Genomic DNA, 72089 nt, shown 5'->3' with positions numbered 1-72089 from the left:
TGGGTCCATTAAAATACTTCTTGGGCAATGAAGTTGCTCGCTCAAAGAAAGGAATTTTCCTCTCTCAATGAAAATATGCTTTGGACATTCTTAGTGATATAGGTTTAACCGCCACTAAACCAGCAGATTTCTCGATGGAACAGAATCACACACTTGGTTCTTCTGATGGTATTCTTCTTGTTGACACTACACCATATAGCCGATTGATTGGACGTTTGATATACTTAACTATTACAAGGCCGGATATTACATATGCGGTCAACACTCTCAATCAATTCCTTGACAAGCTTACTCAATCTCTTTTTCATGCAATCCATTGTATACTTAGGTATGTCAAGCAGGCTCCTGGTCAAGGTTTGTTTTTCCCCATGACTAGTTGTCTTCAACTGAGGGCCTTTTGTGATTCTAATTGGGCACGTTGCGAAGACACTAGACGATCCATTACTGGTTATTGCATATTCTCAGGTGACTCACTCATCTCATGGAAATTCAAGAAACAAACAATTGTTTCATGTTCTTCTGCAGAAGCAGAGTACCAATCCATGGCTAACACTCGTCGTGAAATTACCTGGATCCATTATTTACTAAAGGATCTAAATATTTCCAATCATATGCAGACAATGATGTATTGTGACAATAAGGCTGCGATACATATCGTAAACAATCCGGTATTTCATGAACGCACTAAACACATTGAGATAGATTGCCATTTGGTTAGAGATAAATTGCAGCAAGGCCTATTCTATTTACAGCATATTTCTAGTGCCGATCAACCAACAGACATTTTTACCAAGGCTCTTGGTGCAGCTCAATTTCACCATTTAGTCAACAAGTTGGGCATTATTAACATATATGCTCCAACTTGAGAGGGTGTATTACGGATCCTCCAGCATATATAGATTTTTTTATATTTAATGAATATTCTTCTGTAAATAGATAGTAGATAATTCGGAATTAGTTGATTGTTATTCCATAGAAAGAGATCGTTTTTCCATAGATAGAGATCCAACCATATGAGGCTCTCTCTTGTAATCTGTATTTATACCTCACATTGTTAATGAGAAATTCAACTTTCTAGTTACAAAACTTTTCACAGTAATGCATAGTAATTATTTTATTTTTAAAACAATAATTATGCCAAAATTATACAGAGTATATAATTTGCAATATAGATAATTTGTATAAATAATTTATAGGATGTAATTAAATATGATAATATTTTATGTACTCTATAATCTTTAAGATTAATTTTTCACTATTAATCTTCTGGATCATATTAATCTTCTAAATTAATTTGGTCAGAGATTAATCTTCTAGATTAACTTGTTGATGAGATATTAATCTTCTAAATTAATTTACTCAAATGTTAACCTTCTGGATTAACTTATATGTAACCATGGTCAGTTGGATATTATATGTAAAACTATAAAATAAATTAAAGACAACAATTATAGTTAGGTTAGCGAATTGTGCTAATAACGTGTTACAAAAATAAAGAAAAAATAAAACAAATAAAGTAATAAACTGTAAACAAATAAAGTAATTAATTAGCACAAGATATAGAGAGAATTGAATTCTTCAGAAATTCTTATTTAGGTCTTTAAGAACCTTTAAATATAGATCTTCAGGATCTAGACATGTATTTTTCAATGATTTAACTATACATTTTAGTATAGTTCTTACCCTTTCTCTCTTTTCTCTTCTGATCAATTCTTTCCTTTTCTGCCTCACTTCTTATCTTCTTTTATATCTTTTATACATAGGGATGGCCATTTTAGTCCAATTCGTAGGGTCCACCCATACCCGTTCAAATGGGGCGAATTTTATCCAACCCGACACTTATGTGGGGTAGGAGTGAATTAAAACAAGAGAAATTATTTAGTGTATTAAGGATTTAAATAGTTCTCAATTTTTTTGACTATTTTAAACGTGATCGGATATCCGCGAGTATTCGTAGGGGCGGGAATGAGGTTGAAAATTTTCACCTGGGGTTAGGACGGGGGCGGGGGTGGGGATTGAAAGCATGTACGGAAGTAGGAAATAAGAAACCCATCACCAATCTGTCCCTACCCCATAACCATCCCTAATCGTACGTGAGTTTACAACTCAATTTATATGCAAGTAAACAATATGTGAGAATAGTAAATTATACTATTCCAACTACGTAAATAGTAAAATTATTTATTAATCTATTAATCTATAAGTCTAAAAGGTTATTCTATGTCATAATTATGATCATTTATCTTTCATCTTTGCATAAGATGTTTCACAACCTACAATGATTTATATCAAACTCGAGACTTTGAAGAAAATACATATTGTAGGTCAACATTTACATATGCAACTAAGATTATGATTTTGACCAAAATAATAAATAACTAAATATACAGTTCAAGTTGGATTGTAAGGTCATTTCCATCATGATTCATGTACTCTCATAGTTTTCAAAATAATAAAAACAAAATTAAACAAACTTAAGATAACTACGGCTGTGTTTGGTTGTGTTTCTAAACAATGATTCTATACACATATTCTAATATGATGTTTGGAACCAATTCTCAAATCACATTTTTACAACTCTACAGAAAACTCTGTGTGGGGCGCGTTTTTCAATTTTTTTTTCTTCAAATTTGGCCTAACCGGTCGTCCCACCGGTCGACCAGCCGGTTGACCGGAACAGTGTAATTTCATTTTTTATTTTTTTTATTTTTTGCAGTTGACATATGTTAATTTTTATATATTCGAAAAAAATATTTTTCTAATTTTTTAAAATTTTTTATGTGCTTTAATAAAATTTTGAATTATATGTTTAGTTATGAATTGTAAGTTTTTGTATCAAATATTATATGTCACATTAAAAATTTTTCACTCAATTCAAAACTCTTTTACCAAACAAATTTTTTACACACAAATCATAATTTTAAAACTCACAAATTCAAAATACAACACATATTCTCAAATTATATTTATAAAACTCTACCAAACACAACTTACATCATGGCTCACTCACAGGTATTAATCGGGTCAAAGGTCTGACAAATCGATTAGTATTTTTTTATTTGACTTTTTTTACTAATTTTTAATTTTGACTTTCAATTAATAAAAATATAAGTGATTATTTAGGATAATTTAAATAAGTATACTTTTTAATTTTTTTATAAAAACATGTAAAATATAATAAAGTAGTGATATGACTCAAATAAGATAAAAAAATAAAAAAAAAATAAAAAAATGTTATTCTAACACATCCCAAACAAAGCATGCCGCAAGCATCACTTCCCCTTTAAATTTGTAAAATGATCATCCAATTAGGTGATCATTAGTTAGCCACGACGTAAGTTTAAAATATATATAATGATCATCCAATTAGGTGACGATGTGAGTTTAAAATATATATAAACATGTGAAAATTGTATTTTAAAATACATAAAGAAGAAAGATAAATTACAAATATACCTTTTGAATTTTGCTTAAGTACGGATTGTTCCTATAGTTTAGAAAATTATAAATATAAGAATTAGAATTTTTTATTTAATAAAATTAATTAAAAAATAAAATTTTTAACTGCTCTCCTAGAAATGATAAAATTACTTAAATTATCAATTGAAATAAATTTATGACATTATTAAAAACTGCTAATTGTCTTGATAATTTATTAATAAAATAAATTATTTGTTATGATATTAAAAAATTTAGGGGGTTAGATGTAATTTCAAAAATTATATGAAAAAAAATCATATTTTAAACAAATCTCAAAGGCTATATTTGTAATTTATCCCAAAAAAGGTGTCATGATTTTTAATTATGAGATCACATTTAGGAATGGCAACGGGGCGGGCCGGGGATCACCCTCCCCGTCCCCGATCCCCGATAGTGAAAATTTCACCAGTCCCGGCCCAGGCCCCGATCCCCGACAGGGAAACCTATCACCGTTTCCGTCCCCGTCCCCAACAGGGATCGGGTTTCCTCGACCCAAAAGTTCCTTGATCCAAATCTGTTCAGTGTTCAACAACATCATCAACAACTTCTTTTAACATCAAAATCATACACACAGAGAGACACACACATACATACATACATGTATACATCCACAAAGAGAGACACATACATACACATGTATACATACACACACAGAAAGGATGACGGAGATCGGCACAGATTGGCACAAACGACGGAGGACGACGAAGATCAGCACAGACGACTGAGGACGACAGCAATGAATGACGAAGGACGAAGACAACGAACAACATCGCGGACAGTAGCGGTAGCACTGAGGAGAAGGAGATGTGCAAGAGTGAGAGAGAGTAGAGGGAAGCAAAGGAGAGGTGCGAAGTGAGAGATAGTACAAGGAAGAGAGAGAGTGAGAGTGAGAGAGAGTGAGTCTTTTTTTTGAACCAGAGGGCATAGGGCATACAGAGGGCATAAAGAGAGAGAGTGAGAGTCTGAGAGACAGAGGGCATACATTTTTTAGGGATATATATAGTATGTTTATTTCGAGGGTTTAATGGAGACGGGGTCAGGGCCGGAGACGGGGCGGGGCTGGGGCTGGGGCTGGAAAACATATCACCGTCCCCGGCCCGAAAGTCAACGGGAATTTATTTTTGAATACCATCCCCGGCCCGTGGGGGATATTTTTCGGGAAAAAACCGCTCTACTCGGGGTCGGGGGGTCGGGTTCCCGTCGGGCCGGGTTCAAATTGTCATTCCTAATCCCGTTGTCAATAAGCAGTAAAAATGTCAAAAAAATAAATAAATAATCTCAACACACTTTATGCCTATCCCAAAAATACTTATATATTTTTTAAAATATTTTGATAATTTTTATATATATTTTCTAACACTAACAACAGCTTAATTTAATATCATTATTTGTATATTAAAAGACAATTCACACACTATATGACTCTTTCCATTTACACACTTGACAAAAGTATGTGAACAAAACATGTATTGTGATTGATTAAATTTAAGTGTAGTCAATATACTCTTTTGAATATAAAACTATAATTTTGACTAATTAAAATTATGTGTATTGCAACAAATTCAACTTTCTCTTAAAATAATAAAGATGATAGTACATAAGACGTCCTAAATGATGTAATAGCATAGAAGTATTTTATTGTTAATACTTTATTATTAAAACAAGCCAATACAAGGTGACATTGACGAGTCTGACTACTCAAAACTAGGCTCCTGGTGTGAGTATGTCATAGTAGTGTATGTGGCATCTTGATCGGAGATGTTTTTTGAATTGTTTTTTAATGATTTAAATTATTTATATTAGAGGGTTTGTATAGTAGATTATTTATATAGAAAATAAAATTAATTAGATATCTATAATTTTGTGATAAGAGCATATTTATTTTTAGAAAAATAAACGTTTAATATATTCTTGATAATTGATTTTTTACAAGAACCAATCAATTTTACAAAATAAAAGATCAAATTATCAAAAAAGACTAAAAAAATCCCCTAACAAGAAACCACAAGACCTTGTAGTTTCCCAATTCCCCCACTTACATGTGTCTTCATCATTTTAAAATTTTATTTATTTATTTATTATTATTATTATTATTTTATTTTTTTTGTGTGGATGAGTAACTTTGAACTGGTTAGACAAGATGAGCTTTACTTACTTCTCACAGACTTTTGAAAACTTTTAACTTTATACATATTTTTATTGTTTTTTTTAAAAAAATTGCCCCACTAAAACCCAGATTTTAGTATTTCTTTGGTTTGCCCCCCGTCACGATCCCACTCCGCCCCTAGTAGAATAGTGTCGTGATGGCCAGTAATCCGAGATTACCAAAGACCAACTTACAAAGATTCACACACAATCAGAGTATACATCTGGGGCCTACATGTGCAGAAGCAATAAATTTAAATCTAAATAGTCCACAAGAGCTGTGCATAGATTAAATGAAATGACATACATCTTAACATGGTCTATAACTTGAATACAGATATAAATAAAGTACATATTACATCTTGATCAAAAGGCTTCTCAAGCCGACATATACAAAAGAGGTGAAATACAAAGCCGAGAAGCATAATCTTCAAGATGCTAGCAAAAGTATGAATCCGAACATCATGAAAAACACATCTAGGCGTCATCGCCTTCTTGCTCGTCACCTACATATATATAGAGAGGGTGAGCTTCGATACTCAGTGAATGATATTAGTAATAAAGGTTTGAATGAATGATATCCGAGATCTTTTTCCAAAACAATACATATCATAACTTTACAAATCAAAGGGATGAATCAAGTTCATCTATCAAATCTTTCAAAGCTTCTTGGATGTTAATAACATCTACATAATACCAAACGATGACATTCCGGACAAACAAACCCACGCGGAAAATCGTTAGTGGCAAAACAATGGTGCAGTTACATTATAGTCTACTGGCACTAAGGACTTTCAAAACAAGGGTGCAGTTGCATTATAGTCCCCTGGCACTAAGGATTTTCAAAATAAGGGTGCAGTTGCATTATAGTCCCTTAGCACTAAGGACTTTCCAATAATGTCATCAAAACAAGATAATACTAGATACAAAACTAGGGATAATCATTCATACTCAATCAAATACTTTTCCAAAACGAAGCAAGCCTTTATCAAAACTTTATAACATAACTTTATTAAAAATACCACTCACATAGTTCTTCAAACGTCGGGGTTAAAGCAAAGGTCCAAGTCCTACAAACACATAATAAAGTCTACTGATTGCACTTCAAGAAGACAAAAAGAGATGTCCAACGATGGGTATGAAATGCATTCCTAAAACAAGCTTTGCATGAGTGTAAATGATCTCGGCATTTCTTTCAAGACTAAGTCAAGTCAAAGCAAAACATGCTGGATGTTAAAACACTGTTTTTCATCCCGGGGAAAACATACTGGGTACCAACCAGGTCTTAGCTGAGATCCCACACCCCTTGGCCGAGGTATGGTCCTAACGGCCACATTCGAGGAAATGAAGTGGGGAAAATCTGAGTTTCCCTTTGAAGGACATGAAGGACAAGAACATGAAGAACATGAAGAACATGGATGCTAAAATCATAACTTCTTTATTCAAAATCTGAGATTTCATGAAATGAGTTCGAAAACATGGACCTGGGCGCCCATACTTGAAAATATTATGAAAACAAACACAAAAACATGGATCTTGATACAACTTTCGGATCAAAACATGGTTTTCTTTCAAGAACAGAAGAACATCATTTTCTCTTTCTAAAATCGAATTTCAAAGCAATGCATGGCTCATGAATCATGCTAGATCATACAATGTAGTTAGATGGGCATAAAGAACAACAAGAGCAAAACAAGAATCTAACCTCAAAACGCGGATCTAACGGTTCAAGGTGCAAAGATCAAACTTGGAAATCTAGTTCTCTCTCAAGAATTCTTCTCCCTCTCTTCCTAGAGCTTCTCTCTCTAACATGCAAAGATATGACAAAATGATATGTTTTCTCTACTGCTAGCAGACTTAACCCTCTGCTGGGACACGTGGCACCATCGGATTGGGTTTCCTCAAAAAGGTGATTGAAAGACAAGACAAGGCTATGACAAAGTGTGTTCAACAAGTAAGGTGACATGGGCACTCCGGCAGGTAAGGACCTCGGAGTCGGACAAAGCTTCGGCAAGTAAGGTCTCAATGATCTCGGCTAGGAAGGTTAACACTTGGCCTAGCTGTGCCACACCTCGGCCTAGATGTGCCATACCTCGGTCTAGGTCATACTAGTCCAGGAACAAGATCACTAGGTGCAGGGATCAAAGATTTAGGATGTCTATATGATAACATCTCGGCCTAGATGATACATATCTCGGCCTAGGTGATGCACACCTCAGCCAAGATGACGACATCTCGGCCAATATGCTAGAGCGAAGGTGGAGGTCAACCAAAGTGGTTTCAAGATGGTCCTAGGTGTGAAAGGTCCAAAGGCATGACCTAGGCTTAAGATGACCTTGGCTACACTCACCAAGCAAGAGACAACACGTACAAACAATACTCAAGCCAATACACATAGGTACAAAACAAGACGGAAACCTTACTTTAGGCAAAACAAGTCAAAACCACAAGTGCAAGCTTAACAAAACAAAACATGCAGATGCACATGAACATGGCTGAGACGAGGATGAGGGTCACTATAGTCTACCCTCATTAAAGAAGTTTGGTCCCCAAACTTAAGTTACCTTGCCCTGTAAACAACTCCGGATGACGGATTTTCATTTCTTCTTCCATTTCCCATGTAGCATCCTTGCCATAATGCTCTTTCCATTCAACTTTCACCATCGGTGTTGACTTGTTCCTCAACTGCTTCACTTGCCTATCAAGAATCCGTATTGGTTTCTCCTCGTAACCTAAATCTTCATTAATCACAATCCCAAAATGATCAATCACATGCAATGGATCCCGAATATACTTCCTCAACATCGAAATATGAAACACATTGTGGACTTGACTTAATTCTGGCGGCAAAGCAAGTCTGTAAGCAACTGGGTTAACTCTTTCAAGGATTTCAAACGGTCCAATATAACGAGGTGCTAATTTACCTTTCTTCCCAAATATTGAAACTCCATTCATCGGCGAAATCTTCAGGAATACATGATTCCCAACTTCAAATTCTAACTCCCATCTCCTCTGGTCGGCGTAACTCTTCTGTCGACTCTAAACAGTCCTAATTCTTTGTCGGATAAGTTTAATCTTCTTTGTTGTCACTTGAATCAGTTCGGGACCGATTAAAGCTTTGTCTCCTACTTCGGTCCAACATATCGGCGATCTGCACTTCTTTCCATACAAAGCTTCATACGGCGCCATGCCAATGCTAGCTTGATAACTGTTGTTGTAAGCAAATTCTACCAATGGCAAATGCACTTCCCAACTTCCCTTGAAGTCCAATACACATAGTCTGAGCATATCTTCAAGCGTCTGAATTGTTCTCTCTGTTTGCCCATCGGTCTGGGGATGAAAAGCTGTGCTAAACCTCAACTCGGTTCCCAAAGCTCCTTGTAGACTCTGCCAAAATCTAGAAACAAACTTCGGATCTCGGTCTGACACAGTGGACATCGGCACTCCATGAAGTCTAATGATCTCATTCATATACAACAAAGCGAGTTGATCGGCATTAAAAGTAGTCTTAACATGCAAGAAGTGCGCTAACTTAGTTAATCTATCAACTATAACCCAAATGGAATCCATACCCCTCTATGTCCTCGGCAAACCAACCAAAAAATCCATGGAGATGTGTTCCCATTTCCACTCAGGAATTGACAAAGGTTGAAGAAGTCATGCTGGCCTTTGATGCTCTGCTTTCACTTGTTAACAATATAGACACTGAGATACGAACTCGGCTATTTCTCAATTCATATTTGGCTACCAAAAAGTTTGCTTCACATCTTGATACATCTTGGTGTTCCCTGGATGTATTGCAAACCTGGAACCATGGGATTCCTGCAAAATTTTCCGTTTTAACCCCGGGACGTCGGCCACACACAACCTTCCTTCAAACTTAAGTACCTGATTCTCAATGGTGTACCCTGACCTCAGCTTGGTGACAAACTCGTCAATCACTTTCTTGAAGAATTCATCCTCCATCTGCCTGGTCTTCACTTCCTCAATAATAGTCGGCTCCACTGAAATCATCGCTAGACATGCCAAATTCCCATCTATCTTCCTGCTCAACGCGTCAGTTACCGAGTTTGCTTTACCTGGATGATACTGGATCTGCATGTCGTAGTCCTTTAATAACTCAAGCCATCTTCTCTATCTCATATTCAGTTCTTTCTGAGTGAACAAATACTTCAAACTCTTGTGATCTGTGAAAACTTGGCAAGAAGCTCCGTACAAGTAATGACGTCAAATCTTCAAAGCAAATACTACGGCTGCTAATTCTAGATCATGGGTGGGATAGTTCTTCTCATAGGGTTTCAATTGACGAGATGCATATGCTATGACTTTACCCCCTTGCATTAATACACAACCCAAACCCTTATGTGATGCATCACTATAAATCTGAAATTCCTCATTACCTGACGGTAGTACAAGAACTGGTGCAGTCACTAACCTCGTCTTGAGTTCCTGGAAGGCTGCTTCTCTACCCTCGGTCCATTCGTATGTCACTTCTTTTTGAGTCAATTGTGTCAATGGTACTGTAATCCTCGAGAAGTCCTTCACAAACTTCCTATAATAACTTGCCAAACCTAGAAAACTACGAACCTCGGATACATTAGTCGGCCTCGGCCAATTTACGACGGCTTCAATCTTGCTAGGATCAACGGAAATACCTTCTTCATTAATCACATGACCCAAAAATGAAATGCTAGAAAGCCAAAACTCACACTTGCTAAGCTTGGCATACAACTTCCTGTCTCTCAAAATCTGTAAGGCAAGTCTCAGATGCTTCTCATGCTTAACTTCACTCTTGGAATAGATCAATATATCATCGATGAAGACAACCACAAACTTGTCTAAGTAAGGCTTAAAGACTCTGTTCATCAAGTCCATGAATGTTGCAGGAGCATTAGTCACTCTAAAAGGCATTACCAAAAATTCGTAATGGCCATACCTCGTCCGAAAAGCAATCTTCTCAGCATTTTCGGCTTTAACCTTGAGCTGATGATAGCCCGACCTGAGATCAATTTTTGAAAAGGCTCGTGCTCCTTGTAGTTGATCAAGCAAATCATCGATCCTCGGCAACGGGTACTTATTCTTAATGGTTACTTTGTTCAGTTCTCTGTAATCAATGCAAAGACGAAGTGTACCATCCTTTTTCTTAACAAATAGAACTGGTGCTCCCCAAGGTGAAGTGCTCGGCCTAATAAAGCCCTTAACTAACAACTCTTTAATTGCAGCTTCAATTCCTTAAGCTCGGTTGGGGCCATTCTATAGGGTGTTTTGGATATAGGCTAAGTTCTCGACATAACGTCAACAGTAAAGTCTACTTCTCTATCGACTAAGTGGCCAGGCAAATCATTTGGAAAGACGTCAGGGAATTCATTAACAATTGGGATATCGGCCATTTCGACGTTTCCATTCGGATTACTTAGTATACTACACAGATAACCTCGACACCCTTTTTGGATTAACTTATAAGCTTTCATGGATGAGATCAAGTAAGGTGGGGGTACTACTCCCTTACCCCAAAATGTAACCTCGGCTTGGTTTGGAGGTTTCAGTACGACACTTTTGAAGACACAATTAATGGATGTATGGCTTTCCACTAACCAGTCCATTCCTAATATAACATCAAAATGAGTTATGTCCAACGGCATCAAATTAACTAATAATTCAATATTCTCAATCATAACAACACATGCTCTATAAATGGATGCAACAATCATAGTTCTTCTAGACGGAGTAAACACAGATAACACATAACCTAGAGGTTCCAGTTCTCTATTTAACTTCTCGGCAAATTCAACAGATACAACTGAATGCGTAGAACCCGAATCGATCAATATATATGCATCTTGAGAGCAAATGAGAAGTATACCTGACACTACTGTCTCGGCACTCTGTGTGTCTCCTGGCACCAATGCAAAAACTCTACCCTGTCTCATCTGTCCTTTCCTGATGTTGCCTTTCTGCGCCGAACCTGAGGTGTTCCCATTCTTCTTACCATCATCAGTCTTTGCCTTTAGACAGTCTTTCACACGATGACCTGCCTCGCCACATTCAAAGCAAGCCCTTGACGTCTAACGACAGACCCCGAAATGTGGCTTTCCACAACTCGCACACGTCAGCTTAGCGTTACCTTCCTGATTTGAGTTGCTGGAACTGCCCGTGTTCGCCTTCCTCTTGGCATTAAACGGTACTCGGCGATTCTCATAGTTCTATCTCTTCCTCGGGTTCTCCCCTGAACTCTGATATCAGTTCAAGTTAGCTTCTTCCAGGATGGCCTTGTCTAACACTCTGGGGTAAGTCGGCATGTTGAGCATGTTAACTCGATCCTGTATCGGTCCACGTAGTCCGCTTTCAAACTTCTTAGTTTTCCTATATTCATCATCGACCATATGAGGCGCATATCTCGCCAACTCGGTGAAAGCACGGTCGTATTCTGCCACTGTCTTGTTGCCTTGTGTCAGAGTCTGAAACTTTGTGGTCTTGCAATCTCGGACACTAAGGGGAAAATGCTTGTTGTAGAACAATTCCAAAAATCTAGCCCAAGTCAACCCTAGGTTACCTTCTCGAATTATCATCCACCATCTTCGAGCGTCGTCGTCCAACGTGAATGCTGCTAATGACACCTTCTGGGTGTCGGTGCCGGGAAAAATCTCGAACAACTTCTCCATTTCCAAAACCCATGCTTCAGCTTTCATCGGCTCTATACCCCCTTGGAATCTCGGCGGGTTCATCTCTTGAACTCTTTGATCAAGCTTATCGTGCCGTCCCTATATAAAGCTTGTTGTGGCGGCACTTGCGGCACTAGAGAAGGTGGAGGTGGAGGCGGAGCTGCATGTCGGCCGTTTGTCTGCTTGACCTGGGTAGAGGTAGTACTAGTGTCTTGAGGCCTAGGTTGTCTCAACTCACGGACCAAACCTTCGACCAACCTTTCTAATCTGTCCAATCTGTCCTCAGAATGATCTCGGCCAACTGGAGGTCTACCCCTTCTCATGATGCTAAGAGTATGCAAAATATGACTTTAAAACAAAATGAGCAAATAAACATGTATGCAAGTAGCAAATAGTTATGCCGAGATGATGCACACCTTGTCAAGTAGCAAGCAATATGATGCAATCTTAACATCATTCTAAGGGACATCCTATGCCCTTTAGGACTCAAAGTGTGTGAATAACGTACTATAAGGAACCAGTGCTCTGATACCAATCTGTCACGACCCCACTCTGCCCCTAGTAGAATGGTGCCGTGATGGCCAGTAATCCGAGATTACCAAAGACCAACTTACAAAGATTCACACACAATCAGAGTATACATCTGGGGCCTACATGTGCAGAAGCAATAAATTTAAATCTAAATAGTCCACAAGAGCTGTGCATAGATTAAATGAAATGACATACATCTTAACATGGTCTATAACTTGAATACAGATATAAATAAAGTACATATTACATCTTGATCAAAAGGCTTCTCAAGCCGACATATACAAAAGAGGTGAAATACAAAGCCGAGAAGCATAATCTTCAAGATGCTAGCAAAAGTATGAATCCGAACATCATGAAAAACACATCTAGGCGTCATCGCCTTCTTGCTCGTCACCTACATATATATAGAGAGGGTGAGCTTCGATACTCAGTGAATGATATTAGTAATAAAGGTTTGAATGAATGATATCCGAGATCTTTTTCCAAAACAATACATATCATAACTTTACAAATCAAAGGGATGAATCAAGTTCATCTATCAAATCTTTCAAAGCTTCTTGGATGTTAATAACATCTACATAATACCAAACGATGACATTCCGGACAAACAAACCCACGCGGAAAATCGTTAGTGGCAAAACAATGGTGCAGTTACATTATAGTCTACTGGCACTAAGGACTTTCAAAACAAGGGTGCAGTTGCATTATAGTCCCCTGGCACTAAGGATTTTCAAAATAAGGGTGCAGTTGCATTATAGTCCCTTAGCACTAAGGACTTTCCAATAATGTCATCAAAACAAGATAATACTAGATACAAAACTAGGGATAATCATTCATACTCAATCAAATACTTTTCCAAAACGAAGCAAGCCTTTATCAAAACTTTATAACATAACTTTATTAAAAATACCACTCACATAGTTCTTCAAACGTCGGGGTTAAAGCAAAGGTCCAAGTCCTACAAACACATAATAAAGTCTACTGATTGCACTTCAAGAAGACAAAAAGAGATGTCCAACGATGGGTATGAAATGCATTCCTAAAACAAGCTTTGCATGAGTGTAAATGATCTCGGCATTTCTTTCAAGACTAAGTCAAGTCAAAGCAAAACATGCTGGATGTTAAAACACTGTTTTTCATCCCGGGGAAAACATACTGGGTACCAACCAGGTCTTAGCTGAGATCCCACACCCCTTGGCCGAGGTATGGTCCTAACGGCCACATTCGAGGAAATGAAGTGGGGAAAATCTGAGTTTCCCTTTGAAGGACATGAAGGACAAGAACATGAAGAACATGAAGAACATGGATGCTAAAATCATAACTTCTTTATTCAAAATCTGAGATTTCATGAAATGAGTTCGAAAACATGGACCTGGGCGCCCATACTTGAAAATATTATGAAAACAAACACAAAAACATGGATCTTGATACAACTTTCGGATCAAAACATGGTTTTCTTTCAAGAACAGAAGAACATCATTTTCTCTTTCTAAAATCGAATTTCAAAGCAATGCATGGCTCATGAATCATGCTAGATCATACAATGTAGTTAGATGGGCATAAAGAACAACAAGAGCAAAACAAGAATCTAACCTCAAAACGCGGATCTAACGGTTCAAGGTGCAAAGATCAAACTTGGAAATCTAGTTCTCTCTCAAGAATTCTTCTCCCTCTCTTCCTAGAGCTTCTCTCTCTAACATGCAAAGATATGACAAAATGATATGTTTTCTCTACTGCTAGCAGACTTAACCCTCTGCTGGGACACGTGGCACCATCGGATTGGGTTTCCTCAAAAAGGTGATTGAAAGACAAGACAAGGCTATGACAAAGTGTGTTCAACAAGTAAGGTGACATGGGCACTCCGGCAGGTAAGGACCTCGGAGTCGGACAAAGCTTCGGCAAGTAAGGTCTCAATGATCTCGGCTAGGAAGGTTAACACTTGGCCTAGCTGTGCCACACCTCGGCCTAGATGTGCCATACCTCGGTCTAGGTCATACTAGTCCAGGAACAAGATCACTAGGTGCAGGGATCAAAGATTTAGGATGTCTATATGATAACATCTCGGCCTAGATGATACATATCTCGGCCTAGGTGATGCACACCTCAGCCAAGATGACGACATCTCGGCCAATATGCTAGAGCGAAGGTGGAGGTCAACCAAAGTGGTTTCAAGATGGTCCTAGGTGTGAAAGGTCCAAAGGCATGACCTAGGCTTAAGATGACCTTGGCTACACTCACCAAGCAAGAGACAACACGTACAAACAATACTCAAGCCAATACACATAGGTACAAAACAAGACGGAAACCTTACTTTAGGCAAAACAAGTCAAAACCACAAGTGCAAGCTTAACAAAACAAAACATGCAGATGCACATGAACATGGCTGAGACGAGGATGAGGGTCACTATAGTCTACCCTCATTAAAGAAGTTTGGTCCCCAAACTTAAGTTACCTTGCCCTGTAAACAACTCCGGATGACGGATTTTCATTTCTTCTTCCATTTCCCATGTTGCATCCTTGCCATAATGCTCTTTCCATTCAACTTTCACCATCGGTGTTGACTTGTTCCTCAACTGCTTCACTTGCCTATCAAGAATCCGTATTGGTTTCTCCTCGTAACCTAAATCTTCATTAATCACAATCCCAAAATGATCAATCACATGCAATGGATCCCGAATATACTTCCTCAACATCGAAATATGAAACACATTGTGGACTTGACTTAATTCTGGCGGCAAAGCAAGTCTGTAAGCAACTGGGTTAACTCTTTCAAGGATTTCAAACGGTCCAATATAACGAGGTGCTAATTTACCTTTCTTCCCAAATATTGAAACTCCATTCATCGGCGAAATCTTCAGGAATACATGATTCCCAACTTCAAATTCTAACTCCCATCTCCTCTGGTCGGCGTAACTCTTCTGTCGACTCTAAACAGTCCTAATTCTTTGTCGGATAAGTTTAATCTTCTTTGTTGTCACTTGAATCAGTTCGGGACCGATTAAAGCTTTGTCTCCTACTTCGGTCCAACATATCGGCGATCTGCACTTCTTTCCATACAAAGCTTCATACGGCGCCATGCCAATGCTAGCTTGATAACTGTTGTTGTAAGCAAATTCTACCAATGGCAAATGCACTTCCCAACTTCCCTTGAAGTCCAATACACATAGTCTGAGCATATCTTCAAGCGTCTGAATTGTTCTCTCTGTTTGCCCATCGGTCTGGGGATGAAAAGCTGTGCTAAACCTCAACTCGGTTCCCAAAGCTCCTTGTAGACTCTGCCAAAATCTAGAAACAAACTTCGGATCTCGGTCTGACACAGTGGACATCGGCACTCCATGAAGTCTAATGATCTCATTCATATACAACAAAGCGAGTTGATCGGCATTAAAAGTAGTCTTAACATGCAAGAAGTGCGCTAACTTAGTTAATCTATCAACTATAACCCAAATGGAATCCATACCCCTCTATGTCCTCGGCAAACCAACCAAAAAATCCATGGAGATGTGTTCCCATTTCCACTCAGGAATTGACAAAGGTTGAAGAAGTCATGCTGGCCTTTGATGCTCTGCTTTCACTTGTTAACAATATAGACACTGAGATACGAACTCGGCTATTTCTCAATTCATATTTGGCTACCAAAAAGTTTGCTTCACATCTTGATACATCTTGGTGTTCCCTGGATGTATTGCAAACCTGGAACCATGGGATTCCTGCAAAATTTTCCGTTTTAACCCCGGGACGTCGGCCACACACAACCTTCCTTCAAACTTAAGTACCTGATTCTCAATGGTGTACCCTGACCTCAGCTTGGTGACAAACTCGTCAATCACTTTCTTGAAGAATTCATCCTCCATCTGCCTGGTCTTCACTTCCTCAATAATAGTCGGCTCCACTGAAATCATCGCTAGACATGCCAAATTCCCATCTATCTTCCTGCTCAACGCGTCAGTTACCGAGTTTGCTTTACCTGGATGATACTGGATCTGCATGTCGTAGTCCTTTAATAACTCAAGCCATCTTCTCTATCTCATATTCAGTTCTTTCTGAGTGAACAAATACTTCAAACTCTTGTGATCTGTGAAAACTTGGCAAGAAGCTCCGTACAAGTAATGACGTCAAATCTTCAAAGCAAATACTACGGCTGCTAATTCTAGATCATGGGTGGGATAGTTCTTCTCATAGGGTTTCAATTGACGAGATGCATATGCTATGACTTTACCCCCTTGCATTAATACACAACCCAAACCCTTATGTGATGCATCACTATAAATCTGAAATTCCTCATTACCTGACGGTAGTACAAGAACTGGTGCAGTCACTAACCTCGTCTTGAGTTCCTGGAAGGCTGCTTCTCTACCCTCGGTCCATTCGTATGTCACTTCTTTTTGAGTCAATTGTGTCAATGGTACTGTAATCCTCGAGAAGTCCTTCACAAACTTCCTATAATAACTTGCCAAACCTAGAAAACTACGAACCTCGGATACATTAGTCGGCCTCGGCCAATTTACGACGGCTTCAATCTTGCTAGGATCAACGGAAATACCTTCTTCATTAATCACATGACCCAAAAATGAAATGCTAGAAAGCCAAAACTCACACTTGCTAAGCTTGGCATACAACTTCCTGTCTCTCAAAATCTGTAAGGCAAGTCTCAGATGCTTCTCATGCTTAACTTCACTCTTGGAATAGATCAATATATCATCGATGAAGACAACCACAAACTTGTCTAAGTAAGGCTTAAAGACTCTGTTCATCAAGTCCATGAATGTTGCAGGAGCATTAGTCACTCTAAAAGGCATTACCAAAAATTCGTAATGGCCATACCTCGTCCGAAAAGCAATCTTCTCAGCATTTTCGGCTTTAACCTTGAGCTGATGATAGCCCGACCTGAGATCAATTTTTGAAAAGGCTCGTGCTCCTTGTAGTTGATCAAGCAAATCATCGATCCTCGGCAACGGGTACTTATTCTTAATGGTTACTTTGTTCAGTTCTCTGTAATCAATGCAAAGACGAAGTGTACCATCCTTTTTCTTAACAAATAGAACTGGTGCTCCCCAAGGTGAAGTGCTCGGCCTAATAAAGCCCTTAACTAACAACTCTTTAATTGCAGCTTCAATTCCTTAAGCTCGGTTGGGGCCATTCTATAGGGTGTTTTGGATATAGGCTAAGTTCTCGACATAACGTCAACAGTAAAGTCTACTTCTCTATCGACTAAGTGGCCAGGCAAATCATTTGGAAAGACGTCAGGGAATTCATTAACAATTGGGATATCGGCCATTTCGACGTTTCCATTCGGATTACTTAGTATACTACACAGATAACCTCGACACCCTTTTTGGATTAACTTATAAGCTTTCATGGATGAGATCAAGTAAGGTGGGGGTACTACTCCCTTACCCCAAAATGTAACCTCGGCTTGGTTTGGAGGTTTCAGTACGACACTTTTGAAGACACAATTAATGGATGTATGGCTTTCCACTAACCAGTCCATTCCTAATATAACATCAAAATGAGTTATGTCCAACGGCATCAAATTAACTAATAATTCAATATTCTCAATCATAACAACACATGCTCTATAAATGGATGCAACAATCATAGTTCTTCTAGACGGAGTAAACACAGATAACACATAACCTAGAGGTTCCAGTTCTCTATTTAACTTCTCGGCAAATTCAACAGATACAACTGAATGCGTAGAACCCGAATCGATCAATATATATGCATCTTGAGAGCAAATGAGAAGTATACCTGACACTACTGTCTCGGCACTCTGTGTGTCTCCTGGCACCAATGCAAAAACTCTACCCTGTCTCATCTGTCCTTTCCTGATGTTGCCTTTCTGCGCCGAACCTGAGGTGTTCCCATTCTTCTTACCATCATCAGTCTTTGCCTTTAGACAGTCTTTCACACGATGACCTGCCTCGCCACATTCAAAGCAAGCCCTTGACGTCTAACGACAGACCCCGAAATGTGGCTTTCCACAACTCGCACACGTCAGCTTAGCGTTACCTTCCTGATTTGAGTTGCTGGAACTGCCCGTGTTCGCCTTCCTCTTGGCATTAAACGGTACTCGGCGATTCTCATAGTTCTATCTCTTCCTCGGGTTCTCCCCTGAACTCTGATATCAGTTCAAGTTAGCTTCTTCCAGGATGGCCTTGTCTAACACTCTGGGGTAAGTCGGCATGTTGAGCATGTTAACTCGATCCTGTATCGGTCCACGTAGTCCGCTTTCAAACTTCTTAGTTTTCCTATATTCATCATCGACCATATGAGGCGCATATCTCGCCAACTCGGTGAAAGCACGGTCGTATTCTGCCACTGTCTTGTTGCCTTGTGTCAGAGTCTGAAACTTTGTGGTCTTGCAATCTCGGACACTAAGGGGAAAATGCTTGTTGTAGAACAATTCCAAAAATCTAGCCCAAGTCAACCCTAGGTTACCTTCTCGAATTATCATCCACCATCTTCGAGCGTCGTCGTCCAACGTGAATGCTGCTAATGACACCTTCTGGGTGTCGGTGCCGGGAAAAATCTCGAACAACTTCTCCATTTCCAAAACCCATGCTTCAGCTTTCATCGGCTCTATACCCCCTTGGAATCTCGGCGGGTTCATCTCTTGAACTCTTTGATCAAGCTTATCGTGCCGTCCCTATATAAAGCTTGTTGTGGCGGCACTTGCGGCACTAGAGAAGGTGGAGGTGGAGGCGGAGCTGCATGTCGGCCGTTTGTCTGCTTGACCTGGGTAGAGGTAGTACTAGTGTCTTGAGGCCTAGGTTGTCTCAACTCACGGACCAAACCTTCGACCAACCTTTCTAATCTGTCCAATCTGTCCTCAGAATGATCTCGGCCAACTGGAGGTCTACCCCTTCTCATGATGCTAAGAGTATGCAAAATATGACTTTAAAACAAAATGAGCAAATAAACATGTATGCAAGTAGCAAATAGTTATGCCGAGATGATGCACACCTTGTCAAGTAGCAAGCAATATGATGCAATCTTAACATCATTCTAAGGGACATCCTATGCCCTTTAGGACTCAAAGTGTGTGAATAACGTACTATAAGGAACCAGTGCTCTGATACCAATCTGTCACGACCCCACTCTGCCCCTAGTAGAATGGTGCCGTGATGGCCAGTAATCCGAGATTACCAAAGGCCAACTTACAAAGATTCACACACAATCAGAGTATACATCTGGGGCCTACATGTGCAGAAGCAATAAATTTAAATCTAAATAGTCCACAAGAGCTGTGCATAGATTAAATGAAATGACATACATCTTAACATGGTCTATAACTTGAATACAGATATAAATAAAGTACATATTACATCTTGATCAAAAGGCTTCTCAAGCCGACATATACAAAAGAGGTGAAATACAAAGCCGAGAAGCATAATCTTCAAGATGCTAGCAAAAGTATGAATCCGAACATCATGAAAAACACATCTAGGCGTCATCGCCTTCTTGCTCGTCACCTACATATATATAGAGAGGGTGAGCTTCGATACTCAGTGAATGATATTAGTAATAAAGGTTTGAATGAATGATATCCGAGATCTTTTTCCAAAACAATACATATCATAACTTTACAAATCAAAGGGATGAATCAAGTTCATCTATCAAATCTTTCAAAGCTTCTTGGATGTTAATAACATCTACATAATACCAAACGATGACATTCCGGACAAACAAACCCACGCGGAAAATCGTTAGTGGCAAAACAATGGTGCAGTTACATTATAGTCTACTGGCACTAAGGACTTTCAAAACAAGGGTGCAGTTGCATTATAGTCCCCTGGCACTAAGGATTTTCAAAATAAGGGTGCAGTTGCATTATAGTCCCTTAGCACTAAGGACTTTCCAATAATGTCATCAAAACAAGATAATACTAGATACAAAACTAGGGATAATCATTCATACTCAATCAAATACTTTTCCAAAACGAAGCAAGCCTTTATCAAAACTTTATAACATAACTTTATTAAAAATACCACTCACATAGTTCTTCAAACGTCGGGGTTAAAGCAAAGGTCCAAGTCCTACAAACACATAATAAAGTCTACTGATTGCACTTCAAGAAGACAAAAAGAGATGTCCAACGATGGGTATGAAATGCATTCCTAAAACAAGCTTTGCATGAGTGTAAATGATCTCGGCATTTCTTTCAAGACTAAGTCAAGTCAAAGCAAAACATGCTGGATGTTAAAACACTGTTTTTCATCCCGGGGAAAACATACTGGGTACCAACCAGGTCTTAGCTGAGATCCCACACCCCTTGGCCGAGGTATGGTCCTAACGGCCACATTCGAGGAAATGAAGTGGGGAAAATCTGAGTTTCCCTTTGAAGGACATGAAGGACAAGAACATGAAGAACATGAAGAACATGGATGCTAAAATCATAACTTCTTTATTCAAAATCTGAGATTTCATGAAATGAGTTCGAAAACATGGACCTGGGCGCCCATACTTGAAAATATTATGAAAACAAACACAAAAACATGGATCTTGATACAACTTTCGGATCAAAACATGGTTTTCTTTCAAGAACAGAAGAACATCATTTTCTCTTTCTAAAATCGAATTTCAAAGCAATGCATGGCTCATGAATCATGCTAGATCATACAATGTAGTTAGATGGGCATAAAGAACAACAAGAGCAAAACAAGAATCTAACCTCAAAACGCGGATCTAACGGTTCAAGGTGCAAAGATCAAACTTGGAAATCTAGTTCTCTCTCAAGAATTCTTCTCCCTCTCTTCCTAGAGCTTCTCTCTCTAACATGCAAAGATATGACAAAATGATATGTTTTCTCTACTGCTAGCAGACTTAACCCTCTGCTGGGACACGTGGCACCATCGGATTGGGTTTCCTCAAAAAGGTGATTGAAAGACAAGACAAGGCTATGACAAAGTGTGTTCAACAAGTAAGGTGACATGGGCACTCCGGCAGGTAAGGACCTCGGAGTCGGACAAAGCTTCGGCAAGTAAGGTCTCAATGATCTCGGCTAGGAAGGTTAACACTTGGCCTAGCTGTGCCACACCTCGGCCTAGATGTGCCATACCTCGGTCTAGGTCATACTAGTCCAGGAACAAGATCACTAGGTGCAGGGATCAAAGATTTAGGATGTCTATATGATAACATCTCGGCCTAGATGATACATATCTCGGCCTAGGTGATGCACACCTCAGCCAAGATGACGACATCTCGGCCAATATGCTAGAGCGAAGGTGGAGGTCAACCAAAGTGGTTTCAAGATGGTCCTAGGTGTGAAAGGTCCAAAGGCATGACCTAGGCTTAAGATGACCTTGGCTACACTCACCAAGCAAGAGACAACACGTACAAACAATACTCAAGCCAATACACATAGGTACAAAACAAGACGGAAACCTTACTTTAGGCAAAACAAGTCAAAACCACAAGTGCAAGCTTAACAAAACAAAACATGCAGATGCACATGAACATGGCTGAGACGAGGATGAGGGTCACTATAGTCTACCCTCATTAAAGAAGTTTGGTCCCCAAACTTAAGTTACCTTGCCCTGTAAACAACTCCGGATGACGGATTTTCATTTCTTCTTCCATTTCCCATGTAGCATCCTTGCCATAATGCTCTTTCCATTCAACTTTCACCATCGGTGTTGACTTGTTCCTCAACTGCTTCACTTGCCTATCAAGAATCCGTATTGGTTTCTCCTCGTAACCTAAATCTTCATTAATCACAATCCCAAAATGATCAATCACATGCAATGGATCCCGAATATACTTCCTCAACATCGAAATATGAAACACATTGTGGACTTGACTTAATTCTGGCGGCAAAGCAAGTCTGTAAGCAACTGGGTTAACTCTTTCAAGGATTTCAAACGGTCCAATATAACGAGGTGCTAATTTACCTTTCTTCCCAAATATTGAAACTCCATTCATCGGCGAAATCTTCAGGAATACATGATTCCCAACTTCAAATTCTAACTCCCATCTCCTCTGGTCGGCGTAACTCTTCTGTCGACTCTAAACAGTCCTAATTCTTTGTCGGATAAGTTTAATCTTCTTTGTTGTCACTTGAATCAGTTCGGGACCGATTAAAGCTTTGTCTCCTACTTCGGTCCAACATATCGGCGATCTGCACTTCTTTCCATACAAAGCTTCATACGGCGCCATGCCAATGCTAGCTTGATAACTGTTGTTGTAAGCAAATTCTACCAATGGCAAATGCACTTCCCAACTTCCCTTGAAGTCCAATACACATAGTCTGAGCATATCTTCAAGCGTCTGAATTGTTCTCTCTGTTTGCCCATCGGTCTGGGGATGAAAAGCTGTGCTAAACCTCAACTCGGTTCCCAAAGCTCCTTGTAGACTCTGCCAAAATCTAGAAACAAACTTCGGATCTCGGTCTGACACAGTGGACATCGGCACTCCATGAAGTCTAATGATCTCATTCATATACAACAAAGCGAGTTGATCGGCATTAAAAGTAGTCTTAACATGCAAGAAGTGCGCTAACTTAGTTAATCTATCAACTATAACCCAAATGGAATCCATACCCCTCTATGTCCTCGGCAAACCAACCAAAAAATCCATGGAGATGTGTTCCCATTTCCACTCAGGAATTGACAAAGGTTGAAGAAGTCATGCTGGCCTTTGATGCTCTGCTTTCACTTGTTAACAATATAGACACTGAGATACGAACTCGGCTATTTCTCAATTCATATTTGGCTACCAAAAAGTTTGCTTCACATCTTGATACATCTTGGTGTTCCCTGGATGTATTGCAAACCTGGAACCATGGGATTCCTGCAAAATTTTCCGTTTTAACCCCGGGACGTCGGCCACACACAACCTTCCTTCAAACTTAAGTACCTGATTCTCAATGGTGTACCCTGACCTCAGCTTGGTGACAAACTCGTCAATCACTTTCTTGAAGAATTCATCCTCCATCTGCCTGGTCTTCACTTCCTCAATAATAGTCGGCTCCACTGAAATCATCGCTAGACATGCCAAATTCCCATCTATCTTCCTGCTCAACGCGTCAGTTACCGAGTTTGCTTTACCTGGATGATACTGGATCTGCATGTCGTAGTCCTTTAATAACTCAAGCCATCTTCTCTATCTCATATTCAGTTCTTTCTGAGTGAACAAATACTTCAAACTCTTGTGATCTGTGAAAACTTGGCAAGAAGCTCCGTACAAGTAATGACGTCAAATCTTCAAAGCAAATACTACGGCTGCTAATTCTAGATCATGGGTGGGATAGTTCTTCTCATAGGGTTTCAATTGACGAGATGCATATGCTATGACTTTACCCCCTTGCATTAATACACAACCCAAACCCTTATGTGATGCATCACTATAAATCTGAAATTCCTCATTACCTGACGGTAGTACAAGAACTGGTGCAGTCACTAACCTCGTCTTGAGTTCCTGGAAGGCTGCTTCTCTACTCTCGGTCCATTCGTATGTCACTTCTTTTTGAGTCAATTGTGTCAATGGTACTGTAATCCTCGAGAAGTCCTTCACAAACTTCCTATAATAACTTGCCAAACCTAGAAAACTACGAACCTCGGATACATTAGTCGGCCTCGGCCAATTTACGACGGCTTCAATCTTGCTAGGATCAACGGAAATACCTTCTTCATTAATCACATGACCCAAAAATGAAATGCTAGAAAGCCAAAACTCACACTTGCTAAGCTTGGCATACAACTTCCTGTCTCTCAAAATCTGTAAGGCAAGTCTCAGATGCTTCTCATGCTTAACTTCACTCTTGGAATAGATCAATATATCATCGATGAAGACAACCACAAACTTGTCTAAGTAAGGCTTAAAGACTCTGTTCATCAAGTCCATGAATGTTGCAGGAGCATTAGTCACTCTAAAAGGCATTACCAAAAATTCGTAATGGCCATACCTCGTCCGAAAAGCAATCTTCTCAGCATTTTCGGCTTTAACCTTGAGCTGATGATAGCCCGACCTGAGATCAATTTTTGAAAAGGCTCGTGCTCCTTGTAGTTGATCAAGCAAATCATCGATCCTCGGCAACGGGTACTTATTCTTAATGGTTACTTTGTTCAGTTCTCTGTAATCAATGCAAAGACGAAGTGTACCATCCTTTTTCTTAACAAATAGAACTGGTGCTCCCCAAGGTGAAGTGCTCGGCCTAATAAAGCCCTTAACTAACAACTCTTTAATTGCAGCTTCAATTCCTTAAGCTCGGTTGGGGCCATTCTATAGGGTATTTTGGATATAGGCTAAGTTCTCGACATAACGTCAACAGTAAAGTCTACTTCTCTATCGACTAAGTGGCCAGGCAAATCATTTGGAAAGACGTCAGGGAATTCATTAACAATTGGGATATCGGCCATTTCGACGTTTCCATTCGGATTACTTAGTATACTACACAGATAACCTCGACACCCTTTTTGGATTAACTTATAAGCTTTCATGGATGAGATCAAGTAAGGTGGGGGTACTACTCCCTTACCCCAAAATGTAACCTCGGCTTGGTTTGGAGGTTTCAGTACGACACTTTTGAAGACACAATTAATGGATGTATGGCTTTCCACTAACCAGTCCATTCCTAATATAACATCAAAATGAGTTATGTCCAACGGCATCAAATTAACTAATAATTCAATATTCTCAATCATAACAACACATGCTCTATAAATGGATGCAACAATCATAGTTCTTCTAGACGGAGTAAACACAGATAACACATAACCTAGAGGTTCCAGTTCTCTATTTAACTTCTCGGCAAATTCAACAGATACAACTGAATGCGTAGAACCCGAATCGATCAATATATATGCATCTTGAGAGAAAATGAGAAGTATACCTGACACTACTGTCTCGGCACTCTGCGTGTCTCCTGGCACCAATGCAAAAACTCTACCCTGTCTCATCTGTCCTTTCCTGACGTTGCCTTTCTGCGCCGAACCTGAGGTGTTCCCATTCTTCTTACCATCATCAGTCTTTGCCTTTAGACAGTCTTTCACACGATGACCTGCCTCGCCACATTCAAAGCAAGCCCTTGACGTCTAACGACAGACCCCGAAATGTGGCTTTCCACAACTCGCACACGTCAGCTTAGCGTTACCTTCCTGATTTGAGTTGCTGGAACTGCCCGTGTTCGCCTTCCTCTTGGCATTAAACGGTACTCGGCGATTCTCATAGTTCTATCTCTTCCTCGGGTTCTCCCCTGAACTCTGATATCAGTTCAAGTTAGCTTCTTCCAGGATGGCCTTGTCTAACACTCTGGGGTAAGTCGGCATGTTGAGCATGTTAACTCGATCCTGTATCGGTCCACGTAGTCTGCTTTCAAACTTCTTAGTTTTCCTATATTCATCATCGACCATATGAGGCGCATATCTCGCCAACTCGGTGAAAGCACGGTCGTATTCTGCCACTGTCTTGTTGCCTTGTGTCAGAGTCTGAAACTTTGTGGTCTTGCGATCTCGGACACTAAGGGGAAAATGCTTGTTGTAGAACAATTCCAAAAATCTAGCCCAAGTCAACCCTAGGTTACCTTCTCGAATTATCATCCACCATCTTCGAGCGTCGTCGTCCAACGTGAATGCTGCTAATGACACCTTCTGGGTGTCGGTGCCGGGAAAAATCTCGAACAACTTCTCCATTTCCAAAACCCATGCTTCAGCTTTCATCGGCTCTATACCCCCTTGGAATCTCGGCGGGTTCATCTCTTGAACTCTTTGATCAAGCTTATCGTGCCGTCCCTATATAAAGCTTGTTGTGGCGGCACTTGCGGCACTAGAGAAGGTGGAGGTGGAGGCGGAGCTGCATGTCGGCCGTTTGTCTGCTTGACCTGGGTAGAGGTAGTACTAGTGTCTTGAGGCCTAGGTTGTCTCAACTCACGGACCAAACCTTCGACCAACCTTTCTAATCTGTCCAATCTGTCCTCAGAATGATCTCGGCCAACTGGAGGTCTACCCCTTCTCATGATGCTAAGAGTATGCAAAATATGACTTTAAAACAAAATGAGCAAATAAACATGTATGCAAGTAGCAAATAGTTATGCCGAGATGATGCACACCTTGTCAAGTAGCAAGCAATATGATGCAATCTTAACATCATTCTAAGGGACATCCTATGCCCTTTAGGACTCAAAGTGTGTGAATAACGTACTATAAGGAACCAGTGCTCTGATACCAATCTGTCACGACCCCACTCTGCCCCTAGTAGAATGGTGCCGTGATGGCCAGTAATCCGAGATTACCAAAGGCCAACTTACAAAGATTCACACACAATCAGAGTATACATCTGGGGCCTACATGTGCAGAAGCAATAAATTTAAATCTAAATACTCCACAAGAGCTGTGCATAGATTAAATGAAATGACATACATCTTAACATGGTCTATAACTTGAATACAGATATAAATAAAGTACATATTACATCTTGATCAGAAGGCTTCTCAAGTCGACATATACAAAAGAGGTGAAATACAAAGTCGAGAAGCATAATCTTCAAGATGCTAGCAAAAGTATGAATCTGAACATCATGCAAAACACATCTAGGCGTCATCGCCTTCTTGCTCGTCACCTACATATATATAGAGAGGGTGAGCTTGGATACTCAGTGAATGATATTAGTAATAAAGGTTTGAATGAATGATATCCGAGATCTTTTTCCAAAACAATACATATCGTAACTTTACAAATCAAAGGGATGAATCAAGTTCATTTGTCAAATCTTTCAAAGCTTCTTGAATGTTAATAACACCTACATAATACCAAACGATGACATTCCGGACAAACAAACCCACGCGAAAAACCGTTAGTGGCAAAACAAGGGTGCAGTTGTATTATAGTCCCCTGGCACGAAGGACTTTCCAATAATGTCATCAAAACAAGATAATACTAGATACAAAACTAGGGATAATCATTCATACTCAATCAAATACTTTTCCAAAACGAAGCAAGCCTTTATCAAAACTTTATAACATAACTTTATTAAAAATACCACTCACATAGTTCTTCAAACGTCGGGGTTAAAGCAAGGGTCCAAGTCCTACAAACACATAATAAAGTCTACTGATTGCACTTCAAGAAGACAAAAAGAGATGTCCAAAGATGGGTATGAAATGCATTCCTAAAACAAGCTTTGCATGAGTGTAAATGATCTCGGCATTTCTTTCAAGACTAGGTCAAGTCAAAGCAAAACATGCTGGAAGTTAAAACACTGTTTTTCATCCTGGGGAAAACATGCTGGGTACCAACCAGGTCTTGGCTGAGATCCCACACCCCTTGGCCGAGGTATGGTCCCAACGGCCACATTCGAGGAAATGAAGTGGGGAAAATCTGAGTTTCCCTTTGAAGGACATGAAGGACAAGAACATGAAGAACATGGATGCTAAAATCATAACTTCTTTATTCAAAATCTGAGATTTCATGAGATGAGTTCGAAAACATGGACCTGGGCACCCATACTTGAAAATCTTATGAAAACAAACACAAAAACATGGATCTTGATACAACTTTCGGATCAAAACATGGTTTTCTTTCAAGAACAGAAGAACATCATTTTCTCTTTCTAAAATCGAATTTCAAAGCAATTCATGGCTCATGAATCATGCTAGATCATACAATGTAGTTAGATGAGCATAAAGAACAACAAAAGCAAAACAAGAATCTAACCTCAAAACGCGGATCTAGCGGTTCAAGGTGCGAAGATCAAGCTTGGAAATCTAGTTCTCTCTCAAGAATTCTTCCCCCTCTCTTCTTCGAGCTTCTCTCTTTAACATGCAAAGATAGGATGTGTTGGGCATGTTTCGAGCAGGTGGGTTGAGCCTTGGTCTAATTTCTTGTTGCCAGGTTTTTAGTCTTTCCGCTCGAGCGGGTCTTCTAGCGCTCGAGCGGATATTGCACACTCCCAGTATTTTCGTGCTCTGCAAAACTTCTACAGGTGTGATTTCTACGCTCGAGCGGATTTCCTGCGCTCAGCAGGTTCCGCTCGAGCGGGCTTGTTGGCGCTCGAGCGGGTAGTACATTTTTGGTGTAAGTTCTGGGAGGGGGAAATCTACGCTCGAGCGGACTGGTTTTCGCGCTCGAGCAGATGTACTTTATTGTTGTGTCTTGGCACTCGAGCAGGCCTTCTTGCGCTCGAGCGTGTCTAGATTTTTGTGCGTGACGCTCGAGCGTCCTGTTATCCGGTCGAGCGGACCTGTCGTATATCAGAAGGCAGTTGGTCATTTTCAAGTCACTTTTTCACATCTCTTCTCTCTCTTACTTTTCCAAAAACTCCATTGTAGAGCCTCTTTCTCTAGAGCCTTGCCTTCTCTCTAGGTATTGATCTAGTAGGAGTTGTCTCCTTACCTTTGGCCTTTACAAAAAAGTTGTTGATCGTCGAGAGTTATCTTTTGATCCAAGAATCTCGGGATTTGGAGCATTTCCGTTTTCTTCATCTTCTTCGTTGGGTGTGAACTTTTGAAGTAGGGATTCCTACTCACTATTATGGGTTTTAACCTAGATTATTGGGCATTTTGTTAAATGGTTTGATTTTGGGATCTAGGGTTTGAAATGTTGAAAGAGGGATTTGTTATTTTGATTCTAAAATGTGTAATTTGGGTTTCAAAATAATGGTATTGATGTTGGTTGTTGATATATGGACCATTGGGTCATTATTGGAAAGAGGGGTAGAAAACCCTAATTTGTTGTATAAATTAATTGGTATAATTAATTTGAAAAATTTGTTGTTATTTGGAATTGAGATGGAAATAATGAAATTGGCTCATTATATTATAGAATGGTAGAGTTGGATTTATAAATCACTCACTCTTGAAAACGTTGATATTTTATCTGTTGGAGCTTTTATTATCTGTCTAGAAATAATTGCTTTGGGCTACCGGTGGAGGGTAGTTTTGATTGTTGTAGACAATGCATGATGATTAGGCAAACTAAGACTAATCAAGTGGATGTGTCATAGAGTATGACGGTTGATAGAATACATTAACGTTATGTATTGATTGATTGTGTATATGACCTTTGTGTATATACGTTGTGTGTATGGGAGGAGATATGGGATGTACTCCACGGTTTAGGAGAAGATAGGGGATGGACCTCTAAACTGGATGTTGTTTGGGAGGAGATAGGGGATGGACTCCACTGATACAGCTCATATGCTTGTCAGTTAGTGTATTGATATAGCTTATTTGTTTATCTATGGAAGTGTTGATATAGCTCATATGCTTATCTGTGGAGGTGTTGATACAGCTTGTATGCTTATCTATTGCGAACTGGAAAACGTTTAGTATGAATTATTATTTCGTTTAGAGTATGTGGCCAGGTTTTGAGCCATGGGTATGAATTTGGAAATTGGATAAGAAATGAAAAATGAAATGAAACATAGACATAATGGTCATGTAATGGAAATGGTTTTATGAATTGAGTTATGGGAGTTAAACATTTATAAATTGCTAATGTCTTAGTTACTACTCATATTGTGTTTAGCATATCTCTACTGGGCGTTGGCTCAACCTATATGGGACATTATTTTTCAGGTACAGGTAGCATGCCATCTCCAAGGACATAGCTTGGATAGTTATGGGAGTTGAAGACTCTTTTTGATTAATTTTTTTGTATTACATGTATATCAAGCCAAGGGCTTATTTTGTATAGAGTTAGTACTCTTCTTTTGTGTAACCAAGTGTTGACTTGAAAAGTTGTAAGCCCGTAGGGTACTTGCTTTTGTTGTTAACATGTAATACTGTTGTAAGAACTACTTTTATGAATGGAAATGCATTGATTTTCTTATATTACTGCTTGTCTGAATGATGGGTATTATGTATTTTTTTGAGGGCATTACAACTTGGTATCAGAGAGTACCGGGTTTGAATACTTTGGGTACGTGGGAAGTGATTAGTATCACAATGGGCTTGTCTCGCTTGATAGAGACTTAGATATAGTGTCATATGCTATGTGTTTAATTGATAACATGCTTATATGACCATGTGGGTATGGAATGTAGTTTCTAGGATGTTGATTGGATCCTTGGATTTCTGGGAGTCTTGTTGGAAAGGCACTTGATCAATGCTGTTTCTAACCGGAACTCTAGTAACGCCTCGGGACTGTCATTATCCAGAAATGAAATTCGTAGTTGCTTACGTGATTATGTGCTTACATGGAGTGAATTACAGTTGTCCATGCATTAGGACGTGAGTGTTATAGCTTTGGCACATTTGTGAATGTGCTAATAGTCTTGGTTACCTTTATTAGGATGTCAGGACGAGGACGTGGTAGGCGTGGCCGGCGTGGTATGCAGGAGATACTTTACCGGATTGATGTTCCGGCACAGCAGGAGGGAGTTGGTCAGGCTCATGTGGCCGAGCTAGTGGGTCAGCAGGCTATGAGTGCCTTGGCCCGAGAAATAGCAAGAGCTTTGGGTATTTTCAGAGCTGGGAATCAGGAACAGGCCCACGCAACTGAGGCAGGGCCTTCCTTCTTGAAGAGGGAATTCTTCCGGTCCAATCCGGACGAGTTTGTTGGGGATTTGAAGGAGCCACTTAAGGCTGATGAGTGGTTGGAATAGATAGAGAAGACGTTCAAGATGCTTGGCATCGAGGACGGGGCTTTAAAGGTGACCTTGGCATCCTTCCAGCTGAAGAGAGATACGGGTCAGTGGTGGAAGTACGAGAAGGGCAGTGTTGGTGGTGCATGGGAGGCGTTTGTTAATGCTTTCAGGAGAAATTTTTATCTTCAGCTGTAAGGGAGAAGCTGAGGGAACTGTTTTGCTAGCTTAAACAGCAGGGTTTGTCAGTGGCCAAGTTTGAGGCTACTTTTACTAGCTTGTCCAGGTTCGCACCTGAACTCGTGGCGTCTGAGGAACGCCGTTGCTTAGAGTTTGAGCGGAAGTTAAGGCGGGGACTCAAGTTGAGGGTTGAAGGGTCCTTTATTCGAGAGTATAGACGTTTGGTGGATAATGTAGCTCATATGGAGATTATGATGCAGGAGGAGGAGGAAGGGCAGAAAGACTCCAAGAGGAGCCAAGATGGTCAGGGTGATGGCAGGAGACAGAGGGGTTCTAACCCTCAGCAGTCTCAGGGTGGTTTGGCTAGATCGACCTTTCCAGTGTCGAGTGCAGGCTCCGGGAGAGGTAATCAGGGTGGCTTAACTTGTTTTACTTATGGCCAGCTGGGTCACAAGTCTTCAGTTTGCCCGTAGAAGGGAGGGGGTCAGCAAGCTGCTTCTTCTTCAGCTAGACCTCTGGGCCAGAGTCAGGGCAGGGGCCAGCCTTTGTCTTGTTATCAGTGTGGTCAGCCCAGGCACCTGAAGAGGTTTTGCCCACAGTTGAGTGCCACTTCAAGAGCGTCTGGTTCTAGGCAGACGCAGGGTTATCAGCCAGCTCAGTCTGTGCAGGCCTCGAGGGCCAATCCGGGGGCTTCGTCATCCCAGTCTGTGCAGCAGTCTTTTGCTCCTAGAGGTGAGCAGGTGGATCAGGGGCCTACAGGGTGCGTGTATGCTGTTACCGCGCAGGACCTAGTACCGACTCCATCAGTTGTGAGAGGTACCTTTCTGTTTTGCAACTCAGTTGCTAGTGTGTTGATTCATACGGGTGCATCTCATTCTTTTATATCTGCTGTATTCGCATCTGTGTTGGAGTTAGAGTTGGCATTATTAGCATCTCCTATTTGTGTTGTATCACCTGTTAGGGGTGAATTGATTTTGAAACATGGATGTAGAGGTTGTGATATAGAGGTCGCCAACCATAGGCTTCCTTTTCCTTTTGTTGTCATGCCCATGAAGGGTTTTAATGTTATTTTGGGTATGGACTGGCTATTGTCATACCGGGCTGTTATTGATTGTTACCGCCAGAGGGTCACAGTTTGTACCTTGAGCGGGGAATGCTTCCATTTCTTGGGGGATCGGGTTGGTAGTGTGTTACCACCGGTGTATAATCCGCGAGGGCGGAGTGAGCTTAGTGGTCTTCTTGCTAGCCTTTTGAGTAGTGAGTGTGACGAGACCCAGATTGTGTTGCCGAGGGTGGTCTGTGAGTATTCGGATGTCTTTCCCGAGGATCTCGTTAGTTTACCACCTCGCCGAGAGATAGAGTTCTCTATTGATTTAGTGCCTGGCATGGCGTCGATTTCTATGGCACCTTACTGTTTTGCCCCAGCCGAGTTGAGTAAGTTGAAGATTCAGCTTTAGGAATTGTTAGATAAGGGCTTCATCCGCCCTAGTGTTTCACTATGGGCAGCACCGGCCCTCTTTGCTAAGAAGAAAGATGGTGCCTTGAGATGGTGTATCGATTACCGGTAGTTGAATCGGGCTACGGTCAAGAATAAGTACCCTATGCGCCGTATAGATGATTTGTTTGACCAGTTGAAGGGTTCCCGTTGTTTCTCTAAGATAGACTTGAGATCGAGTTACCACCAGTTGAGGGTCAGAGAGGAGGATATTCTGAAGACGGCATTCCGTACGCGGTATGGCCATTATGAGTTTCTGGTGATGTGAACTTTCATTTTTAATTTTATTCAACTACCATTTTTAATTTTATTCAACTTCCATTGTTATTCAATTTCCTTTTCTGTTAAACTTCCTTTTTTATTTAATTTCCAAATAGATCGTTAAGGTATAGCAGTTTCTTGAATGAACCATCATTTTTAATTTTATGCAACTTCCATTTTTATTTTTCTTCAACTTCTATTTTTATTCAATTTCTATTTCTATTCAACTTCTTTTTTTTTTTTTAATTTGGGCTTACCAATGCACCGACAGTCTTCATGGACTTGATGAACCGGATCTTTCAGGAATTCTTAGATCGTTTTGTAGTCGTTTTCGTGGACGACATTCTGATTTATTCACCTTCTGAGGAGGAGCACGAGGAGCACTTGAGAGTTGTGCTTGAGTTGCTTAGAGCCCACAGGCTGTATGCCAAGTTTGGGAAGTGTGAGTTCTGGCTAGGAGAGGTCAAATTCTTAGGCCATGTGGTATCTAGGGAAAGGGTGTCAGTTGATACATCCAAGGTTGAGGCAGTGCAAGATTGGGCACAGCCTAAGAGTGTTTTTGAGATCCACAGTTTTCTGGGATTAGCTGGGTATTACCGCTGGTTTGTGAAAGATTTCTCCGGGCTAGCTTCGCCGTTGACTAGATTGACGCGGAAAGGGGTCAAGTTTGTGTGGAGTGAGACTTGTGAAAAGTCGTTTCAAGAGTTGAAGGTTAGATTGACTACCGCTCCGGTGTTGATTATTCCAGAGAGAGGATTGGGTTATACGGTTTATTGCGATGCCTCACGAGAGGGTTTAGGTTGTGTGTTGATGCAAGAGGGGAAAGTGGTAGCTTATGGCTTAGGTCAGTTAAAAATATACGAGAAGAATTACCCTACGCATGATCTTGAGTTAGCAGCCGTGATTTTTGCCTTAAAAATTTGGAGGCACTACCTTTATGGTGAGAGGTTCGAGGTGTTCTCGGACCACAAGAGTTTGAAGTATCTTTTTACACAGAGAGACTTGAATCTGAGGCAGAGGAGGTGGATGGAATTCATCGAGGATTATGATTTTGAGTTGCATTATCACCCGGGAAAGGCCAATGTGGTGGCCGATGCCCTTAGTAGGAAATCCATTAGCGATGTAGCTTGTATAGCCATCCGGGAATGGGAGATGTTGAGTGCACTTGGCGAGTTTGATTTGCTCCTAAGCGAATCTGTTGAGGCTGCGGCCTTATTTTCTGTTGTTGCGCAGCTTACACTTGTGACTCGAGTGTTAGAGGCACAGAGAGGGGGCCTTGAGGTAGAATCCCTCCGAGAGAAGATCTCGAGTGAGAAGGTTGAGAAGGGTTTGACGGTGTATCTCGACCTGAGTGTGAGGTACCGAGACCGTTTGTTTGTGCCAGAGTCTTGTTGAGAGGAAGTACTCCGAGAGTTTCACCATTCACGTTTTGCGGTGCATCCGGGAGGCACTAAGATGTATCGGGATTTGGGTCGCCAGTTCTGGTGGTGGGGAATGAAGAGAGATGTGGCAATTTTCATGTCTAAGTGCCTTACTTGCCAGCAAGTGAAGGCCGAGCATCAGAGGCTAATGGGTTTGCTGCAACCCTTACCTATTGCCGAGTGGAAGTGGGAGCATGTCACTATGGACTTCGTTGTAGGTCTTCCAAAGACTCAGCGGGGTAATGATGCTATTTGGGTGGTTGTAAACCGGTTGACTAAGTCAGCGCACTTCATTCCTATGCGCGTGAGAGATTCGATAGATCATCTTGCCGACTTGTATATTCGGGACATAGTGAGGTTGCACGGGGTCCCAGTGATGATTGTTTCAGATAGAGACCCTCGTTTTACTGCTAGGTTGTGATAGAGTCTGCAGAGTGCCTTGGGCACTAAGTTGACCTTTAGTACGGCTTATCATCCTCAGACTGACGGGCAGTCCGAGCGTACTATTCAGATCCTTGAGGATATGCTTCGAGGTTGTGTCCTTGACTTTAGTGGGACGTGGGAGAGGCACTTACCCTTGGTGGAGTTTGCCTACAACAACAGTTTCCAGTCTAGTATCGGTATGGCATCGTTTGAGGCCTTGTATGGCCGACCGTGTAGGTCTCCAGTTTGTTGGGCCGAGGTAGGTGATGCACCTCTGTTGGGTCCGGAGTTGGTTAGGGAGACGACGGAGAAAGTTGAGCTTATCCGTAGGAGGCTTGTTACAGCCTAGAGTCGCCAAAAGAGTTATGCCGACCGTAGGAGGAGGCCTTTGGCGTTTGAGGTAGGTGATCATGTTTTCTTGAAAATATCACCTAGGCGAGGTTTGATGAGGTTTGGGAAGAGTGGGAAGTTATCCCCTCGGTTTATCGGTCCCTTCGAGATCCTTGAAAGGATTGGGGAAGTTGTTTATCGTTTGGCTTTGCCACCGCAGTTGTCCGGGGTGCATGATGTGTTTCATGTGAGTATGCTTCGGAAGTATAAGCCGGATCCGTCTCATGTGTTAGATTGGACCGACTTAGAGGTAGATGAGGATGCCTCGTATGAGGAGAGACTGGTTCGGGTCTTGGATAGGCGGCATCAAGTTTTGCGAGGCAAGACCATTCTCTTGGTAAAAAGTTTTGTGGAAGCATCACGGAGTGGAGGAAGCCGCTTGGGAACGTGAGTTGGAAGTCCGTGAAAAGTATCCGGACATGTTTGTTGATGTGTAATCATATAACGAAATTTTGTAATAATATTGAACTTTAAGAACATTATATATGTCTTAAGTTGTAAAACATTGTAAATGTTTTGGTAAATGGAAGCGGTGTTAACGTTGTGCATGTTGAGTGTATTGTGAAAATGCAAGCATGATATTAATGTTGCTTGTGTTAAGGAATTGTGGGAAATGAGTTGAAATGGGTAAATTTCAAAGGAATGCATGTTGATAATGCAGGTTGTTGTGTATAATGTGAAATGCCTCTTGAAAAGAGATGGGGTTGACCGGTAACGGGTCGGATTGTTTAACATTGTGTTGTAATATTGTTGGGGATGGAGAAAACTTGTTTTTGAAAAACTTGTATTTAATTTCGGGGACGAAATTCCTTAAGGGGGGAAGGTTATATCGATTCTGTTATTCCCTTTACTGTTCAGTTGCATTCCGGACTCGGTTCTGTGGAGTTGGTAGTTGTGTCTACCTTGTTGTCGTCCTTTAATTCCATTTTGTTTGAGTTTTAGGATGTGTTGGGCATGTTTTGAGCAAGTGGGTTAAGCCTTGGTCTAATTTCTTGTTGCCAAGTTTTTAGTCTTTCCGCTCGAGCGGGTCTTCTAGCGCTCGAGCGGATATTGCACACTCCCAGTATTTTCGTGCTCTGCAAAACTTCTGCAGGTGTGATTTCTACGCTCGAGCGGGTAGTACATTTTTTGTGTGAGTTCTGGGAGGGGGAAATCTACCCTCGAGCGGACTGGTTTTCGCGCTCGAGCGGATGTACTTTATTGTTGTGTCTTGGCGCTCGAGCAGGCCTTCTTGCGCTCGAGCGTGTCTAGATTTTTGTGCGTGACGCTCGAGCGTCCTGTTATCCGGTCGAGCGGACTTGTCGTATATCAGAAGGCAGTTGGGCATTTTCAAGTCACTTTTTCACATCTCTTCTTTCTCTTACTTTTCCAAAAACTCCATTGTAGAGCCTCTTTCTCTAGAGCCTTGCCTTCTCTCTAGGTATTGATCTAGTAGGAGTTGTCTCCTCACCTTTGGCCTTTACAAAAAAGTTATTGATCGTCAAGGGCTATCTTTTGATCCAAGAATCTCGGGATTTGGAGCATTTCCATTTTCTTCATCTTTTTCGTTGGGTGTCAACTTTTGAGGTAGGGATTCCTACTCACTATTATGGGTTTTAACCTAGATTATTGGGTATTTTGTTAAATGGTTTGATTTTGGGATCTAGGGTTTGAAATATTGAAAGAGGGTTTTGTTATTTTGATTCTAAAATGTGTAATTTGGGTTTCAAAATAATGGTATTGATGTTGGTTGTTGATATATGGACCATTGGGTCATTATTGGAAAGAGGGGTAGAAAACCCTAATTTGTTGTATAAATTAATTGGTATAATTAATTTGAAAAATTTGTTGTTATTTGGAATTGAGATGGAAATAATGGAATTGGCTCATTATATTGTAGAATGGTAGAATTGGATTTATGAATCACTCACTCTTGAAAACATTGATATTTTATCTGTTGGAGCTTTTATTATCTGTCTAGAAATAATTGCTTTGGGCTACCGGTGGAGGGTAGTTTTGATTGTTGTAGACAATGCATGATGATTAGACAAACTAAGACTAATCAAGTGGATGTGTCATAGAGTATGACGGTTGATAGAATACATTAACGTTATGTATTGATTGATTGTGTATATGACCTTTGTGTATATACGTTGTGCGTATGGGAGGAGATAGAGGATGTACTCCACGGTTTAGGGGAAGATAGGGGATGGACCTCTAAACCGAATGTTGTTTGGGAGGAGATAGGGGATGGACTCCACTGATACAGCTCATATGCTTGTCAGTTAGTGTGTTAATATAGCTCATATGCTTATCTATGGAAGTATTTTTTTTGGGTGAATAATCTATGGAAGTGTTAATATAGCTCATATGCTTATCTATGGAGGTGTTGATACAGCTTGTATGCTTATCTATTGCGAACTGGGAAACGTTTAGTATGAATTATTATTTCGTTTAGAGTGTATGGCCAAGTTCTGAGCCATGGGTATGAATTTGGAAATTGGATAAGAAATGAAAAATGAAATGAAACATAGACATAGTGGTCATGTAATGGAAATGGTTTTATGAATTGAGTTATGGGAGTTAAACATTTATAAATTGCTAATGTCTTAGTTACTGCTCATATTGTGTTTAGCATATCTCTACTGGGCGTTGGCTCACCCTATATGGGACATTATTTTTCTGGTACAGGTAGCATGCCACCTCCAAGGACATAGCTTGGATAGCTATGGGAGTTGAAGACTCTTTTTGGTTAATTTGTTTGTATTACATGTATATCAAGCCAAGGGCTTATTTTGTATAGAGTTAGTACTCTTCTTTTGTGTAACCAAGTGTTGAATTGGAAAGCTGTAAGCCCGTAGGGCACTTGCTTTTGTTGTTAACATTTAATACTGTTGTAAGAACTACTCTGATGAATGGAAAGGCATTGATTTTCTTATATTATTGCATGTCTGAATGATGGGTATTATGTATTTTTTTAAGGGCGTTACACCTCTGCTAGGACACGTGGCACCACCGGATTGGGTTTCCTCAAAAAGGTGATTGAAAGACAAGACAAGGCTATGACAAAGTGTGTTCAACAAGTAAGGTGACATGGGCACTCCGGCAGGTAAGGACCTCGGAGTCGGACAAGGCTTCGGCAAGTAAGGTCTCAATGATCTCGGCTGGGAAGGTTAACACTTGGCCTAGCTGTGACATACCTCGGCCTAGATGTGCCACACCTCGGTCTAGGTCATACCAGTCCAGGAACAAGATCACCAGGTGCAGGGATCAAAGATTTAGGATGTCTATATGATAACATCTCGGCCTAGATGATACCCATCTCAGCCTAGGTGATGCACACCTCGGCCAAGATGACGACATCTCGGCCAATATGCCAGAGCGAAGGTGGAGGTCAACCAAAGTGGTTCCAAGATGGTCCTAGGTGTAAAAGGTCCAAAGGCGTGACCTAGGCTTAAGATGACCTTGGCTACACTCACCAAGCAAGGGACAACACGTACAAACAATACTCAAGCCAATACACATAGGTACAAAACAAGACCAAAACCTTACTTTAGGTAAAAACAAGTCAAATCCACAAGTGCAAGCTTAACAAAACAAAACATGCAGATGCACATGAACATGGTTGAGACGAGGATGAGGGTCACTACACCCCCACTAAATTTGAACAATATTTTTTCAACTTCTAGATTTTTTTTTTTCAGTTAGTAAATAATTTAACTACCAAAAACGGATATATAGTGGTGGGAAATCATATTGTATCGTATTATCATGAGTTTGTATTCAAAATATCCCAAGACACCAACACTAACCTGACCTTTTTTAATTAATTGCATCAATTATCTTAACACTAGTCGGATCTATTTATAATCCTATCAACCTAAACACGACATGCTTGACACATTTAGTAAAAAGTTTATTTTATGTAATAAGCAAATTATACAATCTATTTCAAACAAACTTGTTTCACATTACATATATATCGATAACTTGTTCAAATATTAAACCCCCAAGAATAATATACAGAGAAAATTACATTAAGGTGGGAATAACTTTACACTTACGTAGAGGTGTAAATTGAAATAAGTGAGAGTTATATTTTATGTCACAGGATTTTACTTGCACTTTCATAAAAGTACAATTACTTGAAATTATTCTCATTTAAATGCATTTCTCCTCATAGATATGCCAATATTCATGAAAATATCTAACCACTAAGGGAGTAACCAAAAGATTAGAGATCCAAGAGTTACCCACTTGGTAATTTGCAATATTAGCCAATTTCATGACCATGTAGCGGTTAGTTACGAATACAGTCGTGAGGATTCGAACTCATAACCAAACTCTAGATATAGTTCGTGCATCCTTTAACCAATTACGTCATCCAATTACTATTGGCACTCATTAGTATCTATACATCTAACAAAACTTCAAAAATAAATGCCAAAATATAATTCAATGTTTAAGAATGAAGCATTTAAGATGTTATGACTACCAAATGCATGTTGTATTTAGATTACTTACAGGTTAATAATAGATTCATGTATATGTGTCCAACCTTAATACAACTCATTTAATATTCTATTGTCCAATCGTGTTATATTTATGTTCATGTAAAAAAAAAAATTAATTTTAACCCTCTAATTACGTATACAATTCGAATTATGTTAACGGATCCCAGGTCAAATTCCTACCCCTAAGCTTAAGCGACAGCCCTAAATGATGCACAAAGACATGGCCAATCCAAGCGAAACCTACTGAACACAAATCTAATTAAGGAAAAGGCTGCTTCAGAGAGGCAAAGCTGAAGACAAAAACAACTTATTAGAAGCAACAAATAAAAGGTTAATCTTCAAGCTTCCTTAGATTTTCATTTGGCTGATGATGGTAGGCTAATCATTGTTGAGAGGGGAGATTTGCACCGTTAGTATGGCCGAGCTACGATAGTGCCGGTCGTGACAAACTTCACGGCGCCGCGCTATTTCCTCTACTGAGATGGCCGGTGGATCTGTTTTGCTCGGTCAAGGAGATCGGCAGACCAGGCATGAACTACGCCCGGCCGAGCTGTGACTTGCAGACATTTGGCAGGGCACGCAGTTGAGTGGCGAGACCGGGCTACGAGTAGCTCGGGCTAAACTGAGGACGAGGCGAAGGCCGGCATGCCTTTGAACGGTTAGCCGAGATGGACATTCCAGATAACCTCGGATGAAGGTAGAACGGATGGAGGCCGGCATGCCTCGGAACTGGTAAGCCACAATAAACCGGTCAATATCAGCCCGGTCATGAGCATCACCCCTTGGTCCCTTTGCCAAAGGGGCAGGCCGGCGACACATAGCTCAGTTCTCCACAAGGGATAGGCCGGTCGTGGTACTCCGGTTAGGTGTGCCACCTGGGCCAATGGCGTGACGGAGAGGACATCTGCTCTACGCACGCATCAATACCGTTGGACAGTTCTGCGTGTACTGGTGGAAGGACTAAGCCTTTACACGCGTAAGGTGGTGAGAGGCGAGCACTGTCACCTGTCCAGGGAAGGACAGCAGAGGTAGTGCGCGCACAATCTTGAAACTGTATGGCCAGCCTAGAAATAGAAGGAAAGAGGAACGTTGGAGGTATGCAAAATTCACTCTATCATTAATACACTCTCTCTCCCTGATAGCCTTTTTCTTCCTCCAGTGGTCTGACTTGATCGTCGGAGGGTCTATCCGGCACACCACCGCCAGGCAGCTCACCATTTCTGTGTTGCAGAGATAGACGCCGTCACGAGAAGCTTGACGTCCAAGGAGTACGGAAAGCAGAGGATATTTCGCCCCCATACAATTGTCATAATTTTTTAGTCTTTTAATAGAGTTTATTTAGACCCAGTTTGAATCAGTTAAAAGCATTTCGCCTCGTTTAAAAGCACACTATTTTAATAATTTTTAAAATTTTTAATTAAAATATGAGGTAAATAAATTAATATATTTAAAATAAATTTTTAATTTTGTATAAAAAAATATACAAAAAATAAAGAGAAAAATAAATCTTTGATTTTTTAATACAAATTATTGACTTTTTAATTTTTTTATTAATTTTTTGACTTTTAAACTAAAATATTGAGTTGCCAGACCAAACCTAAATAAGTATAAACTTTACTTAAGAAGGAAACAAAATCAACTTTTCCACTAATAAAAACATATTATTTTTAGAATGTTGTTATTAACACCTCCATTAATTATTTTGAACTCCCATTTCGTTGGACCCCATTTATAAATTTTAAACCCTTAAAATTTCCTTTCTTCTCTAAAATAATATCAAAATTATCCTTGTAAAAATATTTCACTTATTCAATTGAATGTACACCCCCACACCCCAAAAAAGCCTCTCTCTCCAAAACCTAACAAAAATCACGAAAGTTACTTAAATTATTAATTGAAATAAATTTATGACTTTATTAAAAACTGTTAATTGGCTTGATAATTTATTAATAAAATAGATAATTTGTTATGATATTAAAAACTTTAAGGGGTTTGATGTAATTTCAAAACTACATAAAAAAATTCATATTTTAAACAAATCTCAAAGGCTATATTTGTAATTTATCCCAAAAAATGTATCATTATTTTTAATTATGAGATTAGGGGTGAGCAGTGGATATACCGATCCGTCAAAACCGATCGAACCGAACCAATCCGCCGCATTTTGGACGGATGCCTGATGACGAGCAGACGGTTGCAGATTGATTTTCTCCAATCCGCCAATTTGACGGACGGATGGCGGATTTGAGGTTCCTTTGGCCGCAACTGAACCGCCAAACCGCAAGCACCCTTAATAATTTGTAAGATTTCGTGTTTTCAATTTATTTAAATATTTTGTTTGTGTTTTCAATTGAAAAAGTGTTCAAATATTCTATTGAAAAAAAGTTTTCAACTTGAATATATTTTTTGAATTGAAAAAAATAAACGTATTATTTATCTATATTTCTTGGTTTTTAAATTTAACTCTAAAAGTAATAAATAAAAAATATGATATATGCTAGTTAGTTTTTGTTTTCAAAAACATATGTAAATATAACAATACAGAGACATACAATTTCTACTATTGCTCTGTTCATGGGTTTGGTGATTTGAATTGTTTTTATATTATAAGAACTACAGATTGTAATACTTTAGCCCTGTTTGGTAGAGCTGTGGGAAAGTGCTTATAGCTTATGCCTAAACAGCTTATAACTTATAACTTTCAGCTTAAGCTGATTTCCAGCTTATTCTTAAAGCATCTCCTGCCCCACTCAAAGAATAAGCTGATTTCTGACTTCCACAAAGCTATAAGCTATAAGCTATAAGCTAAACCAAATACATCAAAATAGCTTAAATTAAGCTGAAAGCTGAAATAAGCTGTAAATAATTTCTGCCAAACAGGCACTTTATGTGGATGAGGCTGTTGGATTTATTTTCTAGTGTGGCCTAATAACCTACATATTTTTACATATTTTATTTTATTTGGACTCCACAATTAGATAAAGCCGATATTATATATAAAGTTCAGTAATTAGAATTTTAATATAATCACTCTTCTAAGATAAAAAGGAAACCTTGATGGATTAAGAATTCTTCTGATAGAGTTTATCTGGCCCTCTTCTTTCCTCTATATAAGGATGGGTGACTCTCTTGTATATGATAAGTATTTTTCCATCACTCTAAGTTTTATAGTCATCCTAATTAAGAGAGACAGGGAGAAGAAGGTGAGCCAAGAATTCAAGGTTCAACTATTAGGGGTATTTTCTCAACTTCTCTAATTCAATGGCTGACTAAGGTATGTTCGTTTTATTCTTGAATTGTATTGAATTCAAGATCCTGTTAAGTTTAGTTCTGCATTATTATTATGGTTACATGTGGTATCAGAGCCTCAGTTTTTTGAATCAATACACCTTGGAATAATAATATATTTATGAATATTATTATTATAATTATTCATAAAACGGTACATTTGTTTTTTTTTTTAATTATCGACATTAATTTTTAAATCATATTTGGGATGTAAAGTTTTGGCTAAAATAATCATATTAATTTTTAAAGTGGTTATTATAATTTTACGTGGCTAAAACTTAAAAGATTTAAAATTGGGTCGATTAAATTAAAAATGGGTCAGTTTATAATATGATTTAAACGTGGCCTAGTTTTATAAAGCCTTGCGTCGTGGTAATGCATGCTTCGTTTTTTACGTCTCAATTATATGTATCAATCGCAGTACAGGGCCCGAAAGACTAACGGCTCGAATGGCTCAAATTTTTTCCCGCGTGAAATTTTGATTCACGTGGAGCTCATGTGTTCTGCACAAAGTGATGAAGAAAAATGAAACAAAAGAGCAGAAACCAGAGAGAAGAAAAGGGAGAGAGAGGGAGACGACCATGACGGCGAGAGAAGGTTACGACCACGACGACGAGGGCGAGAGATATGACGACGATCGACCTGGTGTTCACTAACGGGCGTCGCTGACCACCGTCCAGCGGTGTTCGGAATCTCCATTTTGTATCTATAGGTAAGGAATTTGAGATGTATGTTAATACAAAAAACGTTTGTCTCAACTGAATCTGGAGACAATTACTTACCTATTTGTAGGTTAGTAATCTGTATGTTGAATCTGTAAGTAAGTAATCTGTATGTTGAATCTGTGTATATTTAGCAGATTCAACACACTGAATCTGGAGACAATTACTTACCTATTTCAATTACTTAATCTGTATGTTCTCCACTGAATCTCCATTTAATAATGATCTGTGTATGTTAAAAAAATTCTGCACTTAGTCTCCACTACAGCTATGTACCATCTGGTTATTGATCTGTGTTTGTTATTGATTGAACATCTGGTTATTGATATGTGTATGTTAAAAAAAAAAAATTTGGTTGTTCTGGAAGCAAGCCCTCTGTTAAACATGTCCATGGTAGTGATGCATGCCAATTGTTTGATGAAAGTCCACATAGAGAACTTAGCCTATTTTTTGTGTTGGTTGAGTTCACATGAAAAATTAGGACTTCCCTTACTGTGTAATCAACTTAATTGAACCATATATTTTCAGTTTGTTTCTGAACTCCCCACCGCAACATAAATTTCCTTGTAATCAACTTAACTCAACCATAGATTTTTAGTTTGCTTTTGATTCTGTTTGTTAAAATGAATCAACCTCCTCGAGCCATGCACCACCTTCTAATCTCAGTGTGTTGAATTAATGTCAGTGTTGTTGAATTAATATCAGTGTTGAATTTCATCTCAGTTTGAAAAATTGAAATGCACATACATGCACTTACAGTTTAGTTTCTATTTGGTTTAAAGCTACACGAACTACACACTTCAATGGACATTGATTCAACTAATCCTTCATTGAATGGGAGTGAGGAAGTTGAAGAGGTGAAAAACAATCCGTCATTAAATGACATTGGTGAAGTTGAAGAACATATGAAGGGCATGTGTTTTAGCTCAAAGCAAGAAGTATATTCGTTTTATGCAAAATATGCGAAGCACGTCGGATTTGCTGTAGCTTATAGAACACAGAATATTGGACAAGATAGGGAAGTAAAATACTTTGGAGTTGAATGTACTTGGGCACGCAAGAGAACAAAACGATCAGAAGTACACCCTCTCGAACCATCTTTGTCATCATTCATTGACTGTAAAGCAAAGGTTAGAGCAACTCTACAAAAGATGGAAGATTTAAGTTGACCACAGTTGTCCTTGAACATACGCATGACTTGATTCCTAGTGACTCATGACATTTTGTAATGAATAAGAGAATTCTTACCCCTGTGAAGAGAAGACTAGAAATAAACGATGAAGCAGGAATAGGGGTGGCTAGGAATTTTCATTCTATAGTTGTTGAAGCAGGGGGTATGAGACATTAACATTTGATGAACAAGATGCCAGGAATCATATTCAGAGTATAAGAAGATTGAGGCTTGGGGTCGGAGATGCTGAATCAGTTGCACTTTATTTTCATAGGATGCAACAACAAAATTCGAACTTCTATTATGCAATTGACCTCGATGAAGATGGTCGCATGTAAAACTTGTTTTGGGCGGATGCAGGGAGTAGGGAAACTTATAAAGCATTTGGGGATGTAGTTTCATTTGACACAACTTACCTCACAAACAAATATGATATGCCATTTGCTCCGTTTGTAGGAGTTAATCACCATGGGCAGGCAATTTTGCTTGGCTGTGGGCTAGTATCTAATAAGAACACTGAAACATTTGCCTGGCTCTTCAGAGAATGGTTAAGTTGTATGTCTGACGTTCCTTCAAAAGCTATAATAACAGACTAGTGCAGAGCTATGCAAAATGCCATTGAAGTTGTCTTTCCAGAAGCTCGACATCGTTGGTGCTTATGGCATATCATGAAGAAAATTCCTGAAAAATTAAGAGGATATGCCCAATATGAATCCATCAAGCTTGCTTTGCAAAATGCAGTTTATGATTGCTTTACAAAACATGAATTTGATGAAGAATGGGAAGCGATGATTGGTAAGTTCAACCTAGATGATAATGACTGGTTGGGGGTATTATACAGTGAGAGACACAGGTGGATTCCTGCGTATGTGAAGGATGTTTTTTGGGCTGGCATGTCGACTACACAACGAAGTGAGAGCATGAACGCATTTTTTGATGGATATGTGAACTCAAAGACAACTTTAAAGCAATTTGTTGAACAATATGATAATGCCTTGAGAAGTAAGGTTGAGAAAGAGATGAAAGAAGACTTCAAATCTTGAAACAAATTGTATGATTGCTTAACAGTATATGAGTTTGAAAAGCAATTTCGTGCAGCCTACACGAATGCAAAATTTAAAGAAGTGCAAGTAGAATTGAAACGACTATTGTATTGTCGTGCGAATCTTGTCAAAGAAGAGGGAGCTATTTGTACTTATCATGTGAAGGAGGCTGTTCTTGTGGGTGAGAAAATGAAGACTGTGGAATTTGTTATGTACTTTAATGCAACTGAATGTGAATTGCATTGTATGTGTCGGTGGTTTGAGTTTAGGGGCATTATGTGTGCCCATGCAATTACTATGCTACTTGAGAGGTATATATATCAGGTGCCAGATCAATACATTGTATCAAGATGGAGAAAAGATATCGAAAGAGGGTACACATGCATTCCAACCACATACACTAAAGCCAGGGCTGTTCTTAATGCAAAGTTGCATGACAAATACCACAAGATGTTGGACGAAATCATAGAAATAGCTGCCAATGATGATGGTAAACATGAAGTGCTTGATCTTGGGTTGATAGAAATCAAGGACAGAGTGAGAAAAGATCAATTGGGTAGTGCGAGTCATGTACCACCTTCTACTAGTGACGTGCCACCTTCTACTAGTAATGTACCACATTGTCATAGTTCATTGAGAAGTCCGTCTGCTCGTAGTACTACAAAAGCAAGCATGCCTCGCAACATGCTTAGTCCAATGGTTGCTCGCCGAAGAGGACGTCCATGTACGAAACGGAAGGTTAGCAAAGTGGATGCAATAGTGAATCGGTTGAAGGGAAAGAGTAAAAAGCCTCCAAAAGCTGACCCGGTTCATCAATGGCAGCCTCGGAAGTTAAATTTTCCTGGTACCGATGATATGCAAGGCAATATTTATCATGAGCCGGTATGTATTTGAATTTTTATGTTGTTGGTTATTTTTTATTTTAATGTCTTCTATGTATAATGAAATTGTGTTACGATGATCATAAGGCAACGCAAACTGCACCTTACTATTTTCCTTGCATGGATGGCACACAACAGAGTATGTATGTACCGGTATGTGGTCAATGTTTAAACTAAAATATTGGTTCTTACTATTTTAATTACTATATATGTTGAATGGACAATATTTGTAAAGTGTACTTCTTTATTGAATAGACACAGTTTAGTCAAATGCAAATGGTGGACAATATTGGAGGCACATCTCATACTCAAAGTTCGACAATTGCTTTCATGGTAATTTTTTATCACTGCTTTTAATTGGGAGCTATATGCATTGACTTGGCCAAGTTCTATATATTAGATGTTTTGATTGGTGAAGGTTGGGATGTAATGGAGATGTTAAAGTATTTAAATAAAGATGTCATTTTTTTCAGGAAGAGGAGCTGCTGTCTTTGCTCCGTGATGAAGAAGATGCAGAATATTGAATCTGATTGTTGGTGCATTACCTGAAGATGGGTGACTGTTGTAAAAAATGCTCACTAAGAACTACAAATATGTTGTTGTAAATCATCTATTTGGAGATGTGTCCTTTTACTGTAATGGTCATATTTTATGCTCAATGATGGTAAATGGATGTTGCATGGGCCAGATTTTGAATGTATATCTGTCATGCTGAAATGTATATATCTGATAGCCACAGGTTATATTTTATGGTAATATTCCAGGTTTTGAATGTATGTTGAATTTGTATGTTGAATCTGCTGAATCTACTGAACAGAATCTGCTGAATGAAGCATCACAGAATTTGAATGTTGAATCTGCAGAATCTGTATGTTGAATCTATGAATCTGCTGAATCTGTCTGTATGTTGAATCTATGAATCTGCAGAACAGGTTTTGAATGCTTGAAGGTTTTGAATCTGTATGTTTTGATTGTGTATGTCTGTGAGCATAACAGGTTTTGAATGTATGTCTGTGAGCATAACAGGTTTTCAATGTATGTTTTGAATCTGTATGTCTGTGAGCATAACAGGTTTTGAATGTATGTTTTGAGCATAACAGGTTTGAATCAAGGCTTGAATCTGTATGTCTGTGAGCAAAACTTGTTTTGAATGTATCTGTGAGCATAACAGGTTTTGAATGCTTCAAGGCTTGAATCTAAATGCAACAATGCTCCACATTTTGTATTATTGAGTGCTCCATGCAAACAAATCCATTCTGTGAATCTGCCTGAATGGTCAATCTGTTGTGGTCCATATTTTTAACAGATCCATTCAATCTGCCTGAATGCTCAATCTGTCATGCTCAATCTGTTATGCTCCACATCCATTGAAACAGATTCATCATAAAATGGTCCAGGTTATGGTTGTTCAAACATTAAATTCATTCATTCAATCTGTTATGGTTGTTCAATCCATAATAAAACAGATCCATTGAAATTACATAATAGAATACGTCCATTACAAAATAGGTCCATTACAAAATATGTCCATTACATAATAGAATAGGTCATTCACATATGTCCATTACATCCATTCAAACACTTCCCAAAATATGTCCATTACATTTGTTTACAGGATAAAATAAAAAAATACACAAAATACAATGACATAAGTCATTGCCTTCAAAATCTTCTCCATCCTTTCGAGCCTTCTATCATGCTCACCAACCCTTCTCCTTAGCTCATTAATTTCTTTAGTTTTTATATCTGTGGTGGCAACATCGTTGTCATCATCATTTGCGAAGGCGAAGTAATTGCAGTGTTCGTTCACAGTCTACAATGCAAAAGAATCGGTTAATGAAATCAGACAAATGAAATTTGTAACAAGTGAAACATTAATTTAGATTGCAGATACTTACATATTTGTCTGGGCAAACAAAAAACACACGTCCCTCATTTCCATTTTCATTCGTTCGTATAATGTGCACGGATGCTGTACTTCCACAATAACAGAATCTTGGCTTCAATCTTATCTCATTCCATTAGTAGAAAATGAAGCCATTTTTTAATTTGCATAAAAAATACGAATACATTCAACTACCTCAATCTTGATAACAAAGCCACTTTAAATTCTAATGAATGTTGATTCTTATGACTATTGAATCCTTATGAATGTTCAATGTTGATAACAAAGTGAATGCATAATATCAATGTTCACGCTTACAATGTTTGTTACTCTCTTCTATTGCAGTCACTTTTGGTGTATAATATCAATGTTCACACTTACAATTCTTACAATGTATGTCCCTTATTCTATTACTCTCTTCTATTGCAGTCACTATTGGTCTATAACATTGAGAAACAGATCTAAGGACTTCACATACAATTCTGCTTCAGGTATGGTCTCACCTAGGCTGAAAGATGAATAAACTATGTCATTGAGCATAGCATAAAACTGGTCAAAGGTCTCAGACTCTGTTGTGTAACAGAATGTGTTTAAACTGAATCTGAATCTGTTAGAATGTTTAAACTGAATCTGTTAGAAGCAGAATCTGTGAACATTTTAGTTTAAACTGTTAGAAGCAGAATCCATTTTAAACATTTTAAACTAGTTAAACTAAAATGTTGACCAGTTTAAACTAAAATGTTTACCTGAGCATAGCATTCAACATTGTAACAGATTCTAATAGATTCTGCTTCAGTTTGACAGATTCTCAGGTATGGTCTAACAGATTCTCTTATTGGGGATATTGTAACTAATGCTAACAAATTCTTACTTGTTCAACAAAACATGACTGCTTTTTTTTACTAACAGAGCCATTATTATCAATCTGAACAGCTGAGGATAACAGAGAACAGAGTAGCACAAAGCCAACCTGTATTATACAAAGCCAACCTGAACAGAGTAGAACATGATGTTAGGTGTTTTACAATACTGCTTTTTTTTTCTTCCTCCTAGGCCTTCATCCCATTGAAGGCCATTGAATTTCAGACAACAGAGTAGCACAAAGCCAACCAACAATAAATTTCAGACAACAAAAAATTTCATTTAAAGTGGGTTCAAAATGCAACCAACATATTATGTTTTCAATACAGAGATGAGAAAGCCAACCATTATTATACAAAAAATTTCAATACAAACCAACATATTATGATTTCAATACAGAGATGAAATGCAAAACACCTAATATCCTCGACTAATTTCTACAAAATATTAGTCATCCTCAGTCCTCCAAACATTATTATAAACCCTAGTTTCTACTAAACCCTAACATGGCTAATTTCTATAAAAAAAAATTGACTAATTTCTACGACTAAACCCTAACATGGCTCGATTTGGGGGTTTACCTCAGTCGTCCTTCGTACTGCTTCAACAGACAAGAGGGATGAGTCCAGATGCACTCAGTCTCCACTGAAGAGATAGCAAGAGGCGAGAGGGATGAGTCCAGATCCAGAGAGGCGAGAGGAATGAGGCGTGGATCAAGAAAAAGAAGAAGAATAAGAAGAAAAAAAAAAAACAAAACTCAAAACGACGTCGTTTTGAGTTTCGAGCCAATTTCGAGCCACGCCTTTCGAGCCCTCAAACATTTTTCTATATGTATATATGCATGCTTCGGATTATTATTAATTTTAGAGATAATAATTTTTATGATCATCATAATATGATATTAAATTGAGTGTATTGCTTGCCGTTATGATAAAGCGCATAGATTAAAAGAAATTTTAGAATTTTGCTAAATCGTTCGGTCTATTAAATAAATATATTTATTTGATGGTATCACATTAGAGGATTATGTTTTTGCCTTGTCTAATTATGCACATTTATTGTCTATTATTGTTAATATTTATACATTTTCATGATTTAAAATTGATATCATGATATAATTTTATGACATTAAATATTAAATATTGAAGTGGTTAATTCATATTAGGTGTAATTCTTATTAACCATTATATGAGATATTCATGATTATCATATTCTATATTTTGATATTTATATATATATATATATATTCATGTTTATCTAGAGTTATTATTATTATCATATTGATAATTGCAATCACATAAAAAAATTTCTAGAAATCATAAATAGTGATTTCATTAAAATAGTGATTGAATTAATGATAATTAAATAACTCAAATTAATGAATAGAGAATATTGTTGGTTAGTTCCGTATTTATAAGGTTTACTAATTTAGTAGCTGCTAAAGTGGCCTAGATTTGTAAAACTTATGAATATAAAACTACATAAAAGAATTGTTAAAAGGGTAACATTAAGGTCGATAATATTCTCAATTGCAGTTATAATTAGAAGATTGAGACTAGCCCAAAGGAGAGTCACTTTCAAATAATTATAAACTGGGTAGGATAATGTAACTTATGTAATTTGACAGATTAGAATTGAATACCCAAAGGTAACATGACTAGCTGAAAAATTGCATAAATTACTTTAGATCTACATAAGTGATTCTTGACGAGTGGACAATAGATATACCTAAGTTTTTCCCAAAGGAAAGACTTATGTGATATCAGTAGTTCATCATAATTCTCAAAGCTTTAATATGTATATTGTTTATGCCTTTTTCCGTGTTACTTATGAGATCTTGTGTTAATACCTCTTAAGATCTGTAAAAAAGATAGCTTGCTATCTAAGGTGGTTGGACTTAGAAGGGAGGTTATATTGACTCCTCTAACCTTCCTGGAATCTTACTTGGTTATTGACTAAAGGACTCTTTAGTGACGTTACCCTAACGCTTAAAGTAAAATTTGGTTAAAGGCTGTTGAAGATCGACAAGCCACTTGCTGGCACTATTATAGCTGAATTGACAACAATGAAATATAATGGCCACCGAGGAGTTTAGGATCACATCCTCAATATGGCGACAAGGCTGCAAAACTTAAAACTTTAGGGATGCAAGTTGATGAAATTTTCCTCGTGTAGTTTATTCTCAACTCAGTTTCATCACAGTTCGGCGCATTCAAAATCCACTATAACACCAATAAAGATAAGTGGAGTTTGACTGAGTTGGCTGATATGTGTGTTTAGGAGGAAGTGAGGTTGAGGGAGGAAGGACGTCAAACTGCATTGGTTGTAACTCATGGAGCTATAAAAGAAAAAACAAGGGTAAGTTTGTAAAATCAAAGAAAAAATCCACCAAAGAAAAAGAATGAACCTGGGGAAGAAAATCAGGCTCAGAATGGTTTCACTGTCAAGTGCTACTTTTGTGGCAAGAAGGGACATGTGAAGAAAGACTGTAGCAAGCGAAAGGCTTGGTTCGAAAAGAAAGGTAAGAAATTTTCTTTTATTTGTTATGAATCAAATCTTGCTGAAGTACCTTCTAATACGTGGTGGATTGACTCTAGGGCCACAACCCACATTACAAATGACATGCAGGGATACCTCTCAACCAGGAAACCGAAGGAAAGTAAAAGATTTGTCTATATGGGGAACCATCTCAAAGTTGAAGTCATAGCTGTAGGAACCTACCAACTGATCTTAGAGACGGTTCATCAGATGGATCTAGAAGACACTTTTTATGTTCCTTCAATTTGTAGGAATTTAGTTTCGTTATCCAAATTAGATCGTGTTGGATATTCAGTTTTGTTTAATTGTGGAAAACTCAATTTGATGTTTTATAGTGATTGGTTCCGGTAATTTATGTGATGGTTTATATAAAATTACCTTAAATTATCAGTTTGCACAATCATTAGTAACTCTGCATTCGAATATTGGTTTAAAACGTGGTCTAATTAATGAAAAATTCTCAATCTTGTGGCATAGACGGTTGGGGCATATCTCTAGAAATAGAATTGAAAAATTGGTGAAGAATGGGATTTTAAAAGACCTAGACTTCACTGATTTTAAGATATGTGTGGATTGCATTAAAGGAAAGCAAACCAAACATACCAAGAAAAATGCCACAAGAAGTAATGAGCTTCTTGAGATAATTCATATAGATATTTGCGGGCCACTCAACATCCCATGTCTTAGTGGTGAAAAATATTTTATCACATTTATAGATGATTTCTCACGTTATGGATATGTGTATCTAATTCATGAAAAGCCTCAGGCTGTTGACATTCTTGAGGTGTACATAACTGAAGTCAAGAGACAATTAGATAGAAAGGTTAAAATAGTGAAATCAGACAGGAGTGGTGAGTATTATGGTAAATATGATGAGTCAGGCCAAAATCCTGGCCCATTTGCCAAATTCTTAGAAAATAAAAGCATTCGTACTCAATATACAATGCTTGGTACGCCACTGCAAAATGGAGTTGCTGAAAGGCGTAATCGTATACTTAAAGATATGGTTAGGAGTATGTTAAATTACTCAATTGTACCTATTTCACTGTGGGGTGAAGCTTTAAAGACTGCAATGTGTATCTTAAATAGGGTTCTTAGTAAGGTAGTCCCAACAACTCCTTTTGAGTTATGGACTGATAGGAAACCTAGTTTGAGACACTTACATATTTAGGGTTGTCCAGCAAAGGCAAGAATCTTCAATCCACAAGAGAAAAAGTTGGACTCAAGAACAATATCTGGATATTTCATTGGTTATCCAGACAAGTCTAAAGGGTACAAATTCTATTGTCCTAATCACAGTACGAGGATAGTGGAGGCTGGTATAGAGAATGGTGAAATTAGTGGGAGTGAGAAAACACGAGTGGTGAATTTCGAGGAAATTAGGGTGAATGTCCCAACATTTAACCCTTATCGAAAAATTGTTGTACCTCAGACTATTCCACAGGCTGAAGGAAACGAACAACATAATGAAAATCCTTCACTACCTCATGTTTCACCACTTCATGAAGATACCACCATTGAAAATATTGTAGAACCACCACAATCGGCAGTTCAAAGAAGATCTCAAAGGGAAAGAAAGTCTGCCATTCCAGATGATTACATGGTGTATCTACAGGAATCTGATTTTGATATTGGGATTAACAAAGATCCAGTCTCATTTTCACAAGCCATGAATAGTGATGATTCTTCTAAATGGGTCAATGCTATAAATGAAGAGTTAAAATCCATGGAACAGAATAGTGTTTGGGATCTCGTCGAATTGCCTAATAACTGCAAAAAGGTCGGGTGTAAATGGGTTTTCAAGACCAAGCGTGACGCAAAAGGCAATATCGAACGATTTAAAGCCAGACTTGTTGCCAAGGGTTTTACTCAAAAAGAAGGCATAGACTATACAGAGACCTTCTCTCCAGTATCTAAGAAAGACTCGCTTAGAATCATCCTAGCATTGGTAGCTCATTATGACTTAGAGTTGCATCAAATGGATGTGAAACCTGCTTTTTTAAATGGGAATTTGGATGAAGAAATTTATATGGAACAGCCGGAAGGATTTGCAAAGAAAGGTAAAGAACATTTAGCTTGCAAATTAAAGAAATCCATATATGGCACTAAACAAGCTTCCAGGCAATGGTATTTAAGGTTTAATAATACCATTACCTCTTTCAAATTCAAGGAAAATGCAGTTGATCAGTGCATATATCTGAAGGTTAGTGGGAGTAAGTTCATTATTTTGGTGCTATATGTGGATGACATTTTGTTGGCTAGTAATGACCTTGGCTTATTGCATGAAACCAAGGAATATCTCTCCAAGAATTTTAAAATGGTCGATATGAGTGAGGCAAACTATGTTATTGGCATAGAGATCTTTAGGGATCGATCTCGAGAATTGCTAGGACTATTTCAGAAAGGATATAGTGATAGTGTTTTAGAGAGATTCAATATGCAGTTTTGTTCAGCCGGTGATACACCCATCACAAAGAGTGATAAATTAAGTGAAAAACAGTGTCTAAGGAATGACTTGGAAAGAAAACAAATGAAGGACATTCCATATGCTTTGAGGCTACAAATCATGCTTTATGATTGCGAAATTTCATCTTAGGACTTGGTGTTGTTGACTCAATTGCCAGGCCGCTGAGGATATATTGTGACAATATCGCAATAGTTTTCTTCTCTAAGAATGGAAAGTACTCCAGTGGTTCCAAACACATGGAAGTAAAGTATTTAGTCGTTAAAGAAAGAGTCCAGAAACAACAAGTGTTAATTGAAAACTTAAGCATCTCTCTTATGATTGCTGATCCATTCACAAAGGCATTGCTACCAAAGACATACAAAAAGCATGTTACCATGATGGGTCTTCTAAGTAACCCTTAATGTGTATGGTTAATCATGAGTGCTTATTTTTATTTGACACTATTTGCGCAATAATAATTTTGTTTCTGTTTTTCCTGTTTCTAAAAGTGTGTGTACACATGAATTTGAATATTGATAAACAGGGAATGTCTTAACAAGACAAATTACAGGGGGCCTTTCAGGAAAATAATTATATATCCCGATAAAGGACTGGGTTGGTAAAGGTTATCAATGGTATAGTGCATAGAAAGAAATATGACATAAATGTTATATAACCGCTATGACTCGCATTGATGATCTGAAGTAATCACAGTATTATAGTTTCTAATATATTTGAACTTATTGGCTCTTTTAAAATTCGTAACCACGTGTCAAAGTTTTTAGTGTGGAATCCAATGAGTCAAATTTTTTTTATAAGTTGCATATTTTTGGAAAAAATCATAATTGCATCATAATCGGCTTAATGGGCCAAGTGGGAGGATGTTAGATTTATTTTCTAGTGTGGCCCAATAGCCTACATATTTTTACATATTTTATTTTATTTGGACTCCACAATTAGAAAAGCCAATATTATATATAAAGTTCAGTAATTAAAATTTTAATATAATCACTCTTATAAGATAAGAAGAAAACCTTGATGGATTAGGAATTCTTCTGATAGAGTTTATCTGGCCCTCTTCTTTCCTCTATATAAGGATGGGTGACTCCCCTTTATATGATAAGTATTTTTCCATCACTCTAAGTTTTATAGTCATCCTAATTAAGAGAGACAGGGAGAAGAAGGTGAGCCAAGAATTTAAGGTTCAACTATTAGGGGTATTTTCTCAACTTTTCTAATTCAACGGCTGACAAGGTATGTTAGTTTTATTCTTGAGTTGTATTGAATTCAAGATCCTGTTAAGTTTAATTCTGCATTATTATTATGGTTACATGTATTATTAATACTTACAGAGGCATGCTATGATTGTAATATGTGGATGAGGCATGCAGTGATTGTGATATTCTAAAGTTTCAAACTTTCTTTCTTTGGATGAGGCATGCAATAATTGTAATACTTTTTTAAGTCATTGACTATAATACTTTCTTTTTTATTTTTCTGAGAAAGTGCACAAGTTGAACTATGTTGAAAATTTATAAAATTTCAAACCGCCAAACCGATTCGCATCCATCCGTCAAACCACCAATCTGCTCAATTTACATCCGTTGGATTAGCGGACGGATGGCGAATTGGAGGTTCCGTGGCCGCAACCGACCCGTACCCATCCCTATATGAGATCCCGTTGTCAATAAGCAGTAAAAATGTCCAAGAAAAAAATTAAATTAAATTAAATAATCTCAACACACCTTATACCTATCCCAAAAATAATTATATATTTTTAAAAATATTTTAATAATTTTTATATATATTTTCTACCACCAACAACAACTTAATTTAGGGCTGGTTTGGGGTACACTATATAATCCATCTTTTTATTTTTTTATCTTTTTTTCATCACATCACCTCTCTACTTTTCTGCACATCTTTTCGTAAAAAGATAAAAAATGTATTTTTTTAGGACAGCCCAAACCAATCCTTAATATCATTATTTGTATATTAAAAGACAATTCGTACACTATACGACTTTCCATTTACACACTTGACAAAAGTACGTGAATAAAACATGTATTTCGATTGATTAAATTTAAGTGTAGTCAATATATTCTTTTGAATATAAAACTATAATTTTGACCAAATAAAATTATGTGTATTGTAACAAATTCAACTTCCTCTTAAAATAATAAAGATGATAGTACATAAGACGTCCTAAATGATGTAATAGCATAGAAGTATTTTATTGTTAATACTTTATTATTAAAACAAGCCAATACAAGGCGATGTTGACAAGTCTGACTACTCAAAACTAGGCGCCTGGTGTGAGTAAGTCATAGTAGGGTATGTGGCATCTTGATCGGAGATTTTTTTGAATTGTTTTTTTATGATTTAAATTATTTATATTATAGAGTTTGTATAGTAAATTATTTAAATAAGAAATAAAATTGATTGAATATCTATAATTTTGTGATAAGAGCATATTTATTTTTTTTAAAATAAACGTTTAATATATTCTTAAAAGTTGATTTTTTACAAGAATTACGAATTTTACAAAATAAAAGAACAAATTATCAAAGAAGACTAAAAAAGATCCCCTAACAAGACCCACAAGACCTTGTAGTATTTCCAATTCCCACGCTTGCATGTGTCTTCATCATTTTAAAAAAAAAAAAAAAATTAATTTTTTATTATTATTATTATTATTATTTTGTGTGGAGGAGTAACTTTGAAATGGTTAAACAAAATGAGCTTTCTTACAGCCCACACACTTCTGAAAACTTTTAACTTTATACATATTTTTAATTTTTTTTTTAAATTGCCCCACTAAAATTTTAAAACCCCGATTTTAGTATTTCTTTGGTTTGCCCCCACTAAATTTGAACAATATTTTTTCGAACTCTCGTTGTTGTTGTTGTTGTTTTTTTTTTTTTTTTTTAGGTCAATTAGTAAATAATTTTATTTCCAAAAACGGATATATAGTAGTGGGAAATCATATTGCATCGTATTATCATGAGTTTGTATTCAAGATACCTTTTTTAATTAATTGTATCAATTATCTTAACACTAGTCGGATCTATTTATAATCGTGTTAAGCATCCTGTACACGACATGCTTAACACATTTAGTAAAAAAATTATTTTATGTAATAAGCAAATTATACAATCTATTTCAAACAAACTTGTTTCACATTACATACATAACGATAACTTGTTTAAATATTAAACCCCCAAGAATAATATACAGAGAAAATTACATTAAGGTGGGAATAACTTTGCACTTACGTAGAAGTGCAAATCGAAATAAGTGAGAGTTATGTTTTATGTCACAGGATTTTACTTGCACTTTCATAAAAGTACAATTATTTGAAATTATTCTCATTTAAATGCACTTCTCCTAATAGATATGCCAATATTCATGAAAATATCTAACCACTAAGGGAGTAACCAAGAGATTAGAGATCCAAGAGTTACCCACTTGGTAATTTGCAATATTAGCCAATCTCATGACCATGTAGCGGTTAGTTACGAATACAGTTGTGAGGATTCGAACTCACAACCAAACTCTAGATATAGTTAGTGCATCCTTTAACCAATTACGCCATCCAATTACTATTGGCACTCATTAGTATCTAAATATCAAACAAAACTTCAAAAATAAATGCCAAAATATAATTTAATGTTTAAGAATAAAGCATTTAAGATGTTATGACTACCAAATTCATGTTGCATTTGGATTACCTACAGGTTAATAATAGATTCATGTATATGTGTCCAACCTAAACACAACTTATTTAATATTCTATTATCCAGTCGTGTCATAATTATATTCATGTAAAAAAAAATAATAATTTTAACCCTCTAATTACGTACATAATTCGAATTATGTTAACGGATCCCAGGTCAAATTCCTACCCCTAAGCTTAAGCGACAGCCCTAAATGATGCACAAAGACATGGCCAATCCAAGCGAAACCTACCGAACACAAATCTAATTAAGGAAAAGGCTGCTTCAGAGAGGCAAAGCTGAAGACAAAAACAACTAAATAAAAGGTTAATCTTCAAGCTTCCTTAGATTTTCATTTGGCTGACGATGGTAGGCTAATCATTGTCATAATTTTTTAGTCTTTTAATAGAGTTTATTCAGACCCAGTTTGAATCAGTTAAAAGCATTTCGCCTGGTTTAAAAACACACTATTTTAGTAATTTTTAAAATTTTTAATTAAAATATGAGGTAAATAAATTAATATATTTGAAATGATTTTTTTGATTTTGTACAAAAAAAATATACAAAAACTAAAGAGAAAAATAAATCTTTAATTTTTTAATATAAATTATTGACTTTTTAATTTTTTTATTAATTTTTTGACTTTTAAACTAAAATATTGAGTTGCCAGACCAAACCTAAATACGTAAGATGGAAACAATATCAACTTTTTCACTAATAAAAAAAATATTATTTTTAGAATGTTGTTATTAATACTCCCATTAATTATTTTGAACCTCCATTTCTTTGGCCCCTATTTATAAATTCTAAACCCTTATAATTTCTTTTCTCCTCCAAAATAATGCCAAAATTATTCTTATAAAAATATTTCACCTATTCAATTGAATGCACACTCCCACACCTCAAAAAGGCCTCTCTCTCTCCAAACCCTAACAAAAATCACGAAAGTTACTTAAATTATTAATTAAAATAAATTTATGATTTTATTAAAAACTGTTAATTGACTTGATAATTTATTAATAAAATAGATAATTTGTTATGATATTAAAAACTTTAAGGGGTTGAATGTAATTTTCAAAACTACATAAAAAAATCATATTTTAAACAAATCTAAAAGACTATATTTGTAATTTATCCCAAAAAATGTATCATTATTTTTAATTATGAGATCCCGTTGTCAATAAGCAGTAAAAATATCCAAAAAAAAATTAAATTAAATAATCTCAACAAACCTTATACCTATCCCAAAAATAGTTATATATTTTTAAAAATATTTTAATAATTTTTATATATATTTTCTAACACTAACGGCAGCTTAATTTAATATCATTATTTGTATATTAAATGACAATTCCTACACTATATGACTTTCCACTTGACAAAAGTATGTGAATAAAACATGTATTTCGATTGATTAAATTTAAGTGTGGTCAATATACTCTTTTGAATATAAAACTATAATTTTGACCAATTAAAATGATTTATATTGTTACAAATTCAACTTCCTCTTAAAATAATAAAGATGATAGTACATAAGACGTCCTAAATGATGTAATATCATAGAAGTATTTAATATGTTATATCATAGAAGTATTTAATTGTTAGTACTTTGTTATTAAAACAAGCCAATACAAGGTGGTATTGACAAGTCTTTTTTTGATCAGTGGTATTGACAAGTCTGACTACTTGAAACTAGGCCCCTGGTGTGGGTAAGTCATAGTAGGGTATGTGGTATTGGAGATTTTTTTGAATTTTTTTTTATAATTTAAATTATTCATATTATAGAAATTTTATAGTGAATTGTTTATATAAAAAATAAAATTGATTGAATATCTCTAATTTTATGACGAGCATTTTATTTATTTTTTAAAAAAATAGTTAATATGATCTTAATAATTTTATAAAAAAATTGGATCATATGATTAAGTATTTTTAATTAATTTTATTTTTTTACAAGAATCAATAAATTTTACAAAATAAAAGATCAAATTATCAAAAAAGACTGAAAAAATGAGGTTTTTTTTTAGGATCCTGGTATTAAGATTTTATAGCATAAAGGACATCTAATATTTTCATTATGTCTACGGTTCCTCAATTTAATCCAGAGAAATTTCATCCAGAGAATTTATCTGGACTTCCCAAGGAAATTTTGGACCATAGAAATTTTATCCAGAGAAATTCTCTGTTTCTCTCTAGGGAAATTTCTATTTTGTTAAAAAAATCGCTAATGCAGAGAAAATCCAAAGTCAAAACAATAAATGCAATAAGAACAATCAATTTGGAGTTAAAAAGTAGAAGTCAAACCTAGAGAAATTATCTATTTCTCTCTAGAGAAATTTCCATTTTGTTGAAATGCCTCCAAAAGTACAAAGGTAAATATTAAGTTTCTATTTCTATCAAAGAGATATTTCAATTCTACTGAAATTAATCATACTTTTCCCTCCAAGAGTACACAAGGAAGAATACCAAGGAAAGTGCCAATACAATGTCTCCAACAACCTGCATCAGCCAATTGTGGCTGAGTATTTCAAGCTTCCTCTCAGAGTAAACTCTCTAGATCGCCATAGCATCATGAAAAAGCACACACCCTTTGGCAAAGAAGGTCTGAAACTTTCTGTCCTTAACAAATGCTACCATGAACAAAAAAAAAACCCAATGGTAAACAAAAGCAACCTAGAAAATGACTCCGAAGTATGAATGAAGAGTTCATCATGAGGTGTTGATCCCACAAGCTAACTCGTAATTTCACTTCCATGGCTAAACAAAGACCTCATTGGAGAATATTCCCATATGCAAAGTTGTGTTGTAGTGCTTTTGGACGCCCAGTGAAAATGATTATGACTTTTGTGCATAACATCGCTACTTTTGCTTCGTGCATTTGAATGAAATTCTCTGGTTTGGACCAGAGAAATTTTCTAGTTTGAACTGAATTTTCTCTGGGTTGGTCCAGAGAAAGTCTTTGGTTTGGATTGAATTTTCTTTGGTTTGAACTGAATTTTCCCTAGGTTGGTCCAGAGAAATTCTCTAGTTTGAACTGAATTGTTTCTGGGTTGGTTCAAAGAAATTCTCTGGTTTGGACTGAATTTTCTCTAGCTTGATCCAAAGAAGAAATTTGAACAACCAAAGATATATACTTATCAAAATATATAATCATACACTACATCAGTTTACACACACACATACACACATGTGTATATATATATATATAATCATACTTGTATATACATAATTTATAGCTGCAGCGAGTGTATTCCCCAAAACGTATGATTATATACCTGTTCTATTCTTATTATGTAGTTAATCTTCCATTGAACTGATGGGCTCATCATTTGAATTTCCCAGTCCTTTTACTAATGACTAATTCAATTACTTGCAGAAGTATCAACCTTATGCCTTAGACCCAAATCTTAGTGGTGCCCTAGCTTCAGTTCTTTGGGAATTCAACCTTCTGTCCAAGCATTATCATCCAATTGTTTCAATGCTAGTGTTGACCATTTCAATGTTGAGCACTACTCAGAACCAGGTTTATCATTCTAATATGTTGGCGATTATTGAAGAAGAAAGTGACGAAGAGGATGTCTTTGAGGTGACCAAGAAAGCGGCGAGTAGTGATACCGCTGGAGAGGTCCCAGAGGTGGAGCTTGGAGTCCCAGTTGTCGTGTAACGCCCTGAAAAATTAGGCAGGGTATATCTATTTATACAACAAACTCACCTGATAGACAAACACATATATCTAGCTAACTATTCCATACATCCATTTCCATTTAATCCTAAATACCAAATACATGTTGTTCACATCTTAATGCCCGAGTTCTAATCCCAATCATGCATTTTACAACAAGCATGAAATAGAAACGTTGTAGTGATCCCAGTTTGGCCACTTCGCAGAGTATGGCGAGGGTCAAGATGCCTGGTCAGCTTGCGAGGGTCTAGGGGGCTGCGCCCCTTGGCGGGTCCAACGATAGCGCCCTGGCGGGGGTCGAGCTGCCCGGTCAGCTCACTGGGGTCCAAGGGGCAGCGCCCTGGTGGGGTTGAGGGGCAACGCCCCCAAAACAAAAATGTAAAATGTATTCAAAGTTGTTTGTCCGCTCGAGTAGGAGAGCAAGCCGTACGTGTGGATTTCAGGGGAGAGCAGCTTGCACACTGCTAAAAAGGTATGTGCGGGAGTGAGGTATGGTGGGTTGGTGAGATCCGAAATTTTTTCCTTTTCTTCTCTCTTTGGGCTGAAGTTGAATCAATTTTGTATATATCTCTCTCTCTGTAAAAATATTTCCTTTCCTTTCTCTCTACATTTCCTACCAAAAACCTCACAAGATCTTTGATTTCTTCAAATCCGTTGGGATTTGGACCTAAGTTCATCAAAGTTAGTTAGCTTCTCGAGGGCTTCGTTGTATGCAGTGAACATCGAGTTTGGACACCGTTGATTTTAGGGGCCTCATCTCATTTCTTTTTCAAAACTTGTGGTAGAGATTTTTTTAGAGTTATATATATATATTTGCAAGATTTAGATGATTTTCGAAATCATCCTTCGATAGCTTTGAAAATTGATTATTAATTCAAGAAGTTGAGCGATTTTGAAACTGGGTTTGTCTTTTATTCTTTTAAAATGATCTTATGGGTTTTGATCTTCGTTGATTGAAGAAAAGATGATTTTCGAAAGTTTTCTTTCGAAAGATTTGAGTTGTATAGTTTTGGTGAAAAAACCTAGAATTTGGAATTTTTTTTTAAAAAGACTGAAAATTCATGAATGATATTGTTATATTTATTTTGTGTGTCAAAATAAATGGATGTTTGGAAATTTTCTTATTTATATTTATATAAATGATGAATTTCAAGGAATATGAGAATTATTGTTCATTTTGGAAATTATTGTGCAAAACGTTGAAATAGTCTTGAAACGACTAATTGTTGAGGATACTTGAGAAGAGAGAATTGTGTTATTCCTTAAATGATGAATTGAAATAAAAGTATTTATATTCATTTTGTGTTATTGGCATATCAATTCATTTGATTACATTAAACTTTGAAAGTTGATTTGAAAACTTGCATTAAGAAAAGAATGTTGAGAAACAAGTTTCTATGAATTGGTTTTGGGATAAATACGGTGGTAAGTCTTGACAGGTGGTGTAGATGAAATTGAATAGGTGTCGAGCCTTCCAGTTAATACTGGTAAAAATGACAGATTATAGGTGTCGAGCCTTCCAGTCAATGTTGGTAAAAATGACAAATCGGTAGTACTTGCATAGTCTACTTGCAGACACCGACTTAGGGATTACCAGAGTCGTATTTACTGCCCTTGAAATAAATTATTAAGTTTTGAAAAATTAAAATTGCATGATATCATTGAGCATGATGGTTTTCAAAAGATGAAAATGTGATTTATCTTCAAAAAGGGCATAGCATGACATGTGCATTTCATCTCTTGAGACTTGTATAAAATGTATATACTTTGTTAAGAATTTCCTACTAGGCTTTATGCTCACCCTACAGGATTTTTGTGCAGGAAAAGATGTGATGATCCCACCCCACTAGGGGCATGGAAGTATGTGTGTTGGGAGTGCAATACTCTCATTTTGCTGTGACTCTGTGTGTAAGCCAAAAGCTGTGTTTATGTGGGTTTGAATAATCGTTTTGTGTAACCGGGCTCAAGCCTTGGAAACTTGTAAACCTCTAGGGGATATTTATTTGTTTATTTACTTATTGTTGGATTAATGTATTGTTGCGTGAAGAACTATTGTATCATGTAATGTAAGTTTGGAAATTTATATTCGGTTTTCCTTGAAAGAGCCGTGATTGTTGTATTATCATTTGGGCTAGAAATTTGGGGCGTTACAACTTGGTATCAGAGCTATCGAGTTTGAATACTTGGAACTCATGGGAAGTGGTTGTTTAACCACAATGGGTTCATTTAGCATGCTTAGAAAGTGTTATGCATTTTGTGACTATGTGATAACATGCATATATGACTAAATGGGTATGAGACTGGACTTTTGGGATGTTGTTTGCGCCTGTTAAATTCCTTGAGGTCTCATTAGAAGGGTACTTGAGTAATACTCGTTCTACTAAGAATTCTAGGTTTTTCATAGGACGAATTTCATCGTAAAAGAATAGTCCGTATGTGTTTAAATGACTAAGTGCTTATGTGGAGTAAAATTGAATTGTATATATGGTAGAGAAATATATGGAATTGTTGTAGGCGAACTTGTGAGTCAAGTTACGTGCACATATGAGTTAATGTGCTAAACTATTTCTCTTGTGTCCTTTATTAGGATGTCAGGAAGGGGTTAAGTCCGTGGTGGTAGAAGCAGGAGGCATGGTAGGGCTCGCCGAGATGTGCATGAGGTATCGGTCCATAGGGTTCCGGTGCAAGAAGAAGGGTTTGGCCGAGCTAATATGGTCGAGCAAGCAAGCCAAGCTAATATGGCTGAGCAGGTGGGACAAGCGGGTCAAACTGCAATTGGGGCCCTAGCTCGAGAAATGGAAAGGGCTTTAAGGGAGTCTATGAACTTGTTGAGGGTGGAGAATCAAGCCCGAGAGAACACCGTGGAGTCAAGGGCGAGTTTCCTTACTAGAGAGTTCTTGCGGGCCAAACTAGATGAGTTCCACGGTGGTCCTGAGCCCAAAAAAGCGGATTAGTGGCTCGAACAAACTGTGAAGACATTTGAGATGCTTCACATCGAAGATAATGAACTAAGAGTGACTCTAACGAGTTACTACCTTAAGGGAGACGTGGGTTAATGGTGAAAATATACCAAGGGTAGAGTGAAGCCGACATGGGAAGCCTTTGCGGTTGCTTTCCAAGATAAATACATACCTCCCACTGCTAGGGAGAGATTGAGGAAAGAGTTTAAAGACCTCATACAACTCGACATGCCTGTGGCTGAGTTTGAGGTGGTCTTCTCTAGTTTGTCCAGATTTACACCAGAGTTGGTGGCAACAGAAGAGCGTCGTTGCATTGAATTTGAAAAGAAATTGAAAACAAAAATTATGTTCAAGCTTTTCGGAAATATAATTCGGGAATATGACCGTCTTGTGGAGACAGTGACACACGTAGAAATTTCCATACAAGCCGAGGAGGAGAGGCTTCGGAGTTCGAGGTCTAGGGGCCAAGAGTCTCAAGGAGACTATAGGCAGAACAAGAAGAGTAGGAACACCTAGTCATCCCAGTCCCAGCCACAACAATCTAGATCCACTTTTCTTTTGCCTAGTGCAGTTTCGGAAAAAAGTGCATCAAGTAGCTTCTCGTGTTTCAAGTGTGGCCAACCGGATTACAAATCCTTCTCATACCCATAGAAGGGAGGATGGCAGTTAATGTTACCACCACCTAATTCCAAGAACTTCAAAATTATTCCCATTTAAATGTACTCCTAATAGATAGGCCAAGATTCATGAAAATATCTAACCACTAATATTAGGGAGTAACCCAAGAGATTAGAGATTCAAGGGTAACCTACTTGCTATTTGCAATACTGTAACAACCCTTACCCCTGTTCACCGATAAACTACCGATTACTACTAAACTGAGACTAATTATGATAAGTAATTGAACTGATTGAAATACTAAACTGACGGACTGAAATCTGAAACTGATTGATTGACTGTACCTGTTTAAATGCATTATCTATCTGTTTGACTGTTTGATTATCTGTTTATGTTTTTATGTTTAAACTGCAAATTGAAGGTCTTATCGGCGGCCGAACCAGAAATTGATTAGTGTTTCATGATCAGTAGAATTTATGTGATCTTATGCCATATTTATCTGAAATGTGTTTTGGTATGATTAAATTAGTTGAAACAAAGCTAATTAAACAAGTTGCCTTATTTACGGAAATGCCATTGTGAGTGGGCCCTTTATTATAACATATTTGAGCCTTATTAATCATTCAACAAAACATTTCTTCAACTCATCTCCTTGAGCCATAACCGACCGAGAGAGAGAGGAAGTGAGAGATTGAGTTCAACTTGTTGATTTGCTTGGAAATTGGAAGAAATTGTAGGAGATTTGCCTACTTGAGCCTCTAGACTTGTATTTACGGAACCTAGGTATGAATTCAACCTCTTAATTGTGTCTTTAAGTTGATTCTTGCATGATTAATGGGTCTTTAGTGATCTAAGGCTTGAATTGGTTCAATAGTGTTGAATTAGAGCTCAATTGTTGCATGCATGTGTTTATCCTTGCATTGTGAGGTTTGATTTCATGGAAATCTTGCATGCATGTTCATATATTTACAATGGACCATGTTTTCATCTTGTTTTTGGAACAATTGGCTCATTAGAGCAAGTGTTTAAAGCTTGAAAGTGGTTTAAATTCATGCATATTGCATTGAAGTTAAGTTCATGAAAATTGGTTTGAATTTGAGTTGAATTGATCTTCCCTTGGGCTTTGATTTTACAAATTGAGCTTTGAACCATGTTATACTATGTATTTGCAAATGTTTTCCAAGAAATGAGCCCAAGAGGATTGAATTTAATGCTTTGAAAGTTGAATTTGAGCTTGAGGTTCAAATCTGGGAATTCCAAATTTTGAACTCACGCTTGAGCGGGGTGACTGGCGCTCGAGCGTGAAATTCGTGCTCCCAGTATTTTGCACTGCTTTGGTGTCCGCTCGAACGGGGTAATTGACGCTCGAGCGTGACCTTGTGTCTTACGCTCGAGCGGATATCGAGCACCCAATCGAGCGTGATTTTTACCTATCCAGCACTTTTGACTGTTTTGCAGAACGCTCGAGCGAGAAAGTCTGCGCTTGAGCGGAAACCTTTGTCTGCATGTCCGCTCGAGCGGAGTAATCAACGCTCGAGCTGGAACCCTATTTTCTGAAAATTCTGGAAATGCTTTTAAAGTGCATCTTTGTATCCTCATTTCATCCTAGGCATTCTTAGGCATAGTTTAAGGCATCTTAATGAGGATATAGATGTAGAACCACACCGAGTCAAGATAGAGATTAAATTATTATCTTTCCCAACTGTGTAGCTTAGTGTGTGTTCAATCTGTAAACTGTGTAGGGTTGGCGACTGGAGACGCACTCTAGCTTACTGTAGCCCAGAACTCTGTGAGTAACAACTGTGTAAAGATATGTTCAACTGTGAATATTTCTGACTGTTTACTGAACTATTTTCTAAACTGATACTGTTAACTGAATGAATGTATGTCTTATATTCTGAACTGTATTGTGGCATCCTTAACAATTACTGTTATTGACTGTTACTGCTACAGAGATCTCTGTCGGTTCCCTTGTTGGAACCACTACTGTTTACTGATTGATGGCCATCATTAACTGTTCGATCTTTTAAGACCTACTGCTTACTGTACTGCTATGCTAATGGATGTACCACATATGACTAAATAACTGAATGACTGAAATACTGTTTTAATGAACTGCTTTCATTACTGTAAGAACATTCATTCTAAACCTCTTTACGCACAATGTTATTCACTGGGCTTTAGCTCACTGCTCATATATATATGTAGGTGTACAGGCACCAGACCGCGGCTAGAAATGTCGGGGTAAGCTCCAGTTTTGTCAAGCCAACCTATGTGCCTCACTGCGAGGTTCCGAGCCTGTCAAGCCAAGGTTATGGAGTGTTTTAGTTTTTCTCATTTCTGTTCTGTCTTGTAATAACTGTATAGACTGTACTGTACTGTTTGATAGGGATTTGGTCCCTGTTCTGCATGATTGTAAATATTGTGCATACTGTTCTGCACTGTGTATATATATTTATATGAAAAGTCTTTTTGGCATACAGACTGTCACAGCTCATTGGACATTGTTGTTTTACTGTATTGGCTTCCGCCAGGCCCCTGTACTCTATTTTACTGTATTATTGTTAAGCAGGCCTTCGGTAATCTCGGATTACTGGCCGGTTACGGTGCTAAACCCATAGGGGCGGGTTTTGGTCATGAGAGAGTGGTATCAGAGCGATACTTACCACGAGTTATACCGCATACACGTGTCCAAATGAGCGATAAGATGTCCTAGAAAAGCGATTAGGGCATTACTTGAGCATGATAAGTGTGTGGCTATGTAACAACCCTCATACTGTTTACTGATTAATGACTGATTGATTACCGATAACCATCGATTACCGTTAAACTGAATTGATTATGACTGATAATTGAACTGATTAAAGTACTGAACTGACTGACTGAAATTGGAAACCGAATTGATTGAGTATATGTTAGTTAAATTGCATTCTATTTGTTTGACTGTATGATTATCTGTTCATGCTTATATGTTTAAACTGCTAATTGAAGGCCATATCGGCGGCCGAATTAGAAACCGATTGATGTTCCATGATCCTCAGAATTAATGTGATTTTATGGTATAATTATCTGAAAACTGATTAGGTATGATTAAATTAGATTAAAATAAGCTAATTAAAGAGTTTGACGTAATTACACTTTTGCCATCTAGTGGGGCCTTTGTTTACTCATATTTGAAGCCTTGTGTATGCTTTATCAAAAACATTTTCCTCAGTCTTCTTCTTGTTCTTGCCGACCTTGAGGGAGAGAGGGAGAGAATAGAATTGTTCTTGGAGGTTTGGCTTAGTCAACTTGAAGAATTGCTTGATATTGAAGTGTATCTGCCTATTTGAGCTCCCTCACTTCTAATTCTACACCTAAGGTAGATCATTCATCATCTTAATGGTGTCTTTGAGTTATTCTTGCATGATTCATGCTTCATTGTAGAACTAAGTCATGAATTGGTTCATTGCTGTTGAATTGAAGCTTAATTGTTGCATGCATGTACATATATTGAAGTTTTGAGGTTGTAGTTCATAATTCCTCACATGCATGTTCATAATTTTGTAATGGTCCATGTTTTCAACTTGTTTTTGGATCAATTGGCTCCCTAAAGCATCAAATTGAAGCTTTAAAATGATTTAAAGATCATGCATGTCATGTTTGAGGATTGTCCTTGGAAAATGGTTTGAAATTGGGTTTGAATAAAACACCCTTGGGCTTTGATTTCTCAAATTGAGTTTTGAATCATGTTTAACTATGAGTTTACATGTGTTTTCTGGAAATTTAGCCCAAGAGGTCGAGTTTTGATGCTTTTGAACTTGGTTTTGGAGCTTGGAGGTGCAATATGGGTTTTCCAGATTTCGCACTTCCGCTCGCGCGGGGGAAGTGCCGCTCGAGCGTGGAATCCGAGCATCCAGCATCTCTCTGCACTGTTTTACAGTCCGCTCGAGCGGAGGATTGGGCGCTCGAGCGGAGTCTTGTCTCAAGCTCGAGCGGGCGTCGAGCGGAGATTTCACCCATCCAGTACTTTTACAGTACGCTCGAGCGGGGAAGTTTACGCTCGAGCGTGTACCTTTGTTGCATGACCGCTCGAGCGGGGAAACGTGCGCTCGAGCGGGACTCTGTTTTTCTGAAAATGCTTTTAAATGTGCATCTTTGCATCCTCATCCCGTTCTAGGCATTCTTAGGCCTAGTTTAAGGCATCTTGTTGAGGATATAGATGTAGAACACACCGAGGCATTAGGGATTAAGTTGTTATCTTTCCCAACTGTGTAGCTTAGTGTGTTCAACCTGTGAACTGTGTAGGGTTGGTGACTGGGGAGACACACTCTAGCATACCGTAGCCCAAACTCTGTGAGTAACAATTGTGTAAAGATATGTTCAACTGATATCTTTTGAATACTGAACTGAACTGTTTACTGAACTGGTATTACTGAGTGAATGTATGTCCTTTATTTCTGAACTGTACTGTGGCATCCTTAGTACCTACTGTTTACTGTTACTGTTACTGTTACAGAGATCTCTGTCGGTTCCCTCGTGGAGCCACTACTGTTTACTGACTGATGGCCATCATTACTGTTCGGTCTTTTAAGACCTACTGTCACTGCTATGCTAATGGATGTACCACATATGACTGTTTACTGTACTGAACAACTGAAATACTGATTGAATTGAACTGTTTTCATTACTGTAAGGACATTCATTCTAAACCCCTTTACGCTTTATGTTATTCACTGGGCTTTAGCTCACTGCTTATATATATATGTAGGTGTACAGGCACCAGACCGGAGCTAGGAGCGTCAGGGTAACTCCAGTTTTGTCAAGCCAGCCTTTGTGCCTCACTGCGAGGTTCCGAGCCTAACCGTTAAGGCTTAGGGGTGTTTTAGATTTTCCCCTTCTGTACTGTCTTACCGTTCTGTATAGACTGTCAACTGTTTACTGTACTGTTATCAGGGATTAAGTCCCTGTACTGTGTGATTGTAAATGTTGTGCATACTGTTCTATACTGTTTATGTATAAATGTATGAGAAGTCTTTTTGCATACAGACTGTCACAGCTCATTGGGCACTGTTTATTTACTGTATTGGCTTCCGCCAGGCCCTGTACTCTGTTTTACTGTATTACTGTCGTGCAGGCCTTCGGTAATCTCGGATTACTGGCCGGTTACGGTGCTAAACCCATAGGGCCGGGTTTGGGTCGTGACAGGCTATGACATAACTGAATATATGCTAACGTGTTAATCTGTTTAAACAAATGACTGCCTATATTGATAACTGTTATAACTGCCTATAGTGAAATGGATAATGCAAGAACTGCAAATGAATCTGAATCCTCATCTTCTGAGGCAAGAATGACAAGACTAGAAAGAATGATGGAACTAATAACTGAAAGACTAGATCAACAATAGAATCAACAGCCCCCACTTCCTCCTCCAGTACAGCCGGAACAGAATGTAAATGTTAATGATGGGGACATAATTGCTCCCACCCAAAAGTTCAGTAAAATGAAACCGCCGTCCTTTCAGGGAGGTCTTGAACCGTTAAAAGCTGAAACATGGGTTCTTCAGACTGAAAAGTTATTTGAGGTGTTTCCGTGCTCTGAAGCACATAAAGTACTGTTAGCTATCTTCACCTTACAAGAAGAGGCTAGAAGGTGGTGGATACTTATCCATGGTGACAACACTGTAATGACTTGGGCTCAATTCAAAGGAGCCTTCTTCGAAAAGTACTTCCCTTAGTGTGTCAGGGACAGAAAAGTAACTGAATTTGAACAGCTGAGATAGGGCACAATGTCCGTTGCTGAATATGAAACAAAGTTCACCGAGCTGGCTAGATATGCACCACACATGGTCGACACTGATTATAAGAAGGCTAGAAAGTTTGAAGGCGGCCTTAATGTTACAATGCTCGACAGAATAAATGTTCTGAAATTACCGAATTATGTAAATGTTCTTGATCGAGCTTTGATGGCTGAATCAAACATCGAGGCATTGAAAACTGAAACACCAGCGTCTGAATGGCGTGGTAAAAGGCAGGGTTTCAAATTCAAGAAAGGCAAGCATAACCCATTGAACAAGAAACAGAATACGGGGTCAACAACCAGCTCCAGCCAAGGGAGTGGTTTCATACCACCCTGTTCTGAGTGTGGCAAGAAGCACAAAGGGGTCTGTTACAAAATATCTGGAGCCTGTTACATGTGTGGCAAGGTGGGCCACATGGTTAAAGACTGCCCCTCTGCTCCACAAGCCAATAGTAAAGCTGCACCAAGCGTGGCAGCATCAACTGTTGCACCAAAAC

Source organism: Camellia sinensis, unplaced genomic scaffold, assembly GCF_055761805.1.
Source record: "Camellia sinensis isolate YWXY unplaced genomic scaffold, ASM5576180v1 Unanchor1, whole genome shotgun sequence".
Taxonomy (NCBI): Eukaryota; Viridiplantae; Streptophyta; class Magnoliopsida; order Ericales; family Theaceae; genus Camellia; species Camellia sinensis.
Note: the sequence above shows the minus strand (reverse complement) of the source record.